This window comes from Aquila chrysaetos, chromosome 1 (assembly GCF_900496995.4).
Source record: "Aquila chrysaetos chrysaetos chromosome 1, bAquChr1.4, whole genome shotgun sequence".
Classification (NCBI taxonomy): domain Eukaryota; kingdom Metazoa; phylum Chordata; class Aves; order Accipitriformes; family Accipitridae; genus Aquila; species Aquila chrysaetos.
In genome coordinates, this window is record NC_044004.1 from 13,330,169 (window position 1) to 13,394,980 (window position 64,812).

Here is a 64,812-nt window from a genome sequence, read left to right on the forward strand (position 1 = left end):
CCAGCGTAACACCTTCATTATCAGTCTTCAGATACACCTTTCTCTCAGTTCTCTTCTTCCAAAGATTTGGGCCAGATGACAGACCAGAGCCAAGGCTCTCTGCTTTACGTGAACAGCCCACACAACAGCTGTTGTGAGGTTTTCTTACCATGCCTCCAGCAAACCTGGATTTCATCCTTGACCTGACAAAGTTATAACAAAACCAACAGGGCTTCTGCAAAAGTTAGTTTTGACAAATCACCATTTTCTCCCTCAAAAACTTCTGTAAAGGAAGTCTTGTTGGTATTTGTGCACATTATATTCCATTTTACATTACTCTCAACTATCTGATCCATGTTGTGCAATGACACACTGCAACAGTGGGATGAACCCCAGCGTACTGCAAAGGGAGCTACTAGGGCATCTTTAGTTTTTGAAAACAAAAAGGGCTGTGAATAATCCTTTAAAAGCGAGCTGCTTGAGAAGACACTCAGTAGGAGTGGTGCAGAGTCCCTCATCCACAGATATTGAAGATTTTTTGCACAGAAAGGTAGGGCTTAACCCGTAACCATAATCCATAACCAGCCTCTGAAGGGCGTAGGAGCATGTCTGGCACTGCAAAGGCAGGTGTTTGTATAACCCACAGACTTCATGGGATGGTGAAAAGTGGCAGCCATTGTCTTTCTTGCTCTTGCTTCATAGATGCACTATTTTGGAGAAACTTAATATAATAATTAAAGCAAAATTAAAGCAAAAAAGAAATTCTGCCAGGACAGCTACCGGGCCCAAAGAGTACCTATGCTAAATGAGAACTGTGATGTAAGTGCACGTACTCAGTACAGCATATCTGTCTGCGCTTAAAGACTATGTTACTTCTAAGCTGCAAGACAGAAGAGCTGCCGTGGGCTAGAGAAACTTCAGGCTATAGGACTGAAACACTCCCATGGAGATTCACTTTTTAAACAACGATTAAAGATCAATTGAACTGTTACTAGAAGCAGCATTAGGAGAGATTTATGAATCATCCATTTATAACTCTAGGAAAGCATCTTCTGTAAAGAGAAGACTGAAAAATCCATTTATTGCAAAACCATTTGCTGAGCTCATCATCTGTCTGTCACGCTGGCGCAGGGGCACATGCACAAACAGCCTGCTAGCCATGGACTGCGTTTGGTGATTAAGTTGGTAAATTCCTTGAACATATTTCCTGCCAGCATGTGCTTTGAACAAACCTAGCACCAAAAGAAAATATGCTTGCTTTGCATTGTATCCTTTTGATTGAATATGTTTTGAACTTGAAGTTTTTTTAAAAATAGAGGGCTCTTGGAGTATTCAGGCAGTGATATCCATCCTGACCTTCAGATGGTAGCTTCAGCTTTGATTGTAGACAGATTCTTGATCAGAATTCGGTCTGTAGACTACTTCCAAGTATCTAAGACCTATTAAAATAACATTTCCATTACCTAATTAATTGTTTGAAGCTCTTTTCAGTGGTTATTTATTGAAGTTATAGTTTGTCACCTGAGGCAAGAGCATGGCTTGTTGTCGTGGAAACATCTCTGCTGTCACCAGCGCTGAATAGGGAGGGAGGAACAGGAGAGGGAACTACAGAAGAGGTGCTTTATTGAAATGCCTCACTCTTTAAAGTGAAGAAATTATTTCAGATAAAGACAGGCCACACTGAGATCAACACACACTGATTTCTGATATATTACGGGGTCTGTGGGTTTGGTTCAAGCCCTTTCTAATTTAGCATGACACAGCTCCTGCTGTCAAGCACTGCCGTCTCCCGTGGTTAACAGTAACATTTGCAAGGCCCTTTCTGATGCCAAAGTTGCTATTATTGCGGAAAAATCCTGCCACCTTCAAAAACAGAACAAAGTCTCTCTAACAACCTGCTGTCATCTCTCTATTTGATTTGTAAAAGATGAAAATTCAGTCTTTCAGGGCTTCTCCTATTGGCCTTTACCTGGTGTGCGATCTTGACACAAATTTTCTGCTTTCCCTAAATCTTTGCATTAATTTATATCGCAGGGAGATCTCAAGCAAGAGTTGCAGCTGGAATTTCCCTTAAAAGCAGCACATCTTCTACCTAAGTTTTAACTAAACTCTGCCACAGACTTTCTCTCTTTCTTATTGTTTGGGTAGCAGAAAGTTAATAAAAAGGTTTAAGCTCTGATAAGCCCTGGTTTTTTGTGTGGTTTTTTTTTTTTTTTTTTTTTTCCCATCTAACACATGAAGACCCAGGACAAAACAGAGTTAGCACCAGAAGGCACACCAGGACTGCATGTTGTCACTACTCACATTACAACAGAAGCAAACAATGCAGCTCAACACTGTCAGATTTATATTAAAAGATCCTAGAGACAGGAACCGTCTCAAAATGCTGCTGAGCTGCAAAGCAGCCAGACTGCACATTTCACAAGTTTGCTGTGCACTGTTTCATATACCGTTAGTTTATCATTACACAGGATTTTATCACAAGGAAAATAGAAATTTTTTTTCTCCATTTTCATAGTCTTGGATTGCAGACACACTCTGCAGCGATGACTTTGCTAGTCATTTGTGTAACGTTCATTGTAACTGGTGGGGAATTGGTTCTACCAATGGTTATCTATTTTTCCTAAAAGATTTTTTCTAATTGTATTTCCTTTCCGAAATGGAGTAAAACCAGAACCTGATTCTTTTGTTCCTTGGCGGTGCCCTCTGGAGACAGCAGCAGAGGGAGAGAAAATGCAGGGTGAGCCTGGAGTGCCATCTGATGGCACCGAAGGCAAACCACACAGGTGATGTGTTTACCAGCGAAAGGACACGCACGTACCCTGCGCCAAACTGGAAAGTACCATTTTCCTGCAAGAAGTACTGAATCGATAAAGCAAACAAGCACACAGGGGCTCCAGACACAAATGTGCTCTCTCTGGAGGTTAATAAACCATATATAATGGCTAGGCAGTACCCCTAAGTGAGGACAAGATTAGCTAGACTGTATTATTTCCTAACTTTTTAAAGCACATATTGAAGAAGTACAATTCATCAACAGTTGGGCGATGACTTGTACTGCGACGCTTTTGGCATCCTACACCAAACTGCAGATAAGAACTCAATCTCTGCCAATAATTAAGACTGGAAACATGAATTGTTAATTACCTTTGTACATCATTCACTGACGTCTCCATAAAGCCAGAGCAGATGTCACTAACATTGACTAATGCAGCCTCATAACAAATGAAATGCCAACCAAAATAAAGCCACAAGCTTTGCTATAAAATGAAGGGATTTTATGTCAAGTTTACTTTTTAGCCCATGAAGAGCACTTTCTCTTAATACTTTATTTGTTTTTCTAAAATGTACACTGACATGTAATTATAAGATTCAAGAACAGGGTTAAGAGAAATATCACCTGTCATAAGAGTAGGAATAAAAGCAGATGCACTGGCAACACCCCAGAAACTCAACTGGAAATGCAGCAGCTGTGGCACAAGCTGTGGCGTGGCTGCCCTGTGCCTCGGCTGGAGCTACGGAGGATGCAAGGGAAGCGATTTGTGGCAGAAGAGAGGGTGCACCCCCAGGACTCCAGAGTCTGCGCAGCAAGAGCTCACAGTGTGATCTGTCTCCACTTGGGGCAAATTGCCAGCCCTTACACAAACGCTTTTCTCCCTAGCTTTGGTGCTGTGAGCCTCACGGGGTCTGAGATGGCACCGGTCTAGAGGTAGAGGCTGCTTTATATTTCTCCATGGAAGAGCAACAGATGTGCAAGCTAATGCTGAAACATCAGTTCTAGAAATAGGTGAATTATTTCATCACGTAGGTCAAAAACTCCGCTTCGCACTTATATTAAGACGCAGGACAGAAGATTTTAAGATGGCAACATTCTGACCACCATATACCGAGGCAACTAGTTATCTGCAAATCTACTTCAAGTTATTCTTCATAGAGTGTAATCATTTAAAATCCCTCCCTCTCCAAGTCAAGTGAACTTTGCAGTCTGACCTCATGAGCAGAGGATGCAGCTAAAAGCTGCAAAAAAAAAATATTACATGACATTAGTGTCACATGTCATTGTGTCAAACAGGAGTTCCCAAGAGCAACTCACTGCACCACTTGCTCTGCTTTTATATTTCTCCTATTGCCAAGTGTTCATTTGTTTGTTTTTCAGCCATGCTCTTTCTAGCTCCCAAACTTGTGTTGTGCGTGGATTAAAGTGGCTTTGGAGGTGTGATGCTTCTATTTCACAAATCTGCAACATTCACACCACTCAAGCAATAAAGGTAAGTACTGAGAGGAGTATTCTCACTGACTAATTTCAGGCACTGCAGAACATCCTAAATTAAGACTCCATCTATACAGTCTGTAGAACAAGACAGGCTGTGTTGGGGAAACTCAAGCCATCTGAGAGTTTCCTCTCCAAATGGCCCCTGAAAAAACCCACAACCCTGACGCACTTTATCTAGAGAGTAAAAGGAAGATACCAGCACCTTAAAAAGATGCCGTGATTAGAACAGAAGTTGCAACAGAAAAATTTTGCCAGGAGCGACATCCCTGCACCACCTGGGAGCAGGAAAGGCCCATGCTAACTCCCACCTTCTGCACGCAGGAGCAACAGGGCTTCTGGCCAGGATCAAAGACCTCCAGGTGTTGCCATCAACAGACCATCTCCCAGCAGAGAGCTTCTATCAGCACCAGACCCAGGACAACAGAGACCTCAGCACACCGTGGCACTGGAGTAGGCATCTCTGCATGTAACCTGGCCCAATTTTTATTACTGGTGGCAGGTGGGAAAGTTCAAAGCTAATTGAACGCTACCTCCCTTGGTAAATCTATCCCCCGTCACGCTGGAGCAGTCAAAAACCTTTGGGTAGAGCCCTCTTTTCTCTCTTTGTAATGGGGATCTGTAGAAGGGAGGAGGATGCAGCAGGCTGTAAATGTGTCGGGGCAGGCGATCCAGCCAGATCCACCGCAGGGGACAGATATTGTTTCTGCTGCAGCTAGCGTGAAGCGAAGTGAACCATCTTCAACCAGGTAGTGGCACCAGTCTCCAGGACTGCACCTATCAACCTCAGTCAGGCTGTGAACGTCTGGGCTGCCAAGTCATACTTAAATTATTAGTGTTGTCACTGCCCTGGAAGCATATCTTCATTTTTTTTGTGAGTTTGAAGGTAGTGGCCTACTGTCTGGAGACAACTGTAGGAAAACTGCATGCTCTTCAGCGGGAGTAGTGGGAATGCACCAGAAGACACCAGAATTTCACTGCCTTATTTTCCTTGTTGCAAAAAGTGAGACAGATAAGGAGGAATTCACATCCCAACCCACGGGTCATCTGGGAAACAGGGAGAGGGGAGTTGGGGCTAAAAGAGTTTACCAGATGGCAAAGGTCAGGGAGGGACAGCTAACATCTAGACCCGAGGACATGCTGCTTTGGCAGGAAAGCTCTAGGGGCTTGTTTACGTGGGTGTGGGCAAACTAAAGTGCCAGGTGGCTTTGCTGCAAAAACAACATATGTACTCACTGTATATATCATACACAGATATCCCCCACATTACCCATGCACTAGGCACGCAACTGCTTCTTGGCTAAAAAGATGATTATCAGTAACCTCCTGCTCTTTTGTTTCTACTGTATTTTGGGAAGAGTGATTGTATATACACACACACACACACACATACTTTTTCAGTAGGATTGCAAACATTCTCAGTTTCATCATCAACAGTCGCAGCCCCTCAGAGGAAACACCCCAAGTAACTCAGTACTTAAATCAGAATGAGCAGTAAAACACATCACTTATTGCACAAATTTAAATGAACATTTTTGTCAGCTGAAAGTGCTGAAATGAGTATTGTGAAGCTGCAATCTCACAGAAGCTGCTTCCTGTAGCTGTCAGTGGGAAGATACATATTCTGTACGTTTCCTTCTATACTCATGTAAAATATTTTGTAAAGGAAGGTTGCGAGCAGTGTTTCTATGTTCCCATTCTGGTTCAAAACCTGAAGTCAAAGTTTATTAGAGGTGATGAAAATGCAAGTTTTCCAAGTGCTGAACATCCCTCCTTAATGGGAAGGTGACTTCCACATCAGGCTATAATTTGTAAGAGGAACTTGCAGGATGCTAATGTTGGGGTTTTTTTCCGGAATAAAAGCTAATTAAATCTTTTGAGTGATAATATGGAAACAAATGAACCATCTTAATTAATGCATATAAACAGTAATGTGATTTGGTTGTTGGGTTTCTGGGCATCCTATTTGCATTTAAGTAACATTTGCATCTATGCAGGAAGTTGTTAGAACAGTTATATATCTCTTTGCAAGTTGATGGGTTCCACCTAATTTTTGCTGCATGGATTAATATTTTTCCTAACTTAATGATTGAGTAGCCGGTTTTCCTTCGTATCTATCTGCTGTTCAAACAATTGCAACTGTGAAGCTGACATCAGAGCACAGCCTCTTTTAACCTCCTTCAGTTGTTACTGAACACAACCCTTACCCTGAAAGGCTGCAAAGGATTTCAAATGTATTAAGAAAGTATTCATAACCTTGAATGTTCTTTTGCCTTTTTCAGTGGAAATAAAGAAGCCCAAAGGCTGACAGACACGGGTGTGCTCTGGAAGGTGGCCTATCATTTTATGTCAAAGGCTCAAGTTCACCAGCTGTGTAGGAATGTAAGAAAGTACTGCACTACCCCAATGGTAGCATTCTTATTACCCTGTATTACAAAAAATTGCAAGCAAATTTACAGCTAATAATAGCTATTTTATGGCACTTAAGACCAGTTAGTTCTAGGAAATAAAACCACATGTAATTCCTACAGATCTACTGACTTTCCTCTCTGGAAGAACTGGGCAAGATGCAAAGTATAATCTCTTTGCATTCTTGCCTACTGCAAGAGGCTGTTAGTCATTACAGAGTGGGCTCAGATTATTCAGAATTTCTATATGTGTTTTGTTGTTTTTCTTTGCTTATAGAAGAATGTACCAGTTTGGTGAACAAGCAGTACTTTTTTGTGTTACTTTGCAGATGAAATTCAAATAATGAATATTTACTCTAAATTCTGTATATTCAAAATGTTAAAGCTGAGCTTACAGAAGAACAGCTGAACCTAATTTAGATGTGTCAATAGCCATGTAATATCCTCCTCCTCCTCTTCAGTTAATTAATACTAATTCAAAAGACTGAATTACCAGCCTAGAGAAAGGGCACCTATCTTTGGAACTGTTTATAATTCATCATGTCTTCAAAACTGAGTAAGAAAATAATAAATGTAGGATTAATTGAGTAATTAACAGCAGCTGCCACATTCTGTCTCTCTCCTTTCCAATCCAGAAGATGGACTGGTTTGGAATATAGACCTGTAGCATGAGTGGAACAAAGTTATTTTGTGCTCTTTTTGCTCGCAAGATGTGAAGTAGAGAAGCACCCTTTGCAAAAACACCTTGCCTGGAATTGCAATTGCTTATTAAGTATTAGCGACTTTGTGCTTGTCAGCTAAGGTACTAGTTAGAGAGAAAAGATTTATTTGCTGAAGGTTTCAAAACACTGAACACTAGATCAACAAGAAAATGGAGTACCTATCCATCATGTTACCGTTAACGTATCCTTTTTTTCCATAAAAATATAAAAGCATCAAGAAGGAACACTTGAGAACTAGCATTAAAGGGCATTATTTAAAGGTCCTGAAGTCAAATTTACCTCCTCATTCCCTTTCAGATACACAGAAGAGCTGAAAATATATGGAAAATGACCTCCTATGTGCTGGTGTTCAAAATTTTCCACCTCTGTTGGAAAGAAACAGCTGACAAATCCAACTGTCCCCATCAACCTGTCACTTCAGAGCACGTGAATTATCTTTCCCAGGATCTAGCTAATTCAGGGGTTGTTTTTTGTATAAGTCCATAAAAGGGAATTGTATAACTTGGAATCTGACCAATATTGGTATCAATATCCTTGAGGGAGCTCCCCTCCTCCAAGGAACTAGAGTGTTTTAGCTAATAATTCTAAGTTTGCAAATGTAATAACAATTATATGCCAATATCCCCTAATAATGTCCTCAGAAAAGGCTGAAATAGAAGTGTCAGACTTGTTGGAGTTAAGCCTTATAATGATATTATGTTACAGATGGGAACTGAGGTACCTGGATTAACCCTTTTGTCTGGTCTTAAAAAGCAGCTCTTTCCAAAGAAATCAATAAAATACTCTCCATCTTCTTGCAAGACTTTCCACATCTGACTTCAGTCAATTTGGCCTTTTCAGGATATGTAATAACTTCTTCAAAATGCACCACAGTAAGTCAGTAAATTGACATCCTTACAAAAAGTAAAAGCTAAAAACAGAAGAATTTTTAACATTAGTTCTGAATACCAAGAGTGTTGCCTTTTTTCTCCTGACAAACATGAATAGAAATTTCACAATTATGTGTATATAAAGGAAAAAAAATTAAAAAAAATAAAAAAATTGTGCTTAAATTTCAGACCCAGGAAGAATGTTTAGCTATTTAAACAAAGCCTATGGATGTTCTAACTGAAGGAGGAAAAAGGGCTAAGTTTGGCTTATTTCCAGCCGGAATGGGACCAGGTAAGAGAAACTATGACAAGATTTGCATTCACCTGCCACCATTTCTTTTCCCCAGGTGGAAAGAGAGAGATGGCTGACAGTTTTCAAAACTAGAAGCACCCGGAAGACATGATTCTACTTCATAGATTTTAATGGGCTCAAACGCGACTACGTGGCTTTGGATGGTGGAGGCTTCTGCTCTGCAAGATCGGGCTTGGCTCACTGCCTGGGAACCGGGCAGCACGCCTGGAGGTGCCTTTGGCTTCTTCCCAACTGCAGCCCAGGGTGATGTTCAAGAGGGTGCTCCTAGTTGGAGTGCAGCCAAATGCCTCGTTTTCCCCAGAAGTTTCCCCTTCTCTATCAAGAGTTTTCACTGATAACACATCTCCCCGCCCCCAGTGATGACCAAGCTGCAAAGGCAAAAAAGAATCTAATGCAGGATCAGTGGAGTAGTGTATTGGATTTGTGTGGCAAAGTTTTGGTAGCGGGGGGGTCTACGGGGGTGCCTTCTGTAAGAAGCTGCTGGAAGCTTCCCCTGTGTCCGACAGAGCCAATACCAGCCGGCTCTAAGACGCACCCACCGCTGGCCAAGGCCGAGCCAAGCAGCAATAGTGGTAACGCCTCTGTGATAACATATTTAAGAAGGAAAAAAAAAGTTGCGGGACTGACAGAAACAGCAGCCGGAGAGAAGAGTGAGAATATGTGAGAGAAACAGCCCTGCAGACCCCCAGGTCAGTGAAGAAGGAGGGGGAGGAGATGCTCCAGGCGCCGGAGCAGAGATTCCCCTGCAGCCCGTGGGGAAGACCATGGTGAGGCAGGCTGTCCCCCTGCAGCCCACGGAGGTCCACGGGGGAGCAGATATCCACCTGCAGCCCATGGAGGACCCCATGCCGGAGCAGGGGGATGCCTGAAGGAGGCTGTGACCCTGTGGGAAGCCCGCGCTGGAGCAGGCTCCTGGCAGGACCTGTGGCCCTGTGGAGAGAGGAGCCCACACTGGAGCAGGTTTTCTGGCAGGACTTGTGACCCCGTGGGGGACCCACGCTGGAGCAGTCTGTGCCTGAAGGACTGCAGCCCGTGGAAGGGACCCACGCTGGAGAAGTTTGTGGAGGACTGTGTCCTGTGGGAGGGACCCCACGCTGGAGCAGGGGAAGAGTGAGGAGTCCTGCCCCTGAGGAGGATGAAGCGGCAGAAATAACATGTGATGAACTGACCGTAAACCCCATTCCCTGTCCCTCTGCACCACTTGGGGGGGGGGGGGGGGGGGTAGGTAGAGAATCCAGGAGTGAAGTTGTGCCCGGGAAGAAGGAAGGGGTGGAGGGAAGGTGTTCCGAGATTTGGTTTTGTTTCTCATTACCCTACTCTGGTTGATTTGTAATAAATTGAGTGAATTTTCCCCAAGCTGAGTCTGTTTTGCCCGTGACAGTAATTGGTGAGTGATCTCTCTTGTCCTTATCTCAACCCACAAGCTCTTTGTTGTATTTTCTCTCCCCTGTCCAACTGAGGAGGGGGAGTGATAGAATGGCTTTGGTGGGCACCTGGCCTCCAGCCAGGGTCAACCCACCACAAGTAGTCAGGGAAACAGTGTGATGTATCTGTGAAGTACAGTCATCCAGTGGTCAAAAAAGGTAATAAGTCACAATGAAAGCAGGGGTAAGTAGTACGTGTAGATTTCACAGCTACAAAAACTTCACCTGGCATACTCTGATTTTACTGATAGCTTTAAATAACGTGAAGTACAACCTCAAGTATCTCACACCAGAACATTTTAAACATCCTAAATTGTATTTTTCAGTGAAAGCTATTATCAGTGCAACATAAACAACTGCTCACAATGTCAAAGCATAAGGAACAAATGTTGTACCCGTTTAATTCAAGTTCGTATTTTATGTTTATTTGCACAATACAAATCATTAAACAAACATTTTATTTCAGTTTCCACTGTAGACTTTTAGGTACTATTTTCAGTTGCTTTGGCTTGACAGTTACTGGTACCATCCAAATACCAGACTTACTGTCTGGTGTTTGTCCTTCACTCACCAGCATGGATTATACCTTAGTGTCATAGATGTAGCTATCATAACCAATCAGAACAAACAGCATATTTTGTACAGGTTATTTAATGCAAAATGGAAGCTTGAGGACTTTTTACAACCTTGCTGGGGTGTGAATGGTGTGCCCTTTCAAAAAACATTAAGGTCACTATCTTCTGGACAAATAGCGGAACAACGAGTTCTGTACGCAGATATCACCACCAGGTACTGACTGTAAGATCACTTTTTTCTAGAAAACACCAAATAAATACAAGCAATATATGCAACCTAAGCTATTGTCAGCTACCTATTCTAAATCATACCTGTGAAAATACAAATGGGCACATTGTGAATATTTAAAGTGCTTTTAACATTGAGCAAGTGAATGCATCTAGTGTCGTACCACAGGCAAATATATATCCATTTTGGACAAAATAGTCTCCATGCAATTAGTCAGCAGCAATCTCCTGCATTCATTTATAATATTAAACTAGTATATATTACTTCAGTCATATGGGGCTTAATGTCAGGATACAGTGTGTACACTTACAAAACTTAACCAATGCTCTACATTAGCATACATTTTCAGCATTGCTACAGCAAGGTGGGTTTTTTTTTTTGTTTTTTTTTTTTTTTTTAACCTTTTAAGAAGCCAAACCTTTGGTAGTGTAAATGCAGCGTACACTGAAGATACCACTGAACCAATATGAGAGCTCATTATGCAGCTGACAGGAATGGGAAGAAGAAAAAATCAAAAGCAAATTTAATGGCTTTATGCACTGTGCTCCTCCAGTCATGCTCTATTTTCACATGCCTACCAGCAGGTAAGAGTTTAGACATGCAATTCAAGCAAGTGATTGCTTTCAGTTCAAAGACAGGCCATTTACTGCCAAGACGACCCTCCAGAATTGTGCTGAATTCAATTATACTTCCTTGCCTCAAGTTCAACAACACTTTTTTAAACTCATTGCTTGCCTTCAGCACAATATCTTTGGTTATATCATCCTCCTCCATAGACTTGGTTCCATTTTTGCTACTGAAAGGCATGCCCACCGTTATTTCAAATTTGTACCGATCAAACATTTTCATGTGGCAGTTATGCTTTGTCAAATACTTGAGACGACACAATTCTTCGTCCTCCAGTGTAACATTTTTGGGGTCACAAAGAGGGTAGGTTTCACCATACAAGCATCTCATCCAATCGCCAATAAAAAGTGGAAGCATATTTATTGCAGATTCTGCACTGTTGTCGATTTCTGTCACACGTACATATTTGAACCGCCCAGTCCATGTCACTCTGTGTCCTTCCAAGTGACTACATAAAATCTGAGTACGGGCCATGTTAGTCTCCTTCCACGACCGGGGTCCACAGAGAAAAGCATACTGATTCCATGTCAAGGTAGAGTTGTAAACTTTCATTCCCTCCGATCGATACACATAGAACCAACAGAACAACACTACAGCTGTAATCCACACCAGAATGAGTTTCACAATTGAGCTTCGAGTGAGGGATTTAACCATTTCAACTACAGAGAAGTTAACTTTCGTCCACCATCGGAAAAGCAAAGGAACAGTACACAAAACCAGAGTCACTACAATTTTCATGAGCTCCAGAGACACAAACCACTTAATGAAATGGATAAGACACATCAGTGCAATGCCTACACCTAGCACTGGGAGTGCAAAGAGAAACAGAAAATAACCGATTGATGCACGAACAAGCCCAATGCCAGAGGACTCCCGCAGAATGACCACAGAGAGTTCGCACCACATAAAGCAGACCAGATATGGGACCAGGTAGCAGTAGGTGCCTTTAAAATTCCGTAGTTGTGCCATTCTAAAGAAAAGATAGAACAAGTACAAAAACAGAAGGCATGGGATGCTTACATTTATCACAAAGAAATGGCCTACAGGAACAGTAAAGAAGGTTTTACCTAAGAATTTCAAGTAGCCAAAATTCCCAGGTAATACCTGCAATAGGGATAAGCAACCTGCTGCTATCTCAGTCATTAATGCTCTTCGTGTGAAAGGTTCTGCACACGTGCTTAAACTCATGTAACTTGTCACTGTGAAGAAAACTGAGATGGTAGCTAACTCTGAGCATGGTATACAGTCTTTGCTTGCTATAGGGAAGGAAAAAATGACAAAGAATACCGACATTAAAAAATAAATGTATGGCTCTAAGTGATTCCATCCAAAGTTCACCTCAGCTTGCTCAACATCTAGGTTTGGTTCAAAACGAAGCAGTAAGTCAGTCAAAGCGCGGAAGTTTTCCCAAGCCTTACTGTCCTGAAAAACTTTCAGTGTGCAAATCACCATAGAAATGAAGGACAAATAGAATATGACTAATGGAATAATGAAGGCAAAAAAATCAATTGTCAGATTACTTATGATGAAGAAAAAGATGAGAGCATTGATATGGTGTGTTGGAACAATGGTAGACAGCCAATGCATTCCTGCCTTTGATGCAATGTCTATAAGGTATTCTTTAATTTCCATAATGGCATGAAGCGGATATTTTACAACCTGGAAAGAGAGAAAGAAGCATTTTACTTACGAGCAGTTTTGTATCTTTACATCATAGATATTCTTAGCTGAAGCAGTAGCAGTCAGTTGTCTAACCTCAGCTGACATGAAAAGATTTATATTTCAGAAAAATGTTGCCAATAAAATGAGATTACTTTGTCTGAGATTAGCAGCTCTATTTTGATTAATTCAGTCAGATGAAGCTCAGAGGCGATTTTGATTTCAGGAAAGATATATTTCATTACCTTTGACACATATAATTAAATGGCTTCCTAGTCAAATATTCTGCTCTGCTAACTTCATACTGAAGATAAACTACATGGCTGCAGTCCTGTACTATCTTAAGTCATTACTTAAGCTGTGAGTACTGTAGCTTTAAAGCACTTAACTCTGCCACTGTTCTGCAAGGATTATACTATACATTCTGATATGCATATACACTACAGGAAGTAGCGCACACGATTCATATGCACTTACAGGAAGTCTTTACATCTGTGGTTTATCTTTAAAACAATTCTTCCCAAGCACCTAGGGATGCAGCTGTCAAAATCTGGTTTGTAAGCAGCAGAAATACCTTTCCCTAAACATGTAGTAATTATAGTTATTCTTTTAACTCCACAACAGTAACTGTACAGGATCTGAAAATTCTACCTATCTTACGTCCAACACAGTCAACAGACAACAGAGGAACTGCTGCATCAAATCCTCTTCCTATGGCCAACCACACACTTTACATAGCATCAATAAAAAGGGACGGGGTTTTTCAAACAAATATTCAAATATTAGCATCTGCACATTAGGTGCTGCAAACAATCCTTCCCCATAAAGCCAGTTTTTATGTTTTTCCCAGAACTTATGCTTTTATATTAATTACTTCAAGGGAAAGGCCAAGAATGCTTTAGCAAGGATCTATGCATTATGATGAACTGGGGCAACAAACACAATGACTTGGGCATAAGCCTATTTATTAGCGAAGGTATCCCTGTTCTTCTTTCTAAATGCATTTCTTCCAGAATATTAGTTTTTCAAAAGACTAGGAAAAGACACCCCCCTCCCTTTTTTTTTTTTTCCCCCTCAACCTTACCATATGATAATGGACAACAAAATGACAACAATTATAACAAAAATTCTCATGTCAGCAGCTGGAAACCCCCTACCTTTCTTGAAATTTATACCAGTATTGACTTAATTTTCCCTTCTCCTTTCACTACCTAGGGAAGTATCATTATAGAAAACCATTGACAGCAAGTAACACTGTTCTTGAATTCCTTTGTAATAGAACCTTTTCACACCTGAAGGCTATGGATAATTTTTCCCACCTGCTTGCTCCTGTTTAAATAAGAAAGATATGAAGCATATAATAACATCTATAATAAAAATATGGCAGTTATGATAGGGACATTTAAATCCTCACTGAGATGTAATGAAGGTAGATTGCCCTCTTCCAGGGAAAACCATTATCCCTTTCTCTTAAATATATGACTCATATATATGAAACTGTAAACATATATATATGAAGTCAAGTCCAAAAAAAAATTATAGCATCAATTCTTGTACTGACCTATATAGACTAAACATGAGCTTTGAGAGTCAAGTGCAAGTGTCACCTCCGCCTAGTCTGAAATGCCTAAGTTAAGAGCCCTTCAACATAACCTGTTCAGTATTGCCTTTTTACCTTCAGTCGCAGGGGTAACTCTTCAGGAGTCTTCCCTGCCAATTCATCATCTTCCTCTTCCTGCATAATCAGGTTAGATGGGATGATTCCCTTTGCGTACTTCTTGGTAATTTCAACAAAGTCATCCAAAGCAATAAATTTTTTGGCTAAAAGATACAATGAAGACTTTGAGTAAATAGTATCACTACAACACGGTACTGATTATGAGTTGGAATATTAATTTTCTTTCCTGGTATTAAAGAAGATCTACTCTGGGCTTCAAAAACTGAACTACCAATAACACTGGCTTACTTTGCAACTTGTTCTGAGATCTGTGCTGAAAACAACAAGCTGCTTGTGCCAGCAATATATGACTACTCTAAATCTTGTCAGACCAGCAGGTAAATTTATTATACAGGTAAGTAGGGGAACAGAGTGAGTGAATGTAGCTTATCTGCAAGTATTACAAGGAAAAAAGATTACTGGATTAGGTCACACAGTTTTGAAACATATTCTATTATATCTTTGGTAACTGCTTGAGAGAAATCTTTAACTAACAGCCACATTGAAAAGAAAGAATTGTATAGGAACAGTAATGATTTATCTGTACATTATTAACTGAAAAACTGACCTCCAATTTGGCTTTTAGCAGTCACTTTTCTGAGTTTGGAAGTTACAGACATGTAATTATGGGAAATACCCAATTATTCATATCTACAAGACTAAATATAGATTATGTATAGTGTATTAATTTAATAAGCTATGTGGCTATACAAAGGGCCTCCCCCAAACTATAATCAATTATGATCTAAAACAAAGAGCCAGCAACAAAATATACTTTGCTCAGTTGTACACAGAGACAAAATTTATCCCTCTGCCCTAGAAGATCTTTATCCACTCCTGTGAGTAGAAAGGAGGCAAGAGGTTACTTCTGAAAACTCTAGGCATGCTGCAAGACAGAAGATGATTTATACACTACTTCAAACTCTTTTCATAGCTAGTTGCTTACATTAGCATGGATTAGCTAGTTTCTATGGTAGACAAGCTTGATGTTGTTTGTAAAGGAGGATAATTAACAGCAACTTTTTTCCATACGCTAAAGCAAATGAGATTGCTGTAGATATGAAAGACTGTTGAATGACAAAAATCTGTAACATGCCTCCTACACGGTAAGTTTAGCTAGTCAGCTGATACAAAGATATGAAAGCTTGCCTGCTTAATACTAGTGTAAGGTTTTAAAGAGACAGAAAACTGAACTGTTTCACTAAATTTAAAATCAGAGGATTACTGGGTTTGAGCCTATTAATTTTATTAATTTCACAAAAATGCTACATTTATAGAAGTTTTTTATATAGATAAGTATTTAATATTGAAAACACTGTAGATACAGAACAAAATAAAGTATTTGTGTGAAGATACCTGCTACAGGAAGAGGGGTGTTAAAAGAATTCAATAGAAAAACAGCAGCTTACAATTAGACTTTTGCTTTAATCTCACAACTTGCATATTGCCTTTTGCTTGGACTTTCTTCTAACCCCCCCCCCCCTCATTGCATGAACCCGTATGTCCCACAAAATACCATCTGGCATGCCTCCCAAGAAACAAGAAAGGATTTATTTTTGCTAACTATTCTTATCATTCACAGACTGTAAGGTGACATTGCTTGCACAAAGAAATCAGTGAGACTCCTTAGCTGTCTTTGGCAGGGGTTCAAATCAAGCCTAATACCAAACGTGTCATCTAAATTTCTTGTCCTATTGGGACAAAATATACCGTAGTAAGATAGTCTTTTTGGTGTGGGATCAGCAAGCAGACATGCTTAGAACCTTATGAAAATTCCTTAACAGCACTTTTACAGGACCATGGGACATCCTCAGAGGGAAGGAGTTATTAACTTACTATGTATAGATGGCCTATCAAATGTAATGACATGTATACTCTCAGGCACGCAACAACTGTCCATTGGCAACGTCAGGTCTAATTTTCTGTTCATACCTCCATTAAGGATAGCCCAGATCAGATATCTGCAAACACAGATCTGGCTTAAAAATAATCTTCGAAGTATTGGCAATGTATTAAAACTGAAGAAAGAATCTTCTGCTGGCAAGATAAATGGAGAAACTCAATGGATCAGAGAAATAAATGCTGGAGAGTAACAGCTGTCTTGTTCATCCATGAAAAGATAGAAACTCTCTAGAGAAGAGGTAACAGCTTAAATCCTACTTTAAGTGTTTGATGAAAACTTTTCGTTTTTAAATGTTGTTAGTATTTTGTCACCTAGGTGTCTCTTAAATTGATATAAAGAGCCTATGTTGTAGATTCTACTTTATTATTCATAGATTTTTTTTGTCTTCAATTTGGTTATGACAAATTCCCCTGCCTCCCCCATCCACCGTAGAAAAAGAAAAATATGCACATCAATTTCTTCCTACGCTTACATGTAGGTTCATTTACTCTCCTGTTATTTTATCTGCCATTTAAGCCTTTAAAAAAAAATTTTAAAAAAAATTGCCAGTTCCTTTTCTGACACTCTTTGAATTACTGAAGAATCCAGAACAAAATCACTTGCTTTGCACTCACGTTCTATCAGCACGTGCCAGTTCACCTAAGGGATGGAAAGAACACTAGTGTCGTCCAGTAAGCACCAATAATACAAGATAGCTCAAATGAACCCAGATACATCTGCATTACAATACAATGACAGGACAATGAAACACAACAGTCTTATCCTTGAAGGGCTATTTCTTCCTTGAAGGGCTATTTCTAGCTTTCCAGAAGTGGCAAACAAGTCACAAGAACAGCTGACCTACTCTCACGGAAGTTTTGATAGGCCCAGAAGCTCGGTCTCCAAAATACTGTTTCTCCTGTCACCTACTCCCCTACTCATATACACAGGCACATGTCCCTCCTCCTCTTTTACTTCTGTGAAAGTTAACGTAAAACTGAAACACTCCACTCTTCTTAGGAATGTTCTTTTCAGAAGTCACCTGCGTAATGAACACAATCCTTGAAGGTAAAGGCCAAACTGACCTAATGAAATGTTAATCTAATTCTTCAAGGAGTTTAAACCTGCAAACCCCCAGATTTGGCTCACTAATCCACATAGGACACTTTAGTTAAACGTATTCTCAACTATAGATATATTAGTAAGTAATATGCTTTGTTACATTTAAAAGTGCTCTTCAAGAACTGATCTAGATTGCACATGAACTATTTCATATGACCTACTGCATTTCAAGAAAGTGAGATTTTCCTGACAATGATTAAGCGAACGTTATGTTAGATAATGTTCTTGAAAAAATACACATGCTGCATTGTTTAATTGTCTCAATTTTATAATTTGACTTTGCTCCTGAAGGCCCAGCGGCATATCAGCATTTCTTAGGTATGGAAGGCTAGGGAGAACTTTATTTCAATTCCAAACCCCCACCCCACCATACCTTACAAAACTCACAGATTTGGGTCTACAAATCTGACCATGTGTGTGTCGAGTGGTTTAATTCTCCCCACTACATGAACTAAGCTGCTCCTCAGTTATGAAAGAAATATCTTGGTGCATCTTTCCTATATAAATTCTTGAACCAATATGAAAAGACAAACATTAATTATAAGGGAATGGCAAACAGAAGCAAGGCAAATAGAATGAGGGATCTATCTGCATTAAGTGGTTGTGTAATTAATTCCCTTATTATAATCAGAAAGCTTACTACAGTTTAGAACTAAAAAAAAAAAAAAAAATTATTGAAAGTGCAAAAATTTTTTTTGCTGAATAGACTTGTAAGTGCTGAAAGGGCAAGAATATAAAAATAACAAATGGCATGCAAACTCCTCTTCCTATACTAATCACTGACAAGCTGACTGTAATGGTGATGTCTTCTGTGAGTTTACATGCAGATCAGTTATTTACCTTGCACATATAATAAATAGACACTAGCAGTTTATAGCAATCCAAGCTTGCTACACATTCTTACTCTGGCAGCACAGAATTGGTTAGCAAGCCAAAATAGAAACCAAAACCACAGGCAAAGACTGAAAGCAGCAGCATACACTCACATTCACTGCTCACTAATCGCTCCAGCATTCTCCTCTGCTTCTGCACCGACTTTGGGACTGGGCCAGGTTGCTTCTCACCATCTGGTTCAATAACAGAAGTTTATGGAAAGTCAAAGCAGTCAATTAAAGTGATCAGACAATAACTGGAATGTTCTTCAAGCTGCAATATCTGGAGAACAGTATTTCCTCAAAGTCAGGGAAAGACATACATATAAACAGGCAAGAAGTGGCTATATAGCTTTCTATACTCCTATTACTGTATTAGAATAGGGAACAGCATTGACACAGCTGTAATGGCAGAGTGAGCCAGGTGTCTTGAAGACTGGGTTTGTAAACTGAAATATCTAGTAAGATATCATCAGGATGACTGTTAAGGCGGGGCTGGGGGGGAAGGGGGGCGGGTAGGGGAGAAAAATCAAACACAGCAAAGCCATAAAAGATTTATTTGCCAAGGACAGCAAGTGTTGAATGAAGATACTGTTAATATTTCGTCACTTTTATGAGTCCTTAACTGAATCACAACCTACAGCAAGAGTTGGCGGGCCTTTATGAACTAACTTTATTGGTCCAGAGAGGAAAGGTATTGAAAGAGAGTTAGGGTTGTTAACACTGTTACTTTTTCTTAAGTAGATCATACATTTACTGTTATGTCATGCCTGATTGTTTGTAAAGCCCTTTAGGTTTCTAGCTGTATTCTGCCTGTAAGTCTGTATTTTATCAATACCATAAATCTGTTCATAAACAAACCTTCATTGTCAACTTGCCCAACATTTTCCAGTAGTTCAGAAACTGCTAATTGCTTCTTCTTTTTTGGGTTTAATTTCCAATACATGACTAAGGCAGCTTTCCTCACAGCTCTCTCCAAGTCAGTCTCAGATGATAACTTTTTCACTTCTTGCTCATTCTCAGAAGTGATGCCTCAAGAAAAGAAAAATACATTACTATTATCCCACACCCATGCAGAAATGAAAGATTTGCCCACAATTTATTTTCCTCAGTTTAGTCTGAAACTTCTCAAGTTTCATTCACATTTTGACCACCTAAGTAAATTACTGAAATGCCCTTCTGTGCCCATTGCTTATCAAAATCTAAATCACATTGCTTAATTTTAAACTGTACTTCAAAGACTGGGCAAGACACGCATTAACCTTATGTCTTGCTTCAATTTTTGAAGTACAGCAGTTCAGGCAAAAGGTGGCGCGCATAAGCATGGGTGACATGTAAAAGGCAGCAAGAATTTAATCAAAGTTGTTTGGGTTTTTTTCTTGTAAGTAAGAGTTCAGATAGTTGGCAGATGAGAGGAGACCATTCCAAGCATGGGGCGTAGCATGAAGGAAGACGTGAATCTCAAAGTGGGAGAAGACAGTGAAAAGTTAGGAGAGAGGCTGGAGAGGGGCAAAAGAATGAAACAACAGCAGACATGTAGGTGGTGTGTGGTTATATATGACCTTCACGGTCACAGAAAAGAAGCTTCAATGAAAGGTGGGGAGGGGAAGAACAAGCATGAATTCCATGGAGGAATTCAAGCAAATAATTAATATAAATGCTTTTATGAGCAGTATCAGTAATTAATGCTTTTTAAATTACCTATTTGAACAGGCTGTCAGCAGCTACTCGCATAATTTTGCCATGGACATTCCCATCGTATTTTAACCCCTCTCTTCAGTGTTAAAATGAATATAGTATTATTTCAGATAAAGTGGGAAGTGCAAGCAAAAAGTCTCAGAGAACCCATACCTCTTCTGTCTGCCAGGCATCTACGCAATAGTTTGACAGCTTCTCTTCGACCTTGCTTAGCAGCAAGGATGAACCAGTCAACTGCACTACAATTGTTAAGTTCTTCATCCTCCTCTTCTGCTAATCTTAAGAAGTGTTTCCCCACCTAGAATAAGTAGGGAACAGAATTCCTTCAGTTACTGAAATATACTCTACTCTGTCTCTTTCCTCCCACCCCCTGGAACCCAGCTAGAATAAATTCTCTTTGAACAAAAGGTCAAAACATTTGCTCCTAGCACTGAAGAACAGCTGTAAGTCGATCTTCTGCAGGGCAAGATCAGTTTCCAGAACTGGAACCAAGAAGGAATCCCAACACATTTTGCCAGGTCAATGAATTAGTTGCCGTGGATCTTCGAGCACCTAGCGGGATCAGGTAAAGCTCCCAGCGTTAAAAGTTTTCTTGAATCCTTTTACTCCTATAAGAATGGTCAGACAACACTGCTACCCTCATTTTAGAAACACAAAAATTAAATGTAATAATCTGGTGCCAGTGACATTCAGAAATTCAGATGAAGTTATTGACAAAGGGCCTTGACACGGAAGGAGGCTTCAGCAGTGAAATCCCTGACTAACAGCAGTTGAGCCACTGAAGGTGAAAGCAAACTCACGATTAATTACTGAATGGAATGAAACTAATACTGCTTAAGCATCAAGCAAATTCAGTAAAATAGCCTGTAAAAATCCTCCTATTCAGGATTACAGAAATTATCAAGCAGTTGCCTATATTACTGTTTTACAGATAAGAAAAAACACCACTTTTTTTCTTTCTTCTATAAAACTGAAATATATAATAATATACTAGTAAATATATTTATGCAATAGCATGAAACACTTCTGCTTATCATACCACAAAGCAACAAATATTAAATGGCAGAAATTAGCCAAAACTACTGGAGATTTTATCTGCATGCCTAGAGCATCTGGGAAATGCTTCTGCTTGGCTCACTGCACTCCCTCTCTCCCTGCTGTTACTTCAGTTATGTTCTGGGAGTAATTAATGCAATACCTTAAGAGTATAGCTCCACAAGTCCACAGTATTATCCGCTAAAAAAACCCTGTCTGGCAGTTTCTCCAAAACTTTGCCTTTGGTATTACCACTAAACAGTGACTAAAGAAATACCTCTGAAAGATTAATAATTCACATTATTCCCATGTAGATTAAACACACTGATATAATAGAAGATCTTTTTCTTCCAGTAAAGGTTAGGTCTCCAGCCTTTCAACTGGTTTCATACACCTGAATGTTCCAACAACTTCTACATAGATAGTTATTGGGTAGACATCATAGTGATTAAACCCATAGCACATACAGTGAAACTATCCAAACCCATACAGAAATAAGAAAAAAAAATGGACTAAGTAATCCAAAAGTCAGAACTAAACATTGATTACAAAGTCATGCCAGAGTTTAACAGAAAGTGCACAGATATAGTGGCAGACCAAGAAGAGAGTATTTGAGACAGAAAAAACAACAAAAAGAAAGAAACATTTCAGCAATTGCCTGGTAATTTATCACCCAACTGCAGATGTACCTTCAGCTATTTCTTTCAGAAAACAATTGCTTGAACAAGTTACATGGTAAATAACATCCTCTGACAAGAACAGCTGTTTCTTGAACATGTTTGTATTTATAGCCATTGAGATTTTGAGCAAAGCTTCAAGAATAGTAGCACTTAATGATGCAGCTCTTTTAAGTTTATAAGGATCTCTCGGACATAGAAACTCATATTGCAAAAGTCTAGCAGATCTTGGAATTAGTCACATTGCACAAGGCCACTGTACAAGCAAAACGATAGCGCAACACCTGTTTTATGATAGAAGTGGGTTTTGGCTTGCCTGTGGGTTTATTTTTTTTGTTGTTGTTTGGCATTTGTTTGTCTGTTTTGTTGTTTGGGGTTTTTTGGGGGGCGGATTTTTTTTTTTTTTTTTTTTTTTTTTTAGGTTTAGCATTAAGATTTAAACACCTACCTCCTCCAAAAAAACCCACAGAACCCACCCCCAAAACCTGAGCAATGAGAAAATATTTTCTCTTTATTTTGATTACAAAATTACAAGCTTTTGTGTATGTTAAAAGTTTTGGTAGCAAAAAAAAATAAACCAAACCACCTCCAAGTCCCATAACATCCAGGTTTTCCACAAAATACTACTGGAAGGTCTACCAGCTTTCTCTGAACAAGCCCTGTGTTACAGGCACCTTTCACTGTCATAGCAAAGCTCCTACCTAAAGACGGCTGCAAAGTTCTGGCCTGCAGCAATCACAGGAGGCAGAACTGATGGGAAAAGGTGTTAACCTCAGATTTGTCATTTAAGCAGTCAGGGATTCTGTCTTTCCCACGAACTAAAACTGTGAAATGAAGTCATAGTTGGTATGCTTAACACCAATCTTCATAGTGTACTTCTCCAAAGGTTGCTCTCACCTGTAGGCTTTGCTAACCGAGGCAGTTATCTCAAGCAGTGCCCTTGCAGAGATCCTCTGGTTAAAGACAGAGTTGCCTTTTCTCCATTACAGAATTCCAGCTGTGGGTGTCTCATTTACATAATTGCTGTACAGTTATTTCTCAATAAAGAAACTACATAAAGCTACGGTAATACAGGTTGACAGCCACTCAGAGTGCATTTATTTCCGTAGTCATTGCAGGGTTATTTTTGAATAAACTCGTAGTAATAACAACAAGCCAGTGAACCGAGTGATTTCTTGTGTTTGACTTCATAATTATTAGCAAACAGCACAACAGTGCCATCTCAGCTTCTCATTCGTACTCCTACAAATTAAGAAACAAACCCAGATTTTTCTGACTGATTCTAAAGGGGTGTATTCAACAATAGAGAAGAAATATATATTTTTTTAGGGTTTTAAAAACTAGCAGTTAATTCCCTCTCCACAAGTCAGAAGAAATTTGATTGCATAGAAAAGAAATGACTGTATTTGGGGTTCCTTTTCAGGCAGTCAATTCATCCTGAGTGCATACTGAAGCAAAATTGTATGCTGGATCTCTTTACGACAAGAATCCTATTATTGTGTGGGAATAGAAAGTGTACACAGTCAAAGAGCTAAAGGAAGGGAGTGAAGGTGGAATGAATAGAGAAGGATAAAAAATTATTATTTATATACATATATATGCACACATCATAGGCTTAGATTACATAAGGTATTTCTTACTCAACTGGAAATTATATCCTGAAAGAATATTTATGGAGTTTGCTTTCTTTTGTGTGGAGGAGTAGAGCCAAAACGTGGATTTTACAGCAGCGATTCCTCTCAAAGCTAAAGCTTCATCCTCCACAAAGCCATCAGCTGTTCCAAAGGTGAGGAATTTGTTACTGTCTCGGGTTACAACTCCAAGGACAGCCTGCCCCTCAAACAAGTTGAGATGGAGTGGGGAGTGAGCCTGACATTGCCATATTTTTTTTAACCAGCTTTAAAAGGATTTCTTTCCCATCCCCACCTTTTATTTTTGTTTGCAAAAAGAGTGGTGATCCTTGGGGAAAAAGCCAAACCACCAACGAGCATGTAGGAGACCACAACCACTCCCTTCTGCTATCAAAACTGAAGCTGGAAAAGAACGCTCAAGTAAAACACTAGCCAAGTTAAACACAAATTAAACCCCTTCTAAACAATTTTAAGCTGTTTATACTAGGCCAATACACCAGCCGACGGAATGCAGCGGAAAACTAGTACAATTTTTCTAAAACCTAAGGGACACCTAAAGTGCTACCACATACAGAGACAGGACTGCCATTATTAATTCAATTATATCTGCCACTACACACTAAACATAGCTAATTTCAGTAAACAGGGAGGGGTTTCTTTTCTAAAATGTGCTAAGTCAACAGAGAAATGGTATAAGAGCAAAACATCAACCAACCTCTGTTCCTGCTAAACCACCTCAATGGCAGTTTCTTCCACAGAGTCCAGCCTAAGAGTCCTGGTATCTTTGTACATAGTGCAGTGCTGAACCAACAGCATTTAATAGTCCCTATCTGCACACCTCCACAAGTAACCCTTTGGCACATATTTGTAGAAAAAAAAGCAAAAGTAGTTCTGTACCTTCTCCATGCTCTCAGCCTACCCTCCCTGTTTTCATACGCATCCTAAAGGCTTACTCAAGAGTTGGACCTGAAATCGGTAACACTCCCAAGCAAGCAGCATTTCTTAAGGCGGAGAAACCATCTGGCATCACCTTTCTTTGAACAGTTTAAGATCAAAACAGATGCAGTTCAACTAAAGAAGAGATAATAGTTCTACAGCAGGCAGTGCTGTTTTTGGAATTAAGAGCAAGCAAGAGTGGACAAAGAGTATATAAAATTACCTCTGTTTGTGCTTTTGGCTCTCCAGCTTTGGCCCTCTCAAGCAGCTCCTCAAAGAGCACTTCAGGTTCTTCCTTCATGCCCTCTATAAATTAATTTGATAAAGAAAACTGTTTACTAGCAATATTTGAAAGTATTTTATAAATCACTACTATATGTGGTTGAAGAATTAGAGGATCGTACCTAAAAAATCCAACCCAAGTGTTTTGCAAGAACAGTGGAAATGAACTCATTACAACATTTACACTCCATCTCAGTGTTGTACTTCAGCATATTTACCATTATTTGTTATTTGGTACCTGCCACAGGATGACGCATACAATTTACAGTTTCTCATTTACTTCCACAGAATTCATTTCTGAATAGCAGAATATTCATTATGATAAATGTAAGTACACGTGGAACACGCAGTACGGATCAGCTTTTGTATTATTACTATTCTTATTCTTGCTCACACTTCAGTCTTTCCCCTGGCAGCCTCTTTATTTAGTAGTGCAGCCTTTTCAAGAGCTTTGAAAAATTAACCAGCCTTTAAAACATGTCCAGTATATTTGAAAGCTCAGCTCCTCAGTCTCTGGAGCATACAGAAACTAACAATGACTGCACCTTATAAACCTTGCTATTTTGTGTCTAGCTCCACACTCGCACCTAATTTTTTCTCCTATCTACTGCACACATACAGACTTACACAATTTTTTTCTTCAAAAGCATCATATTGCTCCACCAGCCAACAATAAAGAAAAAAATCTTGAGAGCTTTATCTGACATCCAGTGTTTGTAAACAACATCATGCTGCATGCTACTTGATAAATGAAGAGTATGTTTAATGGAAAAGCTGACATATGTCAGAACTGCTACTTTTTTTGAGACGACTTCTCATAAATTAGTTTGGGAGAACTTTAAAGAGAAAAATCAATACAACTTGTACGCTTTAAGTTGGGTAAATGTAAGAAAGGACAACAGACCACTGATTCAGAATAACAGCTTTACCACCCAACCTAAAATTGTAGTTAGAAAGGAAGATCCAAACTCAACAGTAAACGCCAAAGCTTGACCCGTACGTACTGCATTACCCTGCAAGGTCACCAAAAGCACTGTGACACTCCGTAGCTACATACAGAGGGCACAGACAGCATGACAAAGTATGGTTAGGAAGCAGAGTTTCCAAACATAGGAAACCAACTGAGAGAAGCTTTCTGGCATCCACTCACAGTTACAGATTTCAGTCTCTACCTAATTTGGGCAGCAATAACGCGAGAAGCTGGTAAGCAGCCCCAGTAGCTGAGGTGCCATTCAGTATCAGAGCTTTTTCAAAAGGTGGGAGGAAGGAAGAAATAAACCCCATTCCAAATAATCTCCCGAAGAACAGGGCTACTTACATTCTTTAACATCCCCGGTACTGGGACTATTTCCAAACAAGAACAGGCTACAAGCCAATGCTTTCATTAAAATGGATGTATTTTAACAAGAGCAAACCATGAAGTACGTTTTCTCCTTCACCATGCCATAGTTTTGTCTGCCAAGCTCCGCTTGGAAAAATAGTAATGCTAGATTATAACATGTTGTCTGGCTAAACAGGGTGAATAATGAAAAATAATTTTCATTTAGTACTTGGTCTTTTCAGAAAGCTGTAAAAATATTATTGTAAAAGAGGCAAACATCATGCCAGCAAAATTAACCACTTCATCTCCTTGCCCTGATATATAACCAACAGGATTGAACTCTAAACAAGTCAGAACCCTGTTTCCCAGATGGAACCACTCACACCAGCAGACATCATTCAGGGGCTCTCTGCTAACAATAAACAAGAAGTTACAGGAAAGAGCATAATGTTTGAAAGAAACATAATACTCATCCATCTACCCCACCCAAATGAAAGAAGCTGGGCAAGGCACTACTTTTCTGTTTCTTCCTGTGCTTTCATATTCATTAACTTCTTTTACATCAAAATTTCAGCTGCAACTGTCTTGGCAATCCATTTTTTTTCTGTTCAGGTTTTCTACATGTTGAGAAGAGAACACGACAAACATTTTGGTGATATTCTGGATAAACCAATATAGGAGGCACCATTCAGAAGTTAGTGTTTGCTAATCAAGTGGAATTTATATACACACACACTAAAAACAAACTATAGAAAGCCGTTTGCTAAACTGATACAAGCCCTCATAAGAAAGGCAGTTCTCTGGCAGTTATACAAGCAAAATGGCTTCCTTTCTCTCCCACTACACTTGCCATACGTAGGAGCACAGCATGGCTCTGACCCCTTACACCTATTCTTGCTTGGATGAATGTTTGTTAGATAAGAAAGCTTATTACAACAGAAAGCTGTAAAGCATTCCCATTTTATTTCTTCAACATCAGGATACAGTTACTTTATTGTAATTGCACTGCAGATTAACATGTAAATAATGTTCTTCGTGAAGATGGTAAAAAAAAAAACCCGAAAAATTAAAAATGTGCAGCCTTATGGTCCAACTACCACCTTCACTGAGAAAAGAAAATAAAACGTGCTGGTACTGCAGCAAACTTGTTGAAATGTTTGCTTTAAGAAAGCTGACTGCTAGAAGAAAGAAACACTTTCTGCTGTTATTTTCAACCTACTGCCCAATCCCTCCCGCCCAGTTATCACTTCTATGTACTCTCACATGTGACCTATAAATATAAGATAGTTAATTAAACTTACGTCTGTGGGTTGGTTCTGTAGTTGTAGGGCAAGGGCGGAACAGCAGGTTGCGGAGTGTTTTGGAGATCAAATTTAAAATAGCTTAGTATCATAGTGTTCCCATAACTAGCAATATTTTTCCTTTGCTTAAAGGATAAGCAAGAGGATAAGTAAAAAGATAAAGCATGAACAACTGAAGTTTCATGACTACCATATCAATTTACTTTCTCACAAAGTATTTAGGTCAGTTTCTGAAGGTAAAAGGTCCAAAACAGTCAAAATGCGTTTTGGAACAAGGATGGACAACACGCACTTTCCTTCAATTCAGCTCAACATTAGAACACATACTACACAGGAGTAAATGCACCCACCATAAAAATACCATAAAAAGTGGTGATCTGTAACTTATCACCTTTGTTCTTAAGCATGTTTTTAGTCAGAAAATGTCTTGATGTGTATTCCTCCCACATAAGAGTACTGCAATGGAAATGCTGTCAGTAGAAGCTTTTATTTTCCAGCTTTGCTAAAAACTCATGTCTTTTTAATGTCAAATTTTACTCTGTCTTGAATATAAAAATTTCCAGAAGAGAGGAACATTCATCTTGCAATACTTCATGTATCTTTTATGACAATTAAAATAGACTTCACTAGCTGTTGTGTGTCAGGTGCATTTATATAAGCCAATGAAGTCTATCAGTTATTCAAGGTTCACAAGCACCACAGTCATTCAAATGAAAGCAGGCAAGTGAAAGCACACAAGTTTTAGGTGGCACGTAGCATTCCTATAGGAAACAAATTAAGACAGGACAGGGACGTCGAAGTGTGGTCAGTACTTAATATTTGGCTGCAGTTCCTAGTCTGCCACCAAGACCTCGTGTAAGCCTTAGTTCATCATCAGGCTGCTCTGTGGTTCAGTTCCCAATTTAGTTAATTTTACCTTCACAGAGGCAGGTCACTCAACAGAAATTATTCAGTGGATATTTGAACAATGACTTTTTATTAATAAAATTTTAATGTTTTATTTTTATTATTCTATGTGATTAAGTCTTAAGCTTAAGACATGAAATTATATGGTATCCTTTAACTTTCTCAGTTCCACTCCAAAAAAAAAAAAAAAAAAAAGTAGAAAAAAAAATTGTGATCTGCAAAGGATGAAGCAGATGTATTTGAGTCTGCTGTGTTTATGTCCTCATACTACAGAAGCATTTAAACTTCTAAAGGGCTACAGAAATATCCACTTTTGATATCCTGGCTTTTCTTTTAACAGGTTAAAACTGTCACTTAAACCCTATTTTATTAAAGCACTTACTAAAAAAGACTCCATACAATGAAATTGATAAAGACCTGTATGCATTTCAGAGTCATACACAGCATTTAGAAGACTAAGCTGAAACTGTGTATTATTAACTGATAGACTTCAAAGGTGCTGTCAAAACATTACTAGAGTCATTTCTGTTTACTAGTAAAAAGTATGTTTTACAACTCCAGGAAAAATACTCAGCATATAGAAGTCTAAACACAGCTGTTTACATAGGTAGACTGTAAACAGGCTGATGAAAACTAAAGACCACTATTTACTTTTTGAAACTTTACACATTACTTGGCATACTGACTACATATAGTGAGATTCCAGCTTTGTTGCTCTAGGCTTAAACAGAAGTTTAGCATTCATTTCAGCACAGGCAGGCATTTTTACTGCTTCTGTTAGGTTTTGACCAGAAATAGGAAATGTGGCAAAAAGAAACATTTCAGTTTTTTAAAGAATACTATGCAATACTATGCTAGGATGCAATTAATTTGTCCCTTACCTCTGAAGTTTAGCAATTAAATTGACAAGAAGGCAGTTAATCCACGGTAGTGGATTAGTCCAAGTGAGATTGCAAGATTATCAGTGCTTAAATTTTTTAAGTCACAAAAGGGAGATGCCATCATTGATTAAATATGCATGTTAAGACTCATCTTTGGACTACATCAAAGATTAAAACACAACAAACTCTTCAACATTCATAGAAAGTTTTGAAGAATAGACTTAAACAATCTAGATAAGAAATCTTTACAATGCAAAAGATTTAATAGACAACCAGAGTACACTGTGGTTGTCATAAGATTTTCCTCCCAGTATTCTAACACAAATCAATGATGGATGCAAAAGATTCCCAACCTTTCTAATAGCATTAACATATACAACTGAAACACATTATGTGTGCATCATTGTAGTTAGGTTGACTTGTTGCAAAGTGTCTGATGACATATTTAGCAAAATGTTTTACACACACTTTAGACAAACATTGTTTCAAAAAAAATAGCATTTAAATGACACTATGTATGACACTTCCATTCATGAATTGTAAAACACAAAGACACATAAATAATAATACTTTCATGTAAGTAAAGATTTTTAGTTGTATATATACATACAGAGTGGATCATACACACACCCCCATCACATAAAACAACCTCAATTTTCTAAGTGCTCTTCTAACCACTAGGAATCACTGTCTTCCTTCAAAAAAAAAAAAAACCAACACAACAAAAAAAACCCCTATTAAAGTTATTTCATGCAGAAAGAATCAATAGAGTGCATGCTGAATAATAAAAGTGTTTGTTGATTTACTTTCCTACCAACACAAACACATTAAAGCTCTGAGCAGAGTGGATTTACCCATACCAAGGGAGTTTTAGCACCTTGCCTGCTATTATCACCCCCTGGTCAGGTACATACAGCTCTTTCTTCTTAGGTCACAGCTACAGCACCTGAATTCCAGATAAAACAAGAGGAGAAAGACCATAAACAATGAATACCACAGTGAAAAACTGGTATTTTAAAGGATCACAATCTCTTAGCCTTTTGAGCTTAAGATCTTATTTGTTCATGCAGTTATTAGGGGCCAGCCCCAAGACAGTTATGTTATATACAATAAATCATTTTTTACACAAACACAAGCTGGGCACTTCCAAGTGCTTTGAATGGTGGAAAGCCAGTGAGAACAGGGTAAAAGGAAAACTGAAAGCAGTTTCTCAGACAGGAAGCAATAATGAAGACATAGTATTAATTTTAAATATGCAAGTTTAAAAGAAATTACACGTTTTACAAGTAAGTATTAAAGCTGCAGGGAAACTCTACTGAAAAAGAGATTAACGCATTAAGCAACACCCACACTAAGTGTACGAAGGAAACCTGTACGGCATACACACTTTATACAATCATGACTACAAGCATTAATTTGGGCTCAGAAAAAAAAGTAACAGGGATGTGCAGGAGGAGGAAAAAAACCCATAGGTTGGGGAGAATGAGGATCTGAGATGACAAGATATGAAACAAGATTTCTGGATTGGCCTTTCCATTTTATTAGTCCAGCAAGTGTGCCTGAAGTGACTGAAAACAGTCAGGAAGAGTTAAGTGTATGCACAATATATCTGCTACGTTCAGTCCTGGCCAGTGGCAACACACTTCCAAGCTCACTGAATATGCACCTAAAAAAGTACGTACATATTTTTACCATTTCATGAGCAGATTTGCCAGTTGCTGCAGATGAAAATTGCTATCGAGGCAGCCCAGCAAAGCACGCCAAGCAATGGTAAGAAATCAATCTTGCAAACAATCTTCCAAATTTGAGGGGTTTTTAAATACAGGTTTTTAAATGCAGTTTCCTTGCTGTTTTGTTTGAATAAACACAACTAAGACACACTGAGAAAGAGCAGAGCAGCAAAAAGGCCAGAAAACAGCAATAATGACCTCAACTACCTCCCAGGAAGCATACATTCAAGAATGACATCACGATAAGATTTTTAGATACATTTAATAAATAACTTCATGAGGTAACTAGTCAGAGAAACCAAAAGACAGAAAACAATTTTTGCTTCTAATTGAGCAATGTGCAGAACCTAGTTTAAGCGGTTAGTGAGTGTGCTGGTTTTGGCTGGGATAGAGTTCATTTTCTTCACAGCAGCTAGCATGGGGCTATGTTTTGGGTTTGTGCTGAAAACAGTGTTGATAATCCAGAGATGTTTTTGTTACTGCTGAGCAGTGCTCACACAGAGCCGTGGCCTTTTCTGCTTCTCACACCTCCCCGCCATGGAGCCGGCGGGGGGAGCACAAGGAGCTGGGAGGGGACACAGCTGGGACAGCTGACCCCAACTGACCAAAGGGATGTTCCAGACCATAGGACATCATGATCAGCATAGAAAGCTGGGGGAAGAAGGAAGGGGGGGACATTGGGAGTGATGGCATTTGTCTTCCCAAGTCACCGTTAGGCGTGATGGAGCCCTGCTTTCCTGGAGATGGCTGGACACCTGCCTGCCCATGGGAAGCGGGGAATTAATTCCTTGTTTTGCTTTGCTTGTGCACGTGGCTTTTGCTTTACCCATTAAACTCTCTTTATCTCAGCCCATGAGTTTTCTCACTTTTACCCTTCTGATTCTCTCCCCCATCCCAGTGGGGGGGAGTGAGCGAGCGGCTGCGTGGTCCTTAGCTGCCGGCTGGGGTTAAACCATGACAGAGAGCCACTCCTGTAGCAGCAAGTTAGATTTAGTACCCAGACAGGAGTGTCAGAAACAAAAAATTTGCCAGAGTCACATTTAAAAGCAAAGCCAGACTGAGAAAAAGAAGAGAAGGAAAGTTCTTACAAATAAGAATGCATCATTGTAAAGCTAAGGTCATGCCAAAACAAAGAAAAATAGAAAAAGCAACGAATTTAAAACATATACCATGATAGACCAACAGAAAAAGATCTGGAGAAGAACTCAATGCAGAACCTGTTACCACCTTTTTATGCTTTTTCCAGCTCACAAGGTGCAGCAAGCTTAGCAGGTAAACCATAGGGCTATGGACAATTCAAGGGCAACTGAATATTTGAAAAAGACAAAGCTGTAGTAAAAGATCTACTAAAAGATGTTTGATTGTTGGTTTGCTTTTTTCGTTTTTTTTCCTCTGCCAGATAATAGCATTGAGAAGCTGCTGTGCTGGAGCCTCAAACAAAGCAGCTATGGTTTCTTTTAATTGTGTTTATAACTGTAGTTTCTCTTAATTGTTTATCCAAGAGTTCTATTGAACTATACATAGCAGCGTGTAGCCTCTCACCTAAAACTGAGAAATGGAAAGCAGCAAGGATGATACCAGAGAGATCTGTAACAGAGACCATTAAATCTGATATCCATACAGGGCAAATATGTAAAAGAAAAAAAAAAAAAAATCTTAAGCCTATGGAAGAGGCAAAAAAGATACTGCGTAAAATCAGAAGAGCTTTTGTAAAAAGCCTTGACATAAGATGTCCCTGAAGGAGCCAAAAGGTTCGAGGACAGAAATATGAGCTGGATCCGCCTATCTCCAAAGGCAGCGAGTAAGGCTTCTCACAGAAATCCTCTAAACAAATTAGAATGTAGGCTGTTACATGGATAATTAAGAGATTAAGGAATGAAAAACGAAAAATAGAAATACACTACTCTCATTCTCCCAGGGGGAAAGATTATCAGCTTAGACACACAGGGATATACAATAAGCCCTATATTATTCAATGCATTTATGTGTGGATGAAAAAAAAAAAGGGGGGGGGGGGCGGCTAACATGGAGGTGACAAAGTCTGTTGATGATTCTGTGTTTTTCAAGCCAAAAAGGATTTAATGACTGATTAAGTGATAAAAGGCCAGATGAAATGCAGTAAATGCAAACCAGGAAGACATCTTATCATTGTACACACAGTGATAAGCTATGAACTATTACCACTCAGCATAAAACCTTGGAGTTGTAACATACTGTTTTATGAAAAAAACAGCTCAGTGCTAGTAAGACACTATTATCAGGGCTTTTTAACCTGGGGAAGAAACTGAGAATGATACTAGACATACGAAGAATTTGCAAAATAGAGAAGGTAAACGGAGAGAGACTACTCAATGTCTTACCAAATCCAAAAACTAAAGGGCATCAACAGGTTAAAAGTATTTGGCCAATGCCAAATATTTATGTGAGTTTAAAAAGCAACTGGACAAACCAAGGGTAGAAGAAAAAGCCCAGAAAGCACTATCAAATATAAAGATCTCACCACTGACCAAGAAAGTCTCTAGGCTGCAAGGTGCTAAGGAACATTCTGAGAAGGAAACAGGTGCTATTGAACACCTTTAACATCTCTGTAAAATATGAATAAAATCAAGTAATGACAGCACTAGCACTGCATTTAGAAAAAGGTCCCTGGCTATAACAGGCATGCTGTAAATAATAGTGTAAAGGATTCCCATGAGAAAGATAACAAGAATCTTGACCCAGAAAAAGTCTGTCACCGTTCAGGTTCTCCGATATTAATACTGAGCATTGATAGCAACTTCTGCAAGCCTTCGCACAGAGTTCACAAACTGTAATGCTCCAGTGCTAGTTCAGGTAGGAGAGAAGAAAAAGCTGGATGGCATCCAGAAGAAAAAAACCTGCACTTTGTATTTTCATTAGCTTTATCCAGTAAGCTCGCTACTTAATGCAGGATGTCAAGCATTTCCCCCAGCTCCATGTTATTAACTGACAAGAGTAATTTACATGTTTGATGAAGAGTAGTATGGAACAAGCTTTCATCCACAGGTCTTTCCACCAGCTAAATCACTGGGGTGGGAGTGGGGAGGAAAGAATGTCTTCTTTGACATTAGATCTTCTCCCACATGTGAACAAATTCTCCATATACCATGAAGCGTACTGATGTCTGAACTGATCTTTGTCACATTGCACAGCACTGTACTTACTTGAAGCTTCAGGCATACATCACTTCACTGCTTTAGCACGAAGGCCTTACTGTAATTGAATCTGAAAGGGAGTAGCATCTGAATTACAAAGAAAATTAAGTGCTTTTACTTTGAGAGGATACTAGTACGAGTAACCTATGTTCGCTGCTCAACTCCACCCCTCCCACCATGTTGAACAAATAAATGGGTAGGTGGAGACAGACATGACACAGAAAAGACAAATATAGGATTAGTTACTGTATTTGAAAAAGCCTCTTCCATGACTTTCATTATGATGAACTCGAAGCTGGATTTTTATTTTATCTTCTATCTAGAGATTTCCACAAAACCATGCCTGTGAAGTGCAACACGTAAAGCTTATCCCATATTTAATATTAAGATAATAAAAGTGCCTAAGTAGTACTTGCAGATAAGAGTCTAACTCTTCCACTATCATTAAGTTCAGAGTTATAAATGCACTCTGTGCTGCAAGTTTCATCAGGAAAACTAGAGTTTATATTAAACTGTAGCTATCTAACCCAGCACTGGATTAGCTTGAAAAAGAAACAGCCAGTAACAGCTCAAAAACATGCTATAAATCCTGTCCCAAAGGAAGTTAGGGTGGGGCACAGAAAGGATCCATATCACCTTAATTATTACCATAAACATCCACAAAGAAAATCAGCTTACTGGAAGCCAGTAATTTTTTAACATTCATTTTTCATCCTCAGTTTGCATTTAAGGGCCCCAAAACGTGTTCTGTCCTCTGGATGTCAATGCCTTATGTAGAATAAGGCTAAAATTACCTAAAAGAGAAAAAGCATCATGTGGCTTCTTAAAAACCAAGCATCCAGCTGCTAAAGACAACCCACCTGCAAAAACTCTGTATTTGCAGACTGCTTTGAAGCACTGGCGTCTTTCAGCTCTGGCCAACTGAATGGGATTCTCAAACCATTGTTATAAGGGAATTCTGTCTCCTACTCCTTAGCTTTCATTGGTCTTGCTCTCTATTCCTCCAATATTTACCTCTGCTAGGGTGCAGTCAAAAAGAGAAGCTGCTATAGCTTCTTATGAAGTCAGTAGAGGTCTGACTACACAGTTCAAAACTATGATAGGACTGTATTGTAATCAACTGATCTTTTTGGACTACTAAAAAAAAAAAAAGAAACAAAGCATGACTGAAACATCAGAAATAACCGCCTGTCACGAACATGAAGCAGTTAATTTATGTTAGAAGACTGAATTAATTTGCTTTAAGAAGGTCACAAATTAAATATAATAGCTATAGAAAATAATTTTATTGCAGATTCTCAGCAATCCAATGAAGAAAATTTTACAATGTTGAAATATGAAGATTTTATAACATTAGGTAGGAAGCAAGCAACAAGAATGCATGAACATACAAAGTAAATGATGCAGGCATATTTGTTCAAGCAATAAATAGCCAAAGTAGGAAAATGAAAGCTTAAGGGCATGCCTGCCCATGGATATCAACCAAAACAGATACAGCAGAACACATTTTGTGCAAAATCTCCCTAGAAAGTATTCCTTTTTGAGTCATGTCCTATGTAATACCTCCAGTCCCTCTTGGAAGTGTATGGTAGTAATTCTGATACAGTGTTACACAGGATATTTTGCAGGAAAAGTCCCTTCTGCAAGCACAAATCTGGTAAATTAATCAAAATCCAACAAATTAAAAGTTTTCAGGGAAGAGCACACAGCTTTTTATTAGATTTTGTTTTCACTATGAAACAAGCTTTCTAGAATCTCAGACGTACTTAGAAGCAAAGGCATACACATATTAATGACAAAATAAAAATTCTTTCATTTGCTAGAAGATGCTATGTAAGCGTATCTCCAATGTGAAAAGTGTCCAATTTCTTTCTTTCAGGAAAACAGATTTAAACTGTTCATCTACAGGTAGATTGTCTATTATCAATGTGCTTTTAGAAGAAGCTGGTATGTACACTTTGTAACAAAAAGGTAGGTTCTAATAGCTTTTGTGTGTCACTGGATTGTACTGTTGAGCTTTCAGTGTTCAGCAGAGCCAGTTTGAGTCTCTAGAGAAACCATCCTACTCACCTTCCACAAGCTTCAAAAGTTCAGTGGTATTGTGTGCAGTACTGATGTAGGAGTAAAGTTTCTGGAAAGACTGACATTCCACTTAAAAGCAGGCATTAAGCATCACGTCATAAACATGATTTGTACATACAGAATATAATGACACACACAGAGGAACTGACTGGAAAGGGAGAAATATTTTGTACAACAAACGTCGTTGCTTTGATAAATGGTTTTACTAACTTTAGATGCTTATTTGCTCATCCGTGAATGTTGAATCTTTCATCCATTCAGAAGCCTCCTGGATTCTTATCTTAACTGCAAAGTAAGGGCTTAGTACAATTAAGAGTACATTGCATGTTTTTCTTCTATGCACTTCAACTTCCATGATTAGAACTTAAGATGGTCCTACTTGCCCCCAGAACAGTTAAAAATATTTATAGTAGCATACATTGCCAGCCATTCTATTTTTAAAGGTGGTAACAGGGATGGGATGGAAGGGAATAACATTTGTTTACAGAGGTGTTGAAGTCTAGGACTCAACTCTGCTTTCTCCAGGAGCAGCAATGCATTTGTAGATACGGTAATAGTCTTAGTCACACCACAATTGCAAGTCATCAAATAGCATTAAATTGAAAAGGGAACAACTTCTGCACCCCCACAAAATGAAGGCAAATTGTCAGGAGAGCAATATAACAAAAAGCATGTAGGTGGAAGACTAAGAGTGATGATACTATAGAGACTACAAATGTTAAGTGGAGGGAAAACTATTCTTAAAAGGTCTTTCTTCCTAGAATAGCTATTATTGTACAATGAGCATTTAAAGTCATTAAAATAATTTTACACACAACTAATGAGATGGCCCTGCTGCTTCTTCTATGCAGGCATCTCTGATTAAATCCTTTATGGATGAGCTGGGATAAATCTAACATGTTCCAAAACTGGAAAGTTAAAAATAAATAAGCTTTCTGTCATTTCTTGGTTGATAATCATCATTATTTTTTTTTTCTGGTAGGGAGGGTTAAAAGAAAAAAAAAAAGGAAAGAAAAATGCAACCTGCAGAAAAGCAATGTGAGAAAGAGTTGAGATCATAAACCTCACTAAGCCCACATATTTTTGTAGGTGAAGACCTACAGTTATCATAACAACCTGCACAACGCTCAATGGAATCTCAGCAATTCTGCAGTTTAGGTTCTTCACCACAGAGACACCAGCAGTTCACAGAGCAGCCCTTAAAAAGGACACACTCCAATTGTTTTGCAAGTCCACAGTGCCTTATTACCTTGCTTAGTAAGGACTTCTAATAGTTAACTGACTTTGCAAAGGATTGGTTTTATTTCCCAGCTTACTGTTTCCAGTCTCACCTTCTAACTTTCACAATGAAGTGGGCCTTCTGTTGCTACAAGTGGCTGTCTAGCAGCACAACAGTTTCAAGTCTCTCCTTGATTATTGTAGTGTAACAGGGATTTGTCGCAGTTTTATTTGAAGATGAATGTACAGGTATTAGGTACTTCCAAATATTTTCTTCCAAAGCCACTGCGAAATACCTCCAGAAGTTAGCATTTCTTGCTGCTGATGAATGCAGATGCATTATATTAGAGAACTAGTTCAGATGAGGAATGTGCTTTTAACTGTCCAACTGTTCCCATTTAATGCATTTTGTTTGCACAGTGGAGCACACACACTGGATTCCTTCTGGAGGAAACTAAATTGAAAGACTGTATTCCACCCACTAGATTAAATTTCTAAATGTGTACAATAGGAACCTTGAGACCTTAGCATCAAACGATTTAGAGAGCCACTCCTATGTCATTACATTATTCACAATAGTAAATTAACCTCTTCCCCTTCCACCCTTCTTCAGCTGCTCATTTCTATCCTTCTAACACCCTGGGACTATGCTAGAAAAACATTTTGTTATCATAAACTAACACAGATTAGGAAATCAATCCACCTGAAAAATAATGAAGGAAGATTGAGTTAGGGCACTTTTCTAAACTGGTTCTTAATTGTGTGAATGCAAAAATTGTTATCAATAACAATATATTTGTTACCAGCCAGAGAAAACATTTACGTATTTCAAATGGTGAAAGAGGCAAAGATGGAGAATCTTTCCTCAAATAAACGGGTGTCCAATTCTATTCCCACGTATGGTAAAAACACCAGCATGTTATTGACAACAATAGCAGCAGACCTGAAAAAGCCAACTCCCATTGTTCTGCACCAACTATGACTATGTCCCAAAATTTTATCTGAAAATACAGTCATTAACTTTGTTTGGATAGAATCCTTTCTCCCCCACAGTAATGCCTGGCAAATGAGCTTTCCAGGAGCCTGAATAATTACAGTTAAAATTTGAAGGGGCATTAATAAACTGACAGATAAATTGTTAAGTAATTAATACTTCAAGGCATAATCCTCCCCTTCTAACAATCAAAGATTTTTCTGAGACTTCTTCAAGCTTTGCACAAACATTTCACTTTGCCTCAAGAGTTAGTCTGTACAAGCAAATTGCCAGAAAATAAAGACACAGAAGTGCTAAAATAGAGCTTTGAAGCAAAGGTTCTTTGTAACCTTAAGTGGAAGAGGCTAACACTTGGAAAATATTTGTAAATTAGAGAGGTTCTCTATTTGTTAGCTATCATTTAGCAATGTGTTGGAGACACACTGTTGTACATCGTTACAATGCGTTGTAAACTGTTTAGAATTTATAAATAGTACAGATAAATTCTTCTAAGTCATGCAATTTATAAAATAATTCTCTTCCAAGAGATAGAAAAAACCTCATAACCTTCCTAAGTACAAGCAGAACTCCCCACATCTACAAACAAACATAAGAAATTGATTTCTGTCTGCAAAGCTCTCAGTACAAATACCTTTCCCATATGTTCTCTATTCTAGAGCAAGAGATTTGTGCGTATTTCCTTAACAGCAAAAAACATGGACAAAACAAAAATTAGTTCCTTAACCAAAGAGATGTTTCTTCAAGCACTGCAACTTAGCTTTGAAATGCTCTCAAAACTTCCCAAACTCTCACCTTTGAATTCCTACCGGATTCCTCCTCTCCAACCTTACTGGCTAGCAAATGTATATGAATGATGTAAAAAGCAAATCAACTCTGTTTCACCCACATATAAAAAATTATCACCTTCACACTGCCTCCCAGATTTCTCTATTATCCTAGGATGTCCTCTTTTACCTGCTGACTGGCAGACAGTCAATTTTTAAGAAAGATACTTCACATGCTTGAAAGTACTTAAGCATTACAAGAAATGGTAACACCTCCAGATAACTTGCAGCACAATTAAATATTCACCTGGGGTGAGAGTCAGCCCAGTTCAAGTTACCATTATGGCTGACTTAAAGCAGTTACTTGAATCCAGACATCCCAGGCAAGTATCCGATCACTATGATATTGTGAGAAGTTTCTCTGAACTCTACTTTCTTTTCATCTGAACCAAAAGTGAAACATCCACTAGGCCACAGAAAGCTACTTTCTAGCTCAGCAATACAGACCACTTACCTGGAGTGTGGATTCATGCATCTCTTCCAAAACCATTACATTAATAGCAGTGGTATTCAGATAGTCACATGCTAAGTGAACATGTTGAAGGTGCTTCTTTCCTAGCTCTGCTCTGTGTACACATAGAAGAAATGGTTCCACTAGCAAGAATGATGCTTTAAGACTATTTGTAAACTCAAGTGTTGGGACCTTCAGAGCTCTCATATGAGCTATTTCTTTTCACATTGCTTTAGGGCTGTATCTGAAGGAAGGAGGATGCATACAGTGGATGAAATACAGATGCGAAGAAGGGGTATGTAGCAGCTGGACAGAAACTGAGAGGCCTGTGCACCTGGGAAGCATAAAAGTGTTTTAGGAGCTTTGAGTCTTAGTCTGTTTCAACAAACTTCACCAGACTTCATTAGCAAGCAGCCACTTGTCTTCCTTGCTATACACCCGCGCTCCTCTTGGCACGACTACTAAAATAATGGCAGAACTTTTTTGTTTCAGCAACCGGCAACACTCCTGTAATTTGCTTACATGAAGACTGATGACACAATGGTTTTAAAATTTCAGAAGCCCTAATTAGCAGTGCATATGTTTTGCTCACTAATAAACTTCCTGTCCAGGAATATCCTTGAAAGAGTAACAATTTTTAATTTTTTTAAATTAATTTTTAAACATGAGAGTTGGCATATTGATACCAATTCCATTCCTAACACATACACAAAAGACAATAACTTACATAAGCAAGTTTTCTAGAGAATGCAACAGCTTTGGGCAGAAATAGGAATACCCTCCTTTTCTTTTTTAAAGCAACAAAAACAGTATCTATAAATCATCTCAAGATCAACAGTTGAATATTGTTTTTTTCATTAAATCCAGATTTGATTTGCAGAATAAATTCTCAAAGCACTGTTACCTCCCATTGTAAAATGAAATATACAAGGAATAACAAAAACACTACCTAATGATACATTAGCAGAAGATAGATTGAAAAACTGCTAAGAAAAAAACCTATAGTATAGGAGTTCGATCCAAATGAAGTACCTGTGCAGCTAAGGATGTGTGTTTGCTTAAGTGCTTTACTGAGTCAGAGCCAGGGCATTCACTAATTTGCTCGATTATGCTGCAAGATATGGATAATGCTACAGGAGATGCGTGTTTCCAGGAAATAAATTACTTAATCTTCACATTGATGCTATAGCCTTAAGTACAGCAAATGTAAGTAGAGACTGGAAGAAAAAGCACAGATCAGAAATACAGATATGTTGGCAAGAATATTTCAAGAATCACTGAATGGCTGAGTTTGGGACCTCTGGAGGTCATCTGCTCCAACAGCACTGCCCCCCCCCCCCCCAATCCTGGCTCATGCAGGGCCACCTACAGCTGGTTGCCCAGGACCATGTCCAGATGGCTTTTGAGTATCTCCAAACATGGAGACTCCACAACCTCTCTGGGCAACCTGTGCCAGGGCTTGGTCACCCTCACAGTGAAAAAGTATTTCTTGATGTCCAGAGGGAACCTCCTGTGTTCCAGTTTGTGCTCACTGCCTCTGATCCCATCACTGGGCACCACTGGAAAGGGCCTGTCTCCATCGTCTTTGCACGCTCCTTTCGGGTATTTATATACGTTGGTAAGATCCCCCTGAGCCTTCTCTTCTCCAGGCTGAACAGTCCCAGCTCTCTCAGCCTTTCCTTGAAGGAGAGGTGCTCCAGCCCCTTCATCATCTTTGTGGCCCTTTGTTGGACTCTCTCCAGTCTGTCCATGTCTCTCTTGTACTGGGGAGCCCAGCACTGGACCCAGCACTCCAGATGAGGCCTCACCAGTGCTGAGCAGAGGGGAAGGATCACCTCCCTCCAGCTGCTGCCAATGCTTTGTCTAATGCAGCCCAGGATACCAGTAACTTTCTTTGCAACAAGGGCACATGGGCATGTGGTAGATAGGCTTGAGGTCCATCTCAAATACTATCTTGAAAGGCAGTTTTACATCGTACATCTCCCCTTCTCCAACAGAAATCATAGCTGATTTATTAAGAATTAAATAACTTCTATTACAAATTTAAGTTTGTAGAATTTTGTGCAAGATATTTAAGTTGCCAGTAAAGAGGAGTGTTCTACATATTCAATAATATTTATTGAGATAGCTTTCTGTACAGCAACGTGCTGGTCTTTTCTGTCCTCTTTTACATCATTCAGAGTTACAGTCATCATCACAGTGACACATAGTGACTATTCAAAGTAGCTGACTTCTTAATATTCCAAGAAAGAAGTCAGAACAGCTGTTTCCAGAACATCTGGTCTAGTGCATATGTCCTTTCATACAACCAGACCACAACACGCCATGGCTAAGAGACCAGATCCTTCACTCTTCCTAAACCTATCAGCAACTTGAATGTTATTTATTGGGAAAGGCTCTAGTGATTGCCAGGAATGCCTCCTCTTTCAGTTCAAATATTTTGAAAATTGCTGAAGTGCCAGTTTTCTGAGACATCACTTTTTTCATATTCTTTCCATATGCACATACATGACCGAATTTGTACTGTTATTTTTACTTCTTTCTGAAGTCCTACTAAAATTCCCGTTTTTAAGTTCTGATGACCACTGCTGCTGTGAGTGGAAAAAAAATTCTCTGCTTCCTTTTTTTTTAAATGAGTTTGCAGTTCTAGAAACTGTTAGTGTTATGACAAATGACATAAATCTAAAATAACCATAGAAGACGACACTGGATGAAGAAACATGATCAAACACATTTAATATCTAAATCCACTAAAATTTTGGTTGTTAGAGACTTCAGCGTGACACAATGGCAACAGTAACTCACTCTACAGCATTCAATACTTGCTTATATTAAGATGAGGATGGAAAGGGCAATGACAGTGGCACCAGGAACTGAGATGATTTTCATGGTAAGAGATTTAAAGTAATCAGGAATGAGTCACAACTGAAATGGAGAAATACCTCAATGCTCAAAAGCCTTCTTTTATAGGGGCACAAACAAAAGCATCTATAATACATAACTGTATAGCAATCATCAGTAAATACACAGGCCTGTAAAGAGAACTAAGACAAAACTTGACATGATTTGAAAAGTCTAGTATTTATATAGAATAAGAAAATCTCCAAATTAGCTAGAGAAGAATACCTGACAGGATCTCTGTGTAAAACACCACCAGATTGATAGCTTGTATTCATTTTCAGAATCTTGCATGAATGTGGGCACCAACAACAGAAACCTATGTTTTCATATTATGTAATCATATTATAACCTATGTAATCATATTATAACAAAGCCCAACATAACTCCATACCATATTCCTAATATTGTTGCTATTCTTTCCCTGTTGAAGCATACTAAGAAACTGGAGAATGAAGAAAGGAAGAAAACATACCTGTTAGCACTGATCCTAAATTAATAATCACGTAATTAATGTTAGAAGTGTCAATTCTCCATCATCTCTGAATTCTTTTACAGGTGGGTGAGATGACAAAGTTGGTAATGATACACTGAGGCATGTTAGAAATTCAGGTATCCAAAAAATTCTTCTCCATCTGGAACGTGCCTTTTAGTAACAAAGAACCCAGAAGGTTCCAACAGTCAATTTTGAATTAGATGCGAACAGTAGATGTGCTAACACAGCTGCAATATTGGCCTGAACTATGTGCAGAGCTCAGCTGCATCTGATACATGCCATGTAGATATTAACGCATTTAATAATCTTAAACTCTAGCCATATTACCTTCAATAGAGTGACTCATATTTATGAATGTGTCGTGATTTAACCCCAGCCAGCAACTAAGCAACACGCAGCCGCTCACTCACTTCCCCCCTACCCAGTGAATGTTGTTTGCTAGACCTTGAACACAAGACCTTCTTGCACAAGTGTTAGATTACAAACTGAATTTAAAACTGGAATTCAGCAGCTGAATACAGGAGCTAGATATTTTTCTTTCTACCTTTTGCATGAGACATTTTGCTCATCCCATCAGTTTTCGCAGTCCTTGAAACTCAATGGTTTCACAGTAAGGGGAAAAAAAAGAAGGATCATTCTGCCTTTCAAAGTGTATCATGATTCTTAATCCAACTTCTTATCTGCCTGCTAATCTTAACTTCATTTCTGTTGCTCTGGTTTCATATATCAGCTTATTATTCCCTCAGTCTACATTACACTAGTACATATTCATCCACGTTAGAATTCACATTAAAGCTATAGTTAGCATGCGATCTAGCCAACTAAAGAAATTAAATTGAAACTTTAATATTATGCTAAATGACATTTAATTCTTCCTGCCAATTTTTCAAACAAACTTCTTTCCTGTTGCTCTATACACATAAGAAAAACTGGATGGGAAACTCAAAAATATGCACAAAGCAAGCTGCAGAAGAAAAGTCTCTTCCACAACAACAGGTTAAAAGAAATTGGAGAAATTTATTTTCCTACTTTACCGTGTCTCTTTAAACAGAGTTTAGAATACATATACACACAATAATCTCCCAGTGTTTAACATAAGCCAATTTTGCATAAAAATTGCTTTCATACTTACCATTTTTTTCAGCTTTCTCCCTGCTATGGGAGTAGCCAGGAACTGAAGAAGAAAAAGTTGCAGCATCTCCTGAAGATGGTCCAGATTTCTGATTGTTCTCACTACGGTCCACAGCAGCAGCATTTAGCTGGGACCTTCCAAGATGCAGCTGGGGGTGAGAGGGACTTGAAGGGGGATCAGGATCTGAATTCATTTTAGCTGCAAAAGCGGGGAATAATGATTAAGTATCAGATAGTAGGGTTACAACGTAAAACCAGAGTAAAAATTTAAAATCTGAATATATTTGCAAAATTAGTTGAACAAAAAGCCTAGAAAAGGGCAAGAAGGCTGATAGCAACGTCAAGATGTATTTATACATTCTTCAATAATTCCAAGCATGAGCAGCTATTGTTGAATAAGACTGACCATATATAGCATTGTGCCAGAAGAGCAACTGCCTTTTTTCCTAACTAAATAAGAATTGATTTTCAAGTGTAGATAAACATTATTGACACGTCTATAACGATAGAAAAATTCACCTCATATCAAGGGCCTGGTTCACAGCTACCACATAATCAGGCGACAGAGAAAGACAAGAAAGATAAGGCAAAGGAGGAGAAGATGTAGAACTCTGCCACTGGAAATGAGGAGAGGGACACCACCAAAGATGCTCTTTGCAGACATTTCCAGTTGAGATACACATGATCCAAAATAAGATGACTTCACTTACTACTAAACTACTATCCAATTTTATAAAAAATAATATTCATACAAAAAAACTACTAAGGCAGGGAGGGAAAGGCCTTACAATTCCTTACAAAAGAAGGCCTTTCAACTTGCACTGTAAGCACTCTCCTAAACGATGAAGGGATCTCTCTTCTATAGTAAAAAGTTCCTTAAATCAGTAAACTTTCATAAAAGTGCTTACTGAATGCTTAGCTTTTACAGGACAAGAAGTTGCAAAGTATGCATATACCATGCCAGTGTAACACACAGTAACTCTTGCTGCTTAAGAGCAACTTCCCTGAAGTTAAACAATTCGCAAGGAACATCGTAGAAGTGTCTGGGTACAAACTATATATTTTAATTCTGTATGTTCAGAATACTGACCTAAAAATGTCCTTGTAAAGATGAAAGTAGTATCGCCAAAATCAAAGATACACTAGTTCACTCAGCCAACAACTTCTTCCGCTTAAAGGACACTAAAATCACAACAGGATGCTAAAAGTACCAGCAATATTACCACTGTAAAACATGTTCTTTGTAATCTAGACAACTTGCTTGCCAGAATTAAGCTTCCCTAAACCAGAAAATATTTTACTGATATAAGTAAACGCATTTCTGTATTATGTTTCTCCATCAAGTTATAAATAAACCAACACAGTTCAGTTCAACCTTCAAACAGCCCTAGGAAAACACAGAGATTAAAATACTTTCCCAGCCAACCAGCCCGAGTATTTTTAACCACTATACAATCACAAAACTTACTTCGCATCTGGGTTTAAACTTGACCTTAGCGCTCTGAAAGCGAGACGAGTGAGGGAAGACAGGCTGAGGCTCCGCGCCCGGCCGGCAGCGGCAGAGGATGCGCTGCGCAGCCAGACGCCGGCCCTCTCGGGGCGCACCCCGGCCAGGCAGGGGAACCGGGCAACCAAGGCATCTCTCCGCTACACATGCGATGAACAGGAAAACGCTTACCTCGTGTTAGTTAGCCAGCAAAACTACTCCCGTCCCCAAAGTCGCTCTGCGCTTGTCCTACATAGGACACCAACAACTTTCCCGACTGCAGGCTTCGGCGCGAACAGGAGCCAGCACCTCAGATTTGATTTCAGGATTTCCTCTAAAAGTCCGCGCACGGGAGGCAGGGCAAGGCTTTCGGGGAGCCCGGGCTTCTTTAGAAGCCAGCCGGCGCCACAGGAGGAGCCGGGGGCCACCGGCGGGCCGGCGCCGCCCCGGGACGCCCGCCCGCCCGGCCGAGCCTCGCTGCCGGCCGTGACTCGGCAACTACCGCCGCCCGGCCGCCGCCGGCGGGCGGGACGGGACGGGACGGGGCGGGAGAGCCGGAGTTGGCTCGGCCTCGTTCCCCGCCAGGCCGGAGGGTGCCCGGGCAGCGGCTGCCACCCCGGAAGGCCGGGAAGCCCCGGCGCGCAGCCGGAGGACCGCGGGGTGGGGGGGGGGGAAGGAAGAGGCCGGCAGCGCGGACCGTCCCACCCGGGGCCCCCGCCCCAGACGCTCACCGAGCCCGGCAGGGCGAAGTCACCGGCGCGCACTCCCGGCGACAAGTTTCTCTGCGGCTCCGGAGGCGGCTGGTCGCCAAGTAGGGCCCCGCCGGGAGCCCGCAGCCCTACGGGGCGGCCCCGGCCCGCCCACCGGCCGCAGCCCCCTCCTCTACCCGCGCCGTGCGAGGGGCCAGCGCCGCTGCCACTCACCGCCCGCCGCTCCCCGGGGAGGCCTCCGCCGCTGCCGGGCGGGGCCGGCCGGAGGAGGAGCGGGAGGAGGAGCGGGAGGAGGAGCGGGAGGCGGCCCGCCCCAGCCGGGGCCCGCCGGCCGCCCGGCGGGTAGCGGCGGTGGGGGGAGCTGGGAGGCAGCGCGTTGTGTGCGGCTTCTTTCCCCGCTGCGGCAGCGGGCGGCTGCCCGCCGGTGGGGGACGAGGGGGGTGTCTTGACGGAGGCGGCTGGGGCGGGCTCGGGCAGCTTCAACATGGCAGCGCGGGGTAGCGGGGGCGGTGCCCGCTCTGGGGGGGGGGGGTCCGTGGGGCGGCCGTTCTGAGGTGGCTTCTGGCGGGCCGGGAGGGGGGGCTGGAAGCGGCGGAGCCGGGCCGCGGGCCCCGCCGGGCAGCCAGCGCTGAGGCGGGGAGGCCGCCCGGGGCGACCACCGAGAGTCGGGGGAGGTGCCTGACAGCTTCTGCCGGCGTCGGCGCCGAGTTGTCCGAGGAAGGGCTCGGGCCAGCTCGGCTGAAGCCCCTCGTGTTAGCGAACGTGGGGGCGGGCAGGGGTGGGCGCCCTGCCAGCCGCGGTGGGCTAAGCCGGCTTCCCCCGGGCCTGAGACGGGGCACCTTCCCCCTAACGCCGCGTTCCTCCGTAGAGAGCAAAAGGAGTGAAGAGAAGGGGAAAAGGGGCGGTAGCCGAGAAACTAGTTATTCCTAAATGTCTTCTCGGTTACTACTACGCGCACCTGTACTTCAGCCACGTAGCTGGAAAGTTCCTGGGCTGGTAGCGAGCTGTAAACTTACCTGCAAGTGTTGCTGTTGTATTGGTAGTAAACTTAGTTCTTTTTAGAAATAATACACTACCTTTTATTTTTGAGCTCCTTTAAAATAAATAAGTCAAGGTCCCTACACGGTACTGTGAATAGCTTCTAATTAAAAAGAAAACCAAACAACCACCCAACCTCACAAACTTAAAATAGGGCATTAAATTTAAACTTCAGCCATTCATGTGAGCAATTTCGTTGCTTAGGTTGATTTTCACAAGTTCCAGGTTTGCAGTAGATCATGGGGAGCTACGATATGTTTCATTTTAAAAATGTCAGTTAGATCCTACTTGTTGATGTTGCTGCATGTTCGGTTTTTTAATCCCCAAACAAAAATGTGGTCCCCAGCATCCTTACTGTTTCCTTGCCTTGGAAGTCATAACAAAATTCTTCCTTTTACCTAAAATAAGTTTCAACAAGCATGAAGTTAAGCTTCTGCTTACTTCAAATTAGAATAAAATTTGGAAAAAAATGGTTATTTTTCAGATCATTTGCAGCCTGAGTGTAATGGTTTTATCAGGGACATACAATGCCTGCCTTGTGTTATCTGTTTAGTTGTTTCTTTAGACTGAAGTGTGACTTAACTCAGATATGACAAACTTCTGCTGCAATCTGCTCCCCCTGCTATTCACATTCGCTTCAAGATATTATTCTATACAATTGATTTGATATTTAGTGGGTGTGCTTAACGGATGGAACTTGCTTAGGGAACAGGTGGTGGTAGCTGGAAAAGTAACAAAAAAGGAAGTGTAAAATAAAGCCTCCCCTGCTCCTTGTGCCCGCTCCTTTCTGACACAAGGCACAGTCACACATGCCATAAGCCATTCCAGAGGAGCTCAGTTCGAGGATAAAACTGCCACGCTGACTACTAGCCTGCTTAACAGTGAGACTCGATGTAAAATATATACTGTGGTTGCTTATGGCCAATCTTACATTGGAGATGCACATTAGTGCCATTGCTGAACTTGATCAGGTCCTTACTTAAGAAAAGACCAACTAAAACCTTGCAGTAATGAATTGTCACACACACCTTATATACTCACGTACACATTATATAAATATGTATAACATTACTGAGAGTAAACCAAGCTCAAACATGATGGCAGCTTCCATTATCAACTCCACTAATTTCACTTTGGCTTACACTTTATCACAAATGATTAGTTCCCATTTGGCATTATCACAGTTGCCAATTGTTACAGCTACAGAGAATAAACATGGAAGTACTGTAATAACTCATTGCAACACCTTTTTTAATTTCAGTTATGTACTACGACTCATAGAATCAATAGAATAGTTGAGGTTGGAAGGAACCTCTGGAGGTCATATGGTCCAACCGCCCAGCTCATGCAGGCCACCTACAGCTGGTTGCCCAGGACCATGTCCAGATGGCTTTTGAGTATCTCCAAACATGGAGACTCCACAACCTCTCTGGGCAACCTGTGCCAGGGCTTGGTCACCCTCACAGTGAAAAAGTATTTCTTGATGTCCAGAGGGAACCTCCTGTGTTCCAGTTTGTGCTCACTGCCTCTGATCCCATCACTGGGCACCACTGGAAAGGGCCTGTCTCCATCGTCTTTGCACGCTCCTTTCGGGTATTTATATACATTGGTAAGATCCCCCTGAGCCTTCTCTTCTCCAGGCTGAACAGTCCCAGCTCTCTCAGCCTTTCCTTGAAGGAGAGGTGCTCCAGCCCCTTCATCATCTTTGTGGCCCTTTGTTGGACTCTCTCCAGTCTGTCCATGTCTCTTGTACTGGGGAGCCCAGCACTGGACCCAGCACTCCAGATGAGGCCTCACCAGTGCTGAGCAGAGGGGAAGGATCACCTCCCCCCAACTGCTGCCAATGCTTTGTCTAATGCAGCCCAGGATACCAGTAACTTTCTTTGCAACAAGGGCACATTGCTGGCTCATGTTCAACTTGGTGTTCACCAAGACCCCCAGGTCCTTTCCTGCCAAGCTGCTTTCCAGCTGGGTGGCACCCAGCAAGTGCTGGCGCTTGGGGTTGTTCCTCCCCAGGTGCACGACTTTGCACTTCCCTTGTTGAACTGCATGAGGTTCCTGTCAGCCAAGATTAAAAAAAATCCTATTGCAACAAGAACAAAATAAAAAAGGTTGCAGTTCAGCCAGTATCTTTTTTGTATTGGAGAATCAATAATCCTTTTATAAATATTTTGTAAGTTTAAAGGTGATGTTTTTTGACTTCAGCTGATTTCTGTAAACATTGCTTACTCAAGAGATGATAAAATGTAGTAAGAATGATTGCCTGAACATCTGAGGTGCAGTATTGAGATATAGGCTGAAGTTAACTGCTTTTCCATATAATCATCAATGAGTTCTAGAAATACACTTGAACAGGGACATCCATTGATCTAAGCAACTCATATGTCACCTCTGTTTAACTGCATGTGATACAGAATTTTCACATTCTGTTGTGAAATTTGTATTTCAGCATCTAGGCATGCGTGTGGTATTGAAATGTTTAAGAAAAGTCTGTCTCAGAAAATTTAATTTGTAACAGCAAAAGACAAGATCATGCTAAGCAACATTTAAATACATTTTGTTATTAATCAATTCAAACTGATTTACCTATCACATTACAGAAATGAAATCGCATTTGTAGCATTGCTGGCATACAAGTAGTTTCTCAGCAGTCCAGAGGAAAAACTATTTAATCAAACTATACTTAAAATGAAGAGAGAAGGCAGTGATCATCCAAGAAAATAGACCTGCATGAAGTATGAATCATTCCAATGAATAGCCTTCAACTCTGTAGTCACAACGCCTCTGAATAAGAGTCCATTTCTTTAGTCCATGGTGCACTCAGAAACAGATTTCACGTAATTACTCTAGATGTTTCTGGAATATGTTAATCCTAGCAAAAATATTATCAGCAGCGCTTTTGTTGTAAAAGTAAGAAGAGCTGAAAAATTCATAGAGAAATGCCATGTGCATCTTTGGTAGTTATGAAAGGAAGTACATTATGGAAATGAAAATATCTGACTGATGCTAAATAGCAGGTACTAAAAGCCATCTCAAAGATCATCTCTTCTTTTGCCCCACCTTACCAATTAAGAGAACAGCTGTTATTTCAAAATAATAGGTTTTGTTGTTTACTCTGTTACACCCATTTTAACAGTGTAATTTAATTGATGGAAGCATTACGTCAGCATAAAATTAGTGCAATAAAAGCTCCAGCATACATCATGAGCATCTGGGTACTATTGTTTCATTAGACTAAAGACCAACCTGAAAACAGATTTTTTTTTTTTTTTAAATTTTTTTTTTTGAAGGCAGTGTGTAAATCTAAAGCAGCAGGTATTTTCAGAAAAGAGCAGAAAGAGCATAATACATTAAGCACACTGAGACAATAGGCATAGAATCTGGAGAATCAGCAATATGATATCAGCAACTAAGATGTTAGTGCCATTTAGGATGGACATATGGGAGAAAGAATTAATAAAAGGTAAGGGTGGGAGGAAATGGAAAGAAAAACACAAGAAATTGGGCACAAAAAGCAGGTAAAAATAGGAATTGAGGAGTTTTGTGAAGATGGCAATGAAGACTCTTCTTCCCAGGTCTGCATATTAAATACGCCTCTGTCACCTCAGGGTTGGAGTAGATTTTACATAAGTACCTGTTTTCATGCACTAAAGTATGTAGGGTAATGTGAGCATCTTTCCCTCTCCACTGCTCTTTTAACCTCTCTTTATTCCACTGTCCTTATGGCAAATACTCTTTGGATGGCAGCACACAACTAGTACTCATAATCGTTGCTTTATGTAAAAAAGCAACTCTGTCAGTCTCGCATTAGCGCTCTCAGCTGTGAGGAAAGGGTCAACATTTTCCTTTTCATGAATACCTACACTATAGGTGACTTACGTGGCATCAGATGTTCAGTTTTGCACTTATTTCTCAGCTGTCTTTTTCAATCATGGACATACACTGTGAAAGAGGAAAAGATTTTAAACACGGGCACAGATACAACCATATTCACACAGGTGATAATTAAGTAAGGCTGTGAAGGTCTGACACAGAAGCTATTGGGAGGTAAGTCCTGGGCTGGATGCATTCCCTGGAGCAGGTGAAGGGCAGTGTGCTCCTCTTTCACTTCCTTGAATGTTCTTGATTTGTTCTTTTCACAACTTCACTCTGAGACAGCTACTGATTTCATTGCTAATTCACAGTCTAAATGGGACTTGGCTCTCTAATGCCTGAAGCTGCACCTGAATCAAAGTTGTGCTTGTTCTGCTCTGCTAAAGTCTAGAGAAAATGGGGCAGTTTTCCCAGAGGGAAGGAATATTACCTCAAATACTTATACACGAAAAAACAGCAAGTATCAATGAAGTCATTGCCAGAGATGAAATTTGGTCTAAAATTAAACCGGACATATTTAAGCACTGAGAATTTCTTTATAGGAGTAACTTCTTACTCTACAGTTTGTAAATAGTTTGTAAGTAAATGAGGTTGTATTAAGAAGTACCATGTTCCTCTCAAACAACATATTTGCATCAACCTTTCCAATTGGAATGTATGCCACAAATTTTGTCCTGTAAATCGATTCATTAGTGTTCTTTCCTTTGCAAGTCGAGCATAATCTTTTGCTCACAGTGACCTCTAGTGTGAAGGAACGAAACAATTCTGTGCAATCCGAGGTAGTGCATGTAAAACATTGTATCCGTTCATACTGTTACCTGTTTAAGGGGACACATATGTGTCCCATCTGTTTCGACTATATGACAGACTGCTTTATGGATTAAACAAGCATGCAAAACATGAACAGGAAACTGTAAAACCAAAACCGTTCCCTCAGCCATACTAAATAAAGAATTTAAAGATTTTTCATTATTTCTGTGTAATTTTGTTTAGATTTTTCTTTATCAAAAACCCCATGCATGATTCAGGTAATTTCCAGTGTTCTCAAGTGCGAGAGATTGCTTTTACTTTCTGAAGTACAGCCTTGTACTGGACTTTGTATGAGAGACGCAAATCAGAAGGCAGTGATGCAAGAATTTCTACAAGGACTGCTGTAAAATATACAGATTCTCCAAACCCTGACCCCAGTATAGTTATGAATTAACCTCAATATATTACATACATTTCCTTCACCCAAGTATATCAGAATAACCGCTTCTTCCCTCTCTTTTGCAGAACAATTTGAATGAATTAGGAAAAAAAAGCTCTAAAGCAAAGATTTTTCTGTTCTGTTTCTCCAATATTGCAGGAGAAAAGAAGAAAGTGGAGCAGATCATTATAGAAAGTAAGTTAGCAAGCAATATTCCTGACAGTTGGCAGTGTTAAATCTGGAATTTGACAGTTAAAGGGAATTTAGCTCTGGAATTAGCTAATTCAATCCCTGACTATTAAGAACTAAAGCTATAAGCATCTTCTCACATTTCAGGAGGAAATAATCTCTGGCTCACTTTGGACAGATAGAAATGACCATTCCTTTGTCAAACAGACAAGTTCACATGGCTTGAAATACAAAGCGTTAATAATTTGCAAAGGATACTACAAAACATTTTCTATAAACAGCTTCCCATCCTTTCCAGGATTCCATCTGCTATGCAGCAGCAAACATAGACATGTTGTTCTCTATCCACAAAACATTATGTATAAATTGCTGTCTGAAAAACTGAGTTGCTTCATCTCAGTTTCAGACATGTTTGATGTAAAGGATTCTGTAACAGAGATTGTGCAGAATTTAATTAAGGTTTTAAAAATGTGCAAAACTGTCACATTGAAAATTAAATTTCTGACAGGAAATATATGCTATTAGTCCTATACATATCAGATCAAATTCTGTCATGTTGTGGCTTTCAGTGTTTTAGTCAGGAAGCCTTCTTAGAGTCGTATTGGTCATTAAACTTTCAAATCATATTTATGTCAATATTGCTATCTCCAAATCTCACTGCTTCCTGCCTAAAAAACTGGACACTTATTTCAAAGCTTTGAATACAAGCACATTGATAAAAATGTAAAAAGAAAGTGAAGTGTTAAGGAATTATTAAATAGAGAATTTCAGAATTATTATCTGCAAAGTTCACATTATTCATTGTCAGTTACATTAAATAATCCAGAGAAAGGGTTCAGTCAATTTGAAATGCAGATTTAAACTTCTGTTCTTTGCCCATTAGGCTCTTATCTTCCTAAAACCTTTTACATAGAATTTTTCTAGTATATATTTCAATGTGCTTGTTCAGATTTTATTTATACCTGTCAGTATTCCAATCCTGTCGATTAACATCAAAAGCAGTGGAATTTACTAACTTTAACAGTGACTTACCTGACAGGAGTAGGGACAGGTTGCAGCTCTTTAGTAATGGTCTTTGTCATAGCAAATGCAATTATCTAATTATTCTCATGATGCCAAATGTAGTTAGTTTGTATTCTTGCAGGACGGTGTTGGTCAACTTGAGCCGTTTCAACATCTTCACAATCCTGTAATTAGTAGATTACACGCACACTGCTCCCACCAGATGGCAATAACACTCTTCATTCTTTAAAGCATTTGCTATATTTTAGATGGTAGAAATGTATGTTATGTACTAATTAGAAGGAAAAAAATGTGATTTCTAATAATGTGAAGGTGATAGAAAATTATTTTCCTGAACTCTCAAGGTACAAGTGCTTACAAAAAGTCATCTGTTAGTGGAAACAGACTGCAGAGTGCTGGGCAGTATCCATTGTTAAGTTCTTAACATCTATTTCAACATAAATACAAGTAACATATTCCACTTGGTTCCTGAGAAACTGAAATTCTTTAAATTTGCCTTTTGATGAAGCCTCAGAGAGCAGACAGTGTGAAATGCTAAGTTACTAGTGGGAGCTTAAACATCACAGAGGTCTCACAATTTTAGCTCAGATTTAGACAGATCAAATCCACACCTTCAGCTACAAATTAAATGCTCTTTTTAGACTTCTAATCTAGATATATTTCCTAAGTGCTGTACAACTGCTATATTCCTATCCTGTATTTCTGGAGGAGAAAATACCTGCACACATGCACTGTAAGACTCCCATTTGCCAGAAGTGGTGGACTTGCTGTGCACTCACTTTTCAGATGCTCTGCGCATGGTCAGCAATCTTCATACAACAGGTTACAAACGCGCTCTACCTGCAGGGGTGTGAGCCTGCTTAGACCAGCAGTACGAGTTCCACATACTCAGGGTTTCCAGATTTATTGCAGCCCAGTTAGAATTACTGGTCTGACAGCATGCATAAAGTCCTTGACCAGTGAGAAAAATCCTCAAATTTCTCCTAAAAAAGTTTCCAGGAAGAAAAAGAGGGCGTGTCTGAGGAAACCAAAAGATGTAACAGTTGTGGTATCTCAAAACTAGTTGCACAATAGTTGTCTGACTCATCAGTGTCTTGTCATGCACAAGCATGCAATGTGCTCAGTTACGTTCTTGAGTTCCCTATGATAGTATGTGAGAAGATGTAAGTGCCCAAAATGGTCTTCACAAGCAATGAAGAAGACATCATCTAATTGGTCAAATAGAAAGTCCTAAGGAAGGAGGTGGAGACAAACGCTACAAACTTTCTCACACAGAGGAAACAGTTTAGAACAAATGCCTGTTTCTGCTCATACAATGCAACCTACTGTCATTTTTAAGAACTGAGGTCATCTTGTATACTTTTCAAGCAGTTCTTTTGTACATTTTCAGTCAGCAGAACTCGATGTTCCAGCAATATACCCATCATTTAATAATTTCCCAAATCCTACATAAGTAAAAAAATTTTTCCTGCTCCCTCACACAGAGCTGTACATGCATAAAATTTCATCAGTATTTCCAAACCCTTTCACTGTAACCTAAGAAACCAGAACTGGTCAGAATCCTGTCTTGTATATTCTCAATTTTTAACCTATTGCAACTTGTGTGATCACATAAACTGCCCACTTTCATTTTTTTTCCCCAAATGCTTACACCTGGCATAAAGAAAAAGCTGCTGTAGAAAAAGATGATACCAACATAGGCATTATTTTTTCTACTGTAGTTATATAGAATTTCAAACTGCAGAAATAGGGATAATGCATTTGGTTCAGGTTAAGGAAAATGTAAGGTGATTGCACAAGTTATTGCCTTTGATGTAACAGCTTATGAAACATAACTGCTGGTTTTATCTGAGTATATCATGAAGCACCCATAAATCTGAAAAAAAAAATATTTAATATGCAGTTTTAGTTTTCATGTGTTTCTAATAGGTTATTGGATGAAAAGCCTTTGAACACAAATAGCTAAGGCTGCAGAAGTTATTATTGAAAGAGAACTTAAGTTAGGTTTTCCTTTCTTTTTCAGTTCACTTTAAACAACACAAGTCTAAAACATTATTTGTATAGGGGCTGTATGCAGAACTAAAAACTTTACTGCCTTCTGTATTCTTGAATAGTCTAGTAATATTAAGACACATTCTGTTTCAATGGAAGGAATAATTCAGGTGTAGAAAAATTCCAGCTGCAGACGTTCACTGCAACTGTAAACCATCCTATACAACAACAGAGTTAAATATCCAAGGCACATTCTTGACTATGCCTAAATAGGCTTCACTAGGAATGCCTGATAATGATGTAACTAATTCACTGAAATGGAGCTTATAGCAATAATAAATAAAAAATATCCTCAAACTATTGAAGTTAGGTACGTATTACCATAGACCTAATACTGCATTAATGTTCTTACTTTGCTTACTCACAGAATATTTTTTCTCCCCCCCCCCCCCCCCCGCCCTTTTTTGGAAATACCATTTACAATGCAAAACAATTAAGAATAAAAATAGAAAAAATATATTCAGCCAAATTTTGGATCAGGGTCCATTTAACCCTCAGGATGCCAGAGCCATTAAAGAGTACAGGTCATAAATAGCAGCTGCTGTTCCTTTTTAACAATACCATTGTTCTTTGTGACAAAATTGTTCTCCACTAAAGCTGCACAATTTTATGCATGAAATCCTACAACAGAAAGAAAAAGTGATGAAGAACTCTAAATTACTTTTCACAGTGGGGAAAAAAAAAAAAAAAACCAAGAGAAAAATAAGGTCCATGCAACTGCACTCTCAAGATCATGCCATCCTGCACTCTTACGTATGTCTATGTATAAATATATTAAGTTAATATTTCATGTCTACAAGACATAGAGGGCATAGTCAAATACTACATACATACTTGAATTTTGTCCTTTTTTCACACTATTCAGCCACCTATTCCAATGCAAATTAAGTATTTTTCCTACGACCCTCCTTCTTCAGGAACGGTGCCCAAAAAGCAGGAGGCAGCCGTAGTTGAGTGTCACTAGTGAAGTGTCAGTAGCTAAAACTGCATGGAGATACACTGATGTTCCTCATACATTTCTTCAGTAACTTCTGGCATGTATTTCTTGCCCCATTCATCCTAATTCCCTGCAAAAATCTCTTGTCCCCTTATTTCCCAATGATATTTTCTACTTTATGTATAACATCACCCTCCACTTTACCTGCCCCTCTTCCAACACACTCATGTAGAAATATGTCTCCGTCTACATAATTTCTGGATCCAAGCAGACTCTAACATGACTAGTAGCACACTGATACAATTTGTGTCTGAAATTTTACACACTTTCTGATACAAATTTCCTTTGTATTTTTGGCACAGTTAATCTACAATGCAGATTAACTACCTGCGTGTGCTGGGTTGACCCTGGCTGGATGGCAGGTGCCCACCAAAGCTGCTCTATCACTCCCCCTCTCAGCTGGACAGGGGAGAGAAAATATCACAAAAGGTTCATGGGTCGAGATGAGGACAGGGAGAGATCACTCAATCAATTACCATCACGGCCAAAACAGACTCGACCTAGGGAAAATTAACTTAATTTATTGCCAATCAAACCAGAGTAGGGTAATGAGAAATAAAACCAAATCTTAAAACACTTTCCCCCCACACCTCCCTTCTTCCTGGGCTCAGCTGCACTCCTGATTTTCTCTACCTCCTCCCCACCAGTGGCACAGGGGGACGGGGAATGGGGGTTGGGGTCAGTTCATCACACGTTGTCTCTGCCGCTCCTTCCTCCTCAGGGGCAGGACTCCTCACTCTTCCCCTGTTCCAGCGTGGGGTCCCTCCCACGGGAGACAGTCCTCCACAAACTTCTCCAACGTGAGTCCTTCCCACAGGCTGCAGTTCTCCATGAACTGCTCCAGAGTGGGTCCCTTCCATGGGCTGCAGTCCTTCAGGGACAGACTGCTCCAGCGTGGGTCCCCCACGGGGTCACAAGTCCTGCCAGAAAACCTGCTCCAACGTGGGCTCCTCTCTCCACGGGGCCACAGGTCCTGCCAGGAGCCTGCTCCAGCGCGGGCTTCCCACAGGGTCACAGCCTCCTTCAGGAACCCACCTGCTCCAGCATGGGGTCCTCCATGGGCTGCAGGTGGATATCATCTGCTCCACCGTGGACCTCCGTGGGCTGCAGGGGGACAGCCTGCCTCACCATGGTCTTCCCCAGGGGCTGCAGGGGAATCTCTGCTCCGGCGCCTGGAGCATCTCCTCCCCCTCCTTCTTCACTGACCTGGGGGTCTGCAGGGCTGTTTCTCATATTTCACTCACTCTGCCGGCTGCTGTTGCGCAACAACTTTTTTCCCCTTCTTAAATCTGTTATCCCAGAGGCGCTACCACTATCGCTGATGGGCTTGGCCTTGGCTGGTGGCAGGTCCATCTTGGAGGCAGTTGGCATTGGCTCTGTTGGACATAGGGGAAGCTTCTAGCAGCTTCTCACAGCAGCCACCCCTGTAGCCCTCCTGCTACCAAAACCTTGCCACACAAACCCAATACACTTGGGATAAAAGAGAGTTGAGTTACCACATACATTGTTTTAAAAGTAATGTTATTCCAATTTTTTTTTTTTTTCTTTTTTATACTCAGTTCTTCATCCATCAGTATTTGGTTTACCAGGATTTTGGGCTGCCCAGTATGAAGTAAATGCTCTCACCATTACTGCTGAGTCAGATACTAGCAAATTCTTTGGTTTGGCACACTGAACACAATAAATAGGTTTTTTTTCTCACTGTTTTGTAAGGTCATATTTGTTCTGCTGTATGCTCTAGGTCATTCTAGCATTACTGTTTGCCCAGATTCTTATTAAGGATGTATGACTCGGACTGCTGTTTTCCCAGGTGGATTGGTATTTCCAAGATGAATCTTTTTCAAACCTTTTTGTCCATGCACTTATACTCTTTGATTTTCATGCACTTCTTTCCTCTTGATGTGACTGTATTCCTGATTTATCCCTAGTATTATGTTGAATGTCTCTGTTAAATAAAGCTTACATAAGGCTTAGATGAGACTAAGACAGCCATAGATGCTTATGATTTCTTTTCCCCCCCATATGTTAGTTTTCTATGTGTTTTGATTAGAAATGAACAACTAAATGTTGTGCAATGAAATCCTTAAAATATTGCAAGACTTTGGGAAAGAGATAAATACTGTCATACATCTGCAAAACACTCTCGAACCTGAGAGGTGGCGTATTCAGGATGGCAGTGCACCGCTGCTGTGTTCATTGCAGTGTGCATACAGGGAGTCAGTGTGACATATGGCTGGCTATGAATCCTGCTCTGTATGAACGCTACATGTCCTGGCCTTGTCAAGGTGTTAAGTTTTTCCAGTATTAATGTGTTGAGCTGGCTTAAGTTAGGACTGTGTAAAGAAAAGAAGGATTCAGTAATAGTTTCAGACCAAGAGTCTTGTAAACAAACATCATGAACAAATAAATGACATGCAGATTTCAGCCGGCAGGCTCAAATAACAACTGTTTTAACAGTTGGGAGTTGGAAAGAACTGAGTAATTTTAGAAACAGAGCCATTTTTAGCTGGTTAAAAGGCAACAACCATATAAAAGAGCTATGAATATTTTTTAAATTACTTCATTTCTTCAGAAATGGTACTTCTTGATCAAAGTAAGTTGCTACAGATCAAGCAATATTTGGTGGGATGAGAAATCCAGAGAAAGAAGCCTGCAGGAAGAATTGGCAGGGAGCTAGGTAGACTCTTCTAGTACTGAAGATGGAGAGACTTCTGGCAAGAAAGATGGCTGTGTTTTATTGTTTCAAAACACAACTTCTTGCAATCTCTTAGTTAACAATGCTCTATGATTAGGAGAATTTTATAACTGCTTGCCAATTTAATTGCCCCAGAAGAAAGAAAACTGTAGATTTGGCATCTGGGGTTCAATTATGAAAGCAGGATAAAGAAATCACCTTGACTGATGTATGCTATTTGAGATCACAGTCCTGAACAACTGGACTTTGAAAAGCCAATCAGCCTGAGAGAAGATTTCTAATACTTTAAACAGACATAAGCTTACATTAGATATATGAAGTCTTTTAAATGACCTCAGGATTCTTTTCTCCTTGTTCTGCATAGCCTGTCATTAATTTACAGGGAGGCTCTCAGAAGTCTTAAAAGGTATTAAAAGCTTTTGTAATCTTAAATATGATTTAGTAATAATAAAAGAGAAGATTTATCACAGAAAAACGACTTATCATTCAGTATTTGCAGATGAAACTGAAAGAGCACAAGAATCATGTCTGAATTTTCAGACTCTTTAAAAAGAACTTCTAAGTAACTTGAGAGCCACAAAAATCTGTTTCCATCTGAAAATGTTGATTTCTAAAATTGCTTAGATTTAGAAGATAGATGATGGTACAAGAAAATTAATAATACTTTAATTGTTGGCTCCTAATTTGATTCTTTCACAGTAGTTCAAACTTGAAAACGAACAGTCCAGTAAATGCAAAAAAACATTATTAGTTCGTTGTTTCTATTAAAAGTCTTATGTCGGTAACTGGGTAACTTCTTCAGAGCAACAGTGAATTCTGGATAATGTTAGCAGAAGTTAAAGGAAAAAGGACTTCCATCTTTCATTCATTAATTACTTCAATGTATAAACACAGAATCATCAAAATCAACATGAAAACAGAAGCAGAAAGACTATCAATAGCAAAAATGTGAGGTTCAGAACAGCAAATATTGATCTGTGAGTTAAATAAATCATTACAGTCCTACTTTTGCCATTAAATTTAGCTGCGACTACCTATGCCAGAGCTGAGGTTGACATAACTGGAGGATGTTCTACAACATGAAAAGTGCACTGCACAACCATGGTATACCAACTAGCTATCAATAAGACATCCATACAGTCCAATTTTGTGTAGCAATCTTCTATGAGAACTGAGGAAGAAATATTCCCTGCATTTTCATGTGAAGCACAGCATCAGCAGAATAATTCTTCAGCCACAGGGTGTTCTCTAGACCTGCTGCCATGGGACAGAGGAATTATTTTACTCTAATTCCCAACAAATTAATGTACTTAGCTGTCCTTGAAAAATGTGTTCCCCTGAATAGTATTTTTCAGAGAATGTCTCTTCAATCCTCAGAATGCTCTTTTTAAAATTGCCTCAAAGTTTAAACACAAAAAGTAAGTTTTTTGTGGTTTTAAATTCTCCAGGCCAGAGATCTGTCCATGAATATTCCTGTTCTGGCACAGGATTTTAAGGCATCAAATTGCCACTGAAGATACAGAAAGAGCTATTGCCTATTGAATTAGTGAGCTTCCCTAGATCTGTACTACAGACGCTCTTTAAACCATACGCCTCAACATTATTATCCATCTTCGAATCCTTTGTTTTCTTTCCCGCTCAAATAGGAGTGCTACGTTCAGTCAATCTGTTTCTAATATACTGAGTTAAAGCACCAAATGCAACTTCACACTTACAAATTCCTCTCTACAGCTCAAAAGATTCATGATTACACATTCTGTTTTATAAGCAATAATTTGCCTTTTACACAGTTTTTAATATGCATGTCCAAAAGCTTTTTAATCATACTTTCCCATATAGATTCAGCATCAGAATAGAAAGTTACACAGCAGGTTTGATAGCCCACACTCGAAAGTTGTAAAAAACACCTGCAAAACCACTTATCTACACTTAGGAAGCCTGGAGTCTAGAAAAGGCATGCATTACCATTTTAATTCTCTTTCCTTTAAGCATGTCAATTTTTAAAATCCTTCCTTTAATAATTTCTTTGTTAAATTTCTACTCATACAGTTACAATTTTCTGGCTTTGAAGAGATAAAGACCAACACTGAAGATTTGATATGTATCCAGCAGTGATGGAGAATAATCAGTATTGTAATGCCGTGGGTTCTTTTAACACTGAACCAAAATAAATCTGCATGATTTAAATGAATCATGTCAGTGTACCTAGGTGTATTTATAAAAATGCCAGCATTAAAACAAAAGATGGTAATAAGCAAAGCTTAAAAACTCAAGGAATAACCACACTAACCAGTCCAGGCTGGGGGCCAGCCAGCTGAAAAGCAGCTTTGAAGAAGAAGGCCTGGGGGTTGTGATGGACAACAAGACCATGACCCAGCAATGTGCCACTGTAGCAAAGAAGGGTAATGGTATCCTGGGCTGCGTTAGACAAAGCACTGGCAGCAGCTGGAGGGAGGGGATCCTTCCCCTCTGCTCAGCACTGGTGAGGCCCCGTCTGGAGCTCTGTGTCCAACTCTAGGCTCTCCAGTGAACGGCCACAAAGATGGGTCCAGAGCATCTCTCATATGAGGAGAGGCTGAGAGAGCTGGAGCTGTTTAGTCTGGAGAAGAGAAGGTTCAGGGGGATCTTATCAATGTTTATAAATATCTGATGGAAGGATGGGTGTAAAGAACCTAGACTCTTCTCAGTGGAGTCCAAGAGGCGATGGGCACAAACTGAAACACAGGAGGTTCCCCCTGGAAGTTTCTGAACTCTTTTGTTTTCAGTTACTGAATTTAGCTGGTGAATAGTCATTGATTCTACTGAAAGCAATGGGGTCTAAATGCTAGCTACTTGATGTGCATGATAGATGCGATCTACAGGATAGATACTAATGTATGGGATTGCATGAAATGCACTGCCAAGTTAGATTTCTTAGCCTGCATAAGGTAAAAAAAAAAATTTAAAAAATCACTTAAATGTTATCAGAGAAGTTCTGTAAAGTACTGCTTTCCTATAAGGTGCTCTTCTGGTATGAAGGGACCTGAAAAAAAAACCAAACCCCAAACCCCCAAACTCCACCACCATTTATGTGTCCAATGAAATAGGTCATTGTTTCATTCCACTGCTTAGATGAAAAAAAACCCCAAACCATAATGGTGAAGACCAAAAATATTTAGTAAAGCTAGAAGCTAGTATCCACTAAATAACCAGTAATTCAGACGCATTATTTGCTGAAAAGGGAAAATTGCCACCAAGGGTTACAGAGAGACTACTTTTAACACTTTCGGCAAATCCTGATTCCACAGATAAGAAGGATTTTTTATGTGATGGAATTCTGCAAATGCATTTAATGCAGGTGCATATGCTCGGTAACTCTTATTGCTACTACAAGTCCATTTCATAGATGTGCATACACTGAACCCCTTTGTCCTCTTACTTTCCAGCCTCCAACACTCTCAGAGGATGAAAGAAGACAAGCTATGGTTAACTTCTAGCCCCCATAGCTCTGTTATAAAGGAACTTCTTTCTAGAGATACACCATTCTCCTGCCATTTTCCCTTTGGAGTTCCCCATGTCAATATTTAAGGGAGTTACTCGAGAATTTCAGTCTGAGCAGCTTTGTTCTGTAGTAATGTCTCTTTCTTCATAATGAGAGGACCAGGGTTGTCTTCTTATCTGCCAAGAGTTGCATATAACACCTCTAAACTGAACACAAACACACTCTAACTAGGGTTGGAATCAGCTAAGAACAGAAGGTGGCTCATCAGAAGACATACAGATCTTGAATGAAATGCTTCCTCAAGCATGCAGGAAACCCTGGCAGTTAGCTGAATGTATGGTGCAGATTTATAGCTGAGACACATAAACAGAGAACAACGCAAGCGAAAAATGATTCTACCACGATAAAGAAGAGCAGCCAGGAAATCCATATTCCCCTGAAGCTGGACAGAGCAATGAGCTCTGTAAGCCACATTAACTGCATCTCGTACATGAAAGGCACTGAGTTTCTTGGCAGAGACTGGTATCAGGACTGAATTGCTGCCTTGCCTCAGGCCTCACATTTGCCATTTTCTATAGCTCTGTTTCTCTATCTGCAAGAGCTACTTAACTGCCCTTCTGAAGGACCTTAGGAATTGTTAAATAAGGCAAAGATTTAGAGAAAGTTACTATTGTTTATTAGGCAAAGTGATATACTTGGAGAAAAGGCCACCCAAGCTTGTGGACACACAAACACTCCAGGTATTGCGAAACATTAAAAAATTTTTAAGATACTAGACACTAGCAAAAACCCATCTAAAAAATAACCTAATGTTTTTAGTTAAGCACTTACTCGTACTTACATCTGTCCCCATTTAAATTTTTCATACTAAGAATACAGAATTTAACTTTAAAGGCTACAGTAGTGACTTTAGACTTTTTGTACCTCTCCCACCCCTGAAAAAAACCCCAAACCAAACAACTATACAGAACAGTGATTCCTTCACAAAGAACTTAATAAGATAAAAACTCCAAAGGCAAAGAAATTAGGATGCAAGTAAAGGCAAAAACCACAGCAAATATACCTAAAAGACAGGAGTAGGTTGCAAAGGTGTGAGAGACCGAAAGAGTTTATGTCTCAAACATTGTGGTGGGGCAAGTTCTGCTTAAAGACAAACCCTGCACAGCAAGGAACCCAGGTGAAAAGCCCATCGGCTCAGACATCAGCAACAGGAGGGGGAGGGCGGGCTGGAGGGTGCGCAGCTCCCTGTTCCGATAAGCTGTTCTGATACAAAGATCAAACAATGGCCATGTCTGCAGGGAAGGAGAAGTTACTCCACAAACGACCCCCAAACCCAAAGGCTCACAAACTGTTCATTAGCCTGACGAGTTTGGGTGCCCACCCGAAGGAGGGGCAAGGATGATAAAAGGACACCAACTGAAGCCCCGGGTGCGCCAGCCCACCGGGACTGGACCCCTCGGCTGACTGGACACCCCGGCTGACTGAACCAACGCTGGACCCAAGACTGGTGAAATCTTTCTCTCTTCCTTTCTCTCTCTCTGTCTTCTTCTCTCTTTCCTTTTCCACAATCCCTACACCTCATCCATTTCAAGATATAAACTGTTGACCAAGTCTGAGACTAAGAGTGGATCCAGCCGCCCCTAGACCCTTCTCTGAGGAGGAGTCTGGAAAGCAAGGGGGTCTGCTCTGAACCTCGTGACTCAACGGGAGGGATCTCCTTATTCCCTGAATTGATGTATATGGTTA

General features: G+C 39.8%; 1 protein-coding gene across 5 annotated transcripts; it reads right to left on the reverse strand.

Annotated features, from left to right (window-relative positions):
* Positions 1 to 10,388: 10,388 nt before the first annotated feature.
* On the reverse strand, positions 10,389 to 46,763 carry WFS1 (wolframin ER transmembrane glycoprotein). 5 transcript variants are annotated; one of them, XM_041124468.1, is made up of 8 exons: positions 46,743 to 46,763; positions 44,335 to 44,532; positions 24,869 to 24,951; positions 20,520 to 20,664; positions 19,530 to 19,700; positions 18,783 to 18,863; positions 14,751 to 14,896; positions 10,389 to 13,075 (listed from the first exon to the last, which is right to left on the reverse strand). In XM_041124468.1, the coding sequence occupies exons 2-8, from the start codon at positions 44,525 to 44,527 to the stop codon at positions 11,267 to 11,269; spliced, it is 2,628 nt and encodes an 875-aa protein (XP_040980402.1). In that variant the 5' UTR covers positions 44,528 to 44,532; positions 46,743 to 46,763; the 3' UTR covers positions 10,389 to 11,266. The 5 variants fall into 5 exon arrangements, with proteins under 5 accessions (XP_040980402.1, XP_029875491.1, XP_029875501.1 ...); XM_030019631.2 differs by lacking the exon at positions 46,743 to 46,763 and adding an exon at positions 46,551 to 46,698; XM_030019641.2 differs by lacking the exon at positions 46,743 to 46,763 and adding an exon at positions 46,012 to 46,121.
* Positions 46,764 to 64,812: the final 18,049 nt, after the last annotated feature.

Excerpts from the sequence above, each read along its gene's own strand:
- WFS1 (XM_041124468.1), bottom strand. The coding sequence starts at position 44,527 with ATGAATTCAGATCCTGATCCCCCTTCAAGTCCCTCTCACCCCCAGCTG. Across the intron at positions 20,665-24,868 it reads AGCCAAAAGCACAAACAGAG|GTGGGGAAACACTTCTTAAG; the intron begins GTAATTTTATAT and ends TACTTATTCTAG. Across the intron at positions 18,864-19,529 it reads TGGGCAAGTTGACAATGAAG|ATGGTGAGAAGCAACCTGGC; the intron begins GTTTGTTTATGA and ends TTATTGAACCAG.